The following is a 72089-nucleotide window of genomic DNA, read 5'->3' as shown; positions in this document are numbered from 1 at the left end:
AAAGGGAAGAAATTGGGCCAAAAACCAAACGCATGGTACAACATATTGCTTATGTTTATATTTTAGTAATTTTTACCCATGAAAGGGAACAAGATGGACCACCCAAATTTATCATGATACATGTTGAGGTCATGTACTATGATACCGAATGCTTAAATTGGAAAATTTCCAAAATTTAAGGGGATATGGAATGGACCCCTATACATGATCATATAACCATATAAGGTAATAGGACCTCATCCAAGGGGATAAATTGAGCCAAAACCAAACATGTGGTTGTACTAAAATTTGGCAATTTCGTACCCATCAAAGGAAACGTGGTGAACCACCCAAATTTATAGTAATATATATTAGGGTTCTATACTATAATACCAAACATGTAAAAGGGGCAATTTCCAAAATTAAAGGGGTGGGCCAAAGTACCCCTCCCGGGGTGCATCATTATACCCATGTCTTATGATAGGGAATGGACCAATATACATGACCATATAACCATATAAGGTAATAGGACCTCATCCAAGGGGATAAATTGTGCCAAAAAACCAACCACGTGGTTGTACTAAAATTTGGCGAATTTGTACCCCTTAAAGGGAACGAGGTGGACCACCCAAATTTATCATAATACATATTAGGGTCCTATACTATAATACCAAATGTTTAAATTGAGCAATTTCCAAAATTGAAGGGGTGGTCCAATGTACCCCTACCAAAATTTTAAAGGAGTGCACAAATGTACCTATGTCTTATGATAGGTAATGGACCCCTATACACGACCATATAACGATATAAGGTAATAGGACCTCATCCAATGGAATAAATTAGGTCAAAAACCAAACACGTGGTACAACGTATTGCTTACGTTTATATTTTTGGCAATTTTGTACCCCTAAAAGGGAACGAGGTTATAGTAATATATATATTAGGGTCCTATACTATAATACCAAATGTTTAAATTGGGCAATTTCCAAAATTTAAGGGGTGGGCCAAGGTACCCCTCCCAAATTTTTAAAGGGGTGCACAAATGTACCTATGTCTTATGATAGGGAATAGACCCCTATACATAACCAAATAACCATATAAGGTAATAGGACTTCATCCAAGGAAATAAATTGGGTCAAAAGACCAAACACGTGGTTGTACTAAAATTTGGCAATTTTGTACCCCTAAAAGGGAACGAGGTGGACCACCCAAATTTATCATAATACATATTAGGGTCCTATACTATAATACCAAATGTTTAAATTGGGCAATTTCCAAAATTTAAGGGGTGGGCCAAGGTACCCCTCCCAAATTTTCAATGGGTGCATTAATATACCCATGTCTTATGAAAAGTAATGGACCCCTGTATACGCTCATATAAACATATAAGGTAATAGAGCCTCATCCAAGGGGATAAATTAGGTCGAAAACCAAACACGTGCTACAACGTATTGCTTACGTTTATATTTTTGGCAATTTTGTACCCCTAAAAGGGAATGAGGTGGACCACCCAAATTTATCATAATACATATTAGGGTCCTATACTATAATACCCAATGTTGAAATTGGGCAATTTCCAAAATTTAAGGGGTGGGCTAAGGTACCCTTCCCAAATTTTTCAAGGGGTGCATTAATATACCCATGTCTTATGAAAGGTAATGAACCCCTGTATACGCCCATATAACTATATAAGGTAATAACACCTCATCCAAGGGGATAAATTAGGTCAAAAACCCCCGAAATTTGAATTTTTGGCAATTTTTTACCCATGAAAGGGAACGACATAGACACCCAATACTGATAGAGGTACATACTATGGTCCTAGGCTACCATACCCAATTTTTAGATTTGGCAATTTCCAAAATTTAAGGGGGGTGGTCCTATGTACCCCTGCCAAAATTTAGGTGGTGGGCCATGGTACCCCTGTCAAAATTTAGAGGGGGTGGTCCTATGTACCCCTAGGTCATTGACCCCGGCCAGGGACCATGGGTCCTGAGGCAGGGACCCAGGGGCCAAAAAGTGTCCTATAGTGACGCGATTACTACTCCTAGATGAAGTTCAAACCTCATATTGCCTTGACGGTGTGACTTGAGGGAAGGGGAGGGGGAGAGACATTTAAAAAAGATCGAAAATGACCGATATTAGTGTTGAATCTATAATTTTTGTGGTCGTTGAGATGGACAGTAACAATCCCGTTGCCGTTTAAATCCAAATCCAGCCCCACAACTTGGGGGAGGGGAAAATTTATAGAAATGATCGAAATGACCAATATCAGTGCCGAATTCATAGTTTTCACTGTTGCTCAGAGTAACAATGACATTTCCGAGGCCCTGCCCTGCAACATGAGAAGGGGAAGGGTATATAAAAATAATCTAAAATGATATCAAAGATCCCTTTAGTAATAATAAAAAGTGACTGACTAACGGAACACTAACACACATACACACTCAATATATATATATATATACAGAGAGAGAGAGAGAGAGAGAGAGAGAGAGAGCAATTTCGTGTCTCGGATAATTTCATGATAATTACATAGTTGACGATTATGAACTTATCCTGACAACGAGACGCAAACAAATGAATTTTCAGAAAGGAAAGGTGAGTGTAGTTCATGCACTTGAAGTTGTGAAACAATAACAGCGATCTGGTGAACTTTAAAAGAACTAATTCAACATGTTACGTTATTATCGCTGTAATGCGATAAGCGGAGAAAATTGTTTGCTTTGGAGTGAATATTATTGTGTTTGGAAGAATTTATGGGTGGTATTTGGTTCAAGTAAATGAAAACACCATGCTTTCAATCCATACACATTTTATCAATATATTATTGCAGGGTCTCAAACAAATCGTCGAGTGGTTGTGTTGTTAGTGTTTTCATTCAATAATCAGGATCGTAAATGAAATTTAAAGTTGCAGCATCAATAGAGTGAGAAATAATAGGGTTTACTTGTTTTGTCCCTACCCCTGACCTCAATTCGGGAACGTAGATCTACAGCAGAGAAAACAAGTCTCCTTTACAAGAATCCTGTACAGGAAAGCACTACTGGGAATCACATAAATCAGTAAAGCAGTAGACGAACACAATGTATCACGACGTTCCGGTACCTATAAGCATCAAGTAAGAAAGGTTGAAAAGCGTGGCAAATAGAAAGACACTTCAGGCACCTTACTCGACGATTCGTTTTACACTTTCCTGCTCTAAAAGCGTCATTGACGTACACCAAAACACTCAACGTTATCTATGTGGTTCTTACTCTGGTCTTTACGACAATAATGACCAAGATGAAAATTTGATAGAGTTTTTACAGTAAGATGAGTGGTTTCACTACCTATGCCAGGGACTGGCAAAATACAAATAGAACTTAATTTACATTGAAAGTAGGATGGAACATGACTGGGGTCATCTTTACAACGCCTGCTCCAGTTGATATCCTTATGTAAATATGAGAAATTGCAGTGAATTAATTTTCATAGAAGCGATCCAGACTTACCTTTGCCTAACCTAACCCTTTCCTACTCTACTCCACTCTCTCCTACCCTACTTTACTCTATCCTATCCTACTTTTCCCTAAGCTACCAAAACCAGTTCTAGTTTTCGATGAGCATGAAGACGAACTGGAGTGTGTCATATAAAGTAGACCCGATGGCTGAAACAGGCTATAATGAAATACCCTATATACATTCACTGATTAATGGTCATGTAATATAAATTTAGCCATGGGTATCATGAAGTTACCCGAGTTACAGAATTTGTAGAATTTTGTAGATTTTTCTCACCGTTTATATTTCATGGATAACTATATTTTTACTTTTTTTTTACTTCTGTGAACTCTAAAACACATTTCCTCCTTAACGTGAGTAAATTTGAGTTCAAAATCATGAAAAATGTAGTATATAATGGGATTTTATAATTACACATTGATTAAAATGCCTATACCAAATGGGATTTAAAAAGTTTCTTTAAACCTATTATCCCCGTGTGAAGAATGGGCTTTTATATTTCTTGCAGTCGAAAGATAATTTGCAAATACGTTTATGATAATCGGTAAATGCAATTTCCATTAAATCTTATTTTAAACAGGAGAGAGAAAAATAGTCTTTACAAATGCTTACTGTAGATAATTATGACGGAAGTTTGGACATAAAAAAATTTAGAAAATTGTGTAAATCAGTACTTTTAGCAGCAAACTAACTTATAGTTGCTGTATCGAACAATTTTAAACATTGTTTTCGTCAAGAACATGATCAACAAAACAGCAGTTTTATTAAATCTTACGTGTAAAGTAGTAGTATACGTTGCGAGAGAGAGCAGATTTCACATATTTACATAAGGATATCAACTGGAGCAGGCGTTGTAAAGATGACCCCAATCATGTTCCATCCTACTTTCAATGCAAATTAAGTTCTATTTGTATTTTGTCAGTCCCTGGCATAGGTAGTGAAACCACTCATCTTACTGTAAACACTCTATCAAATTTTCATCTTGGTCATTATTGTCGTAAAGACCAGAGTAAGAACCACATAGATAACGTTGAGTGTTTTGGTGTACGTCACTGATGCTTTTAGAGCAGGAAAGTGTAAAACGAATCGTCGAGTACGGTGCCTGAAGTGTCTTTCTATTTGCCATGCTTTTCAATCTTTCTTACTTGATGCTTATAGCTACCGGAACGTCGTAATACATTGTGTTCGTCTACTGCTTTACTGATTTATGTGATTCCCAGTAGTGCTTTCCTGTACAGAATTCCTGTAAAGGAGACTTGTTTTCTCTGCTGTAGATCTACGTTCCCGAATTGAGGTCAGGGGTAGCGATAAAACAAGTAAACCCTATTATTTCTCACTCTATTGATGCTGCAACTTTAAATTTCATTTACGATCCTGATTATTGAATGAAAACACTAACAACACAACCACTCGACGATTTGTTTGAGACCCTGCAATAATATATTGATAAAATGTGTATGGATTGAAAGGATGGTGTTTTCATTTACTTGAACCAAATACCACCCATAAATTCTTCCAAACACAATAATATTCACTCCAAAGCAAACAATTTTCTCCGCTTATCGCATTACAGCGATAATAACGTAACATGTTGAATTAGTTCTTTTAAAGTTCACCAGATCGCTGTTATTATTTCACAACTTCAAGTGCATGAACTACACTCATCTTTCCTTTCTGAAAATTCATTTGTTTGCGTCTCGTTGTCAGGATAAGTTCATAATCGTCAACTATGTAATTATCATGAAATTATCCGAGACACGAAATTGCTCTCTCTCTCTCTCTCTCTGTATATATATATATTGAGTGTGTATGTGTGTTAGTGTTCCGTTAGTCAGTCACTTTTTATTATTACTAAAGGGATCTTTGATATCATTTTAGATTATTTTTATATACCCTTCCCCTTCTTATGTTGCAGGGCACGGCCTCGGAAATGTCATTGTTACTCTGAGCAACAACGAAAACTATGAATTCGACACTGATATTGGTCATTTCGATCATTTCTATAAATTTTCCCCTCCCCCAAGTTGTGGGGCTGGATTTGGATTTAAACGGCAACGGGATTGTTACTGTCCATCTCAACGACCACAAAAATTATAGATTCAACACTAATATCGGTCATTTTCGATCTTTATTAAATGTCTCTCCCCCTCCCCTTCCCTCAAGTCACACCGTCAAGGCAATATGAGGTTTGAACTTCATCTAGGAGTAGTAATCGCGTCACTATAGGACACTTTTTGGCCCCTGGGTCCCTGCCTCAGGACCCATGGTCCCTGGCCGGGGTCAATGACCTAGGGGTACATAGGACCACCCCCTCTAAATTTTGACAGGGGTACCATGGCCCACCACCTAAATTTTGGCAGGGGTACATAGGACCACCCCCCTTAAATTTTGGAAATTGCCAAATCTAAAAATTGGGTATGGTAGCCTAGGACCATAGTATGTACCTCTATCAGTATTGGGTGTCTATGTCGTTCCCTTTCATGGGTAAAAAATTGCCAAAAATTCAAATTTCGGGGGTTTTTGACCTAATTTATCCCCTTGGATGAGGTGTTATTACCTTATATAGTTATATGGGCGTATACAGGGGTTCATTATCTTTCATAAGACATGGGTATATTAATGCACCCCTTGAAAAATTTGGGAAGGGTACCTTAGCCCACCCCTTAAATTTTGGAAATTGCCCAATTTCAACATTGGGTATTATAGTATAGGACCCTAATATGTATTATGATAAATTTGGGTGGTCCACCTCATTCCCTTTTAGGGGTACAAAATTGCCAAAAATATAAACGTAAGCAATACGTTGTAGCACGTGTTTGGTTTTCGACCTAATTTATCCCCTTGGATGAGGCTCTATTACCTTATATGTTTATATGAGCGTATACAGGGGTCCATTACTTTTCATAAGACATGGGTATATTAATGCACCCATTGAAAATTTGGGAGGGGTACCTTGGCCCACCCCTTAAATTTTGGAAATTGCCCAATTTAAACATTTGGTATTATAGTATAGGACCCTAATATGTATTATGATAAATTTGGGTGGTCCACCTCGTTCCCTTTTAGGGGTACAAAATTGCCAAATTTTAGTACAACCACGTGTTTGGTCTTTTGACCCAATTTATTTCCTTGGATGAAGTCCTATTACCTTATATGGTTATTTGGTTATGTATAGGGGTCTATTCCCTATCATAAGACATAGGTACATTTGTGCACCCCTTTAAAAATTTGGGAGGGGTACCTTGGCCCACCCCTTAAATTTTGGAAATTGCCCAATTTAAACATTTGGTATTATAGTATAGGACCCTAATATATATATTACTATAACCTCGTTCCCTTTTAGGGGTACAAAATTGCCAAAAATATAAACGTAAGCAATACGTTGTACCACGTGTTTGGTTTTTGACCTAATTTATTCCATTGGATGAGGTCCTATTACCTTATATCGTTATATGGTCGTGTATAGGGGTCCATTACCTATCATAAGACATAGGTACATTTGTGCACTCCTTTAAAATTTTGGTAGGGGTACATTGGACCACCCCTTCAATTTTGGAAATTGCTCAATTTAAACATTTGGTATTATAGTATAGGACCCTAATATGTATTATGATAAATTTGGGTGGTCCACCTCGTTCCCTTTAAGGGGTACAAATTCGCCAAATTTTAGTACAACCACGTGGTTGGTTTTTTGGCACAATTTATCCCCTTGGATGAGGTCCTATTACCTTATATGGTTATATGGTCATGTATATTGGTCCATTCCCTATCATAAGACATGGGTATAATGATGCACCCCGGGAGGGGTACTTTGGCCCACCCCTTTAATTTTGGAAATTGCCCCTTTTACATGTTTGGTATTATAGTATAGAACCCTAATATATATTACTATAAATTTGGGTGGTTCACCACGTTTCCTTTGATGGGTACGAAATTGCCAAATTTTAGTACAACCACGTGTTTGGTTTTGGCTCAATTTATCCCCTTGGATGAGGTCCTATTACCTTATATGGTTATATGATCATGTATAGGGGTCCATTCCATATCCCCTTAAATTTTGGAAATTTTCCAATTTAAGCATTCGGTATCATAGTACATGACCTCAACATGTATCATGATAAATTTGGGTGGTCCATCTTGTTCCCTTTCATGGGTAAAAATTACTAAAATATAAACATAAGCAATATGTTGTACCATGCGTTTGGTTTTTGGCTCAATTTCTTCCCTTTGATGGGGTTCTATTACCTTATATGGTTATATGGTCATGTATATGGGTTCATTTCCTATCATAAGACATGGGTACATTGACGCACCCTTTAAAATTTTGGGAGGGGGTATCTTGGCTCATCCACTCGGTTTTAGAAATTGTTTAATATAAGCATTTGGTATCATAGTACAGGACTTCAATATGTACCACTATAAATTTGGATGGTCCACATCGTTAACTTTCATGGGTAAAGAACTACCAAAAATCGAATTTCGGAGGTTATTGACCCCTTTGATAAGGATTTAGCACGTTATATGGTTTATTACCTTTATATGTTTATGTTCCCTTTTAAATTTGGGAATTATCAAATAACAAAATTCGGTAAACGTTTTCTAGGACCCATTGGTGTTCCTCTTATGGCCAAATATTCAAAATTTAAATGTTATTGACCGGCTTTATTATTGAATAAGTACAGGATTTATTACTTTTTTCATAAGACACAGGTGTATTTGTGTACCAATCTTAAATTTTGGGAGGGGGTACAGTTCTTATTGTCGTATCAATAATTGGTAATTGTTCTTAAAATTGGATAGTATCTCATTCATTGGGTAAATCATTGTCAAATATGAGTATGATCACGTGATCTGTTATTAACCTATGATGGGATTAGGAGTCCAGGACATTGGTACATTAAAACTTTGTAGTATAATTTGAGAATTGTCAAATGAAATTACGTCATTGGTTTTGATTATTCACTCCAAATATAAACGTAAGCAAGACGTTGTACCACGTGATTGTCCTTGATGAGGTAGTGTACAGGGATTCATTTCCTTTGTTGTGGTACTTCTTAAGTTTGAGTACACACACTTCTAGAAAACAGTTGGTTCTACTCAGGTAAACAATTGACGGACATTATTGACCTTATTGAACATATAATGATATGATTAACTCTAAGACTTAGGTATATCAAGAGAAGTATTCTTTAAATTTGGGAATGGTGATAAACAGAATTTTAACATAAGGCGCGAAATTTGAAACAATACATTGAACTTTAGTCACAGCTCATAGTCTAAGATCATTGGTGGTGATTGATTTGACCTTGAGCTTTAGAAATCTGATAGCTAACCTTATTGAATCTTATGACTCATAGACGAAAGGCAATACATGCTACAACAGTTTGAAATTTAATCATAAGGTGATGTAATCTGACACTAGCAAAGTTATTGTTAATGCAATTTGATTGGCTGATCACTATCTTTCGTGCAATCTGATTGGTTGATCACTATCTTTCGTGCAATCTGATTGGTTGATGAGTTTCAAATCTTTGCTGTATTCAGTTTTTTAAGTTTTGTTTTACATTTAAAAATCTTGGTTTCGTTCAACATTTTGCACTCACTGATAAATATGATCAAAACCGTTTATTTGTTAATCGAATAGTTAAAAACCGGATAAAGTTTGACGGTTAACCGTGAAACGTAAAAATTTTTAGTTTGAAATTTTTTTGCTTGAAACACTTTGTTTGAAAATTCTTGCTTTCAAATTTTTTGCTTGAATTTTTTGTTTCAGAATTTTGTTTGAAATTTTTTTGACAACTTTTGTTTCAAAATTTTTTGTTTAAAATTTTTTCGTTTCGAAATTTTGTTTAAAATTTTTGTTTGAAATTTTTCGTTTCCAAATTTTTTGTTTGAAATGTTTTGTTTCAAAATTTTGTTTGAAATTTTTTTTTCGTTTCAAAATTTTGTTTGAATTTCTTTCGTTTGAAATTTTTTTTCGTTTCAAAATTTTGTTTCAAAGATTTTTGTTTGAAATTTTGGTTTGACATTTTTGAAATTTGTGCACTCATTAGTAAAGAACCGGAACTGTTTAGAACTAAAACCTCTGGCTACATTGTGGTGTAATAGTACACGTCAGAACATGATAACGCAACGTCATCAGTTTTGCATCATATATAAGTATCGTTCGAGTTAGTATTCATGATAACGTCATCATGGGTACTTGTCTGCAGTTTCTAAACACACGTGATGTGATGAAATCATTTACCAAGATTACTGATTTACAACAGAATGTACCTTATAGAATCTTAGCTAGCCAAATGATCCCTACAAAGTTTGGATTAAGAATCGTAGTGAAGCTTGAAAATGATAAGTATATAATTTTACCAGCAAGATATTTACCCATGGAAGCATCAAAACAAGAAGAACTGTTACGTTTCTTAAATACTGGATCTGTATCTTTATGCTATAAAAGACTCTTGGGTCGAAGTCATCAATTTGAATTTAGTACACAGCCAGATTCGTCATCAATTGTGATGAAATCATGAATTCAAACATCAGCACATTCCTTTGACGTCAGACATAGTTGTATGAATGTGGTTGGTCAGCATGACGTCAGCAACTGTGATGAAACCATGTATTCAAGCGTCAGCACATTCCTTTTCAATGACGTCAGCCGTAGTTCTATAAATCAACCAATACAGTGTCAGCCCATGAAATCATTTGAGCAAGTGCGTTTCAGCAGGAAAGATGTGTACTTCTAACGATAAAGAGTTCATCTTCGCAAGCTATTATCCAATAAATATATTTCAAACAAAACATGTGATGATTGGTATCAGTGCTAGAATATTTGAACCATTGATTCGATTGGGCAAAGCAGAACAATTTGGTGTACAACTGACCTGTGAAGAATGGCAAATATTATGTTCACGAATCGACCAAATGAACGATTATTTTCATGATGAGCTAAATGTGACCATAGTCAAATCATTAGGCTCAAATCATGAAGTGGTGCTGCGTACAGTCCTCGAAGAGAAGATGGTGCTGTTACGTAAGAAGAGTACATTCCATGTCCCTCGCAACATGGTGTATCTAACGGAAACAGAATGGAACAAATTTATAAACGTATTCCAGTGTGTGAAACATGCAGTGGAAGTGTGCAACAAAACTAGTATATTCCTGAAAAAGTACTATTTTGAAAAATGTGTTATGCATATTGTACAACATGTATCTAGATATTGTGATGGTTGTCAACATCGTTCGTGGGTGCATACCTGTATTGATAAACAGTTTATTTGTGATCAAATGGACATTGAGTTTCCATCAATTGATATTGCAATAGACCTTAAAAGACTTCATTTGGAATTAAAATTATATGCTAAAGACAAACTAGTGCAAGAAGTTCAAAATACATTGTATCGACAATATCCAGAACCACTATCTGGTATGGATGTATGTGGAGTGTAATAAAATGATCCATTTCAATGAATTGTGTTTTTTTTTCATTTCAAGTACAACCCATGTTCTGACGTGTACTATTGCACCACAATGTTGCCAGAGGTTTTAGTTCTAAACAGTTCCGGTTCTTTACTAATGAGTGCACAAATTTTAAAAATGTCAAACCAAAATTTCAAACAAAAATCTTTGAAACAAAATTTTGAAACGAAAAAAAATTTCAAACAAAATTTTGAAACAAAAAATTTCAAACAAAAAATTTGGAAAAGAAAAATTTCAAACAAAAATTTTAAACAAAATTTGGAAACGAAAAAATTTTAAACAAAAAATTTTGAAACAAAAGTTGTCAAAAAAAATTTCAAACAAAATTCTGAAACAAAAAATTCAAGCAAAAAATTTGAAAGCAAGAATTTTCAAACAAAATGTTTCAAGCAAAAAAAAATTTCAAACTAAAAATTTTTACGTTTCACGGTTAACCGTCAAACTTTATCCGGTTTTTAACTATTCGATTAACAAATAAACGGTTTTGATCATATTTATCAGTGAGTGCAAAATGTTGAACGAAACCAAGATTTTTAAATGTAAAACAAAACTTAAAAACTGAATACAGCAAAGATTTGAAACACATCAACCAATCAGATTGCACGAAAGATAGTGATCAACCAATCAGATTGCACGAAAGATAGTGATCAGCCAATCAAATTGCATTAACAATAATTTGCTAGTGTCAGATTACATCACCTTATGATTAAATTTCAAACTGTTGTAGCATGTATTGCCTTTCGTCTATGAGTCATAAGATTCAATAAGGTTAGCTATCAGATTTCTAAAGCTCAAGGTCAAATCAATCACCACCAATGATCTTAGACTATGAGCTGTGACTAAAGTTCAATGTATTGTTTCAAATTTCGCGCCTTGTGTTAAAATTCTGTTTATCACCATTCCCAAATTTAAAGAATACTTCTCTTGATATACCTAAGTCTTAGAGTTAATCATATCATTATATGTTCAATAAGGTCAATAATGTCCGTCAATTGTTTACCTGAGTAGAACCAACTGTTTTCTAGAAGTGTGTGTACTCAAACTTAAGAAGTACCACAACAAAGGAAATGAATCCCTGTACACTACCTCATCAAGGACAATCACGTGGTACAACGTCTTGCTTACGTTTATATTTGGAGTGAATAATCAAAACCAATGACGTAATTTCATTTGACAATTCTCAAATTATACTACAAAGTTTTAATGTACCAATGTCCTGGACTCCTAATCCCATCATAGGTTAATAACAGATCACGTGATCATACTCATATTTGACAATGATTTACCCAATGAATGAGATACTATCCAATTTTAAGAACAATTACCAATTATTGATACGACAATAAGAACTGTACCCCCTCCCAAAATTTAAGATTGGTACACAAATACACCTGTGTCTTATGAAAAAAGTAATAAATCCTGTACTTATTCAATAATAAAGCCGGTCAATAACATTTAAATTTTGAATATTTGGCCATAAGAGGAACACCAATGGGTCCTAGAAAACGTTTACCGAATTTTGTTATTTGATAATTCCCAAATTTAAAAGGGAACATAAACATATAAAGGTAATAAACCATATAACGTGCTAAATCCTTATCAAAGGGGTCAATAACCTCCGAAATTCGATTTTTGGTAGTTCTTTACCCATGAAAGGGAACGATGTGGACCATCCAAATTTATAGTGGTACATATTGAAGTCCTGTACTATGATACCAAATGCTTATATTAAACAATTTCTAAAACCGAGTGGATGAGCCAAGATACCCCCTCCCAAAATTTTAAAGAGTGCGTCAATGTACCCATGTCTTATGATAGGAAATGAACCCATATACATGACCATATAACCATATAAGGTAATAGAACCCCATCAAAGGGAAGAAATTGGGCCAAAAACCAAACGCATGGTACAACATATTGCTTATGTTTATATTTTAGTAATTTTTACCCATGAAAGGGAACAAGATGGACCACCCAAATTTATCATGATACATGTTGAGGTCATGTACTATGATACCGAATGCTTAAATTGGAAAATTTCCAAAATTTAAGGGGATATGGAATGGACCCCTATACATGATCATATAACCATATAAGGTAATAGGACCTCATCCAAGGGGATAAATTGAGCCAAAACCAAACATGTGGTTGTACTAAAATTTGGCAATTTCGTACCCATCAAAGGAAACGTGGTGAACCACCCAAATTTATAGTAATATATATTAGGGTTCTATACTATAATACCAAACATGTAAAAGGGGCAATTTCCAAAATTAAAGGGGTGGGCCAAAGTACCCCTCCCGGGGTGCATCATTATACCCATGTCTTATGATAGGGAATGGACCAATATACATGACCATATAACCATATAAGGTAATAGGACCTCATCCAAGGGGATAAATTGTGCCAAAAAAACCAACCACGTGGTTGTACTAAAATTTGGCGAATTTGTACCCCTTAAAGGGAACGAGGTGGACCACCCAAATTTATCATAATACATATTAGGGTCCTATACTATAATACCAAATGTTTAAATTGAGCAATTTCCAAAATTGAAGGGGTGGTCCAATGTACCCCTACCAAAATTTTAAAGGAGTGCACAAATGTACCTATGTCTTATGATAGGTAATGGACCCCTATACACGACCATATAACGATATAAGGTAATAGGACCTCATCCAATGGAATAAATTAGGTCAAAAACCAAACACGTGGTACAACGTATTGCTTACGTTTATATTTTTGGCAATTTTGTACCCCTAAAAGGGAACGAGGTTATAGTAATATATATATTAGGGTCCTATACTATAATACCAAATGTTTAAATTGGGCAATTTCCAAAATTTAAGGGGTGGGCCAAGGTACCCCTCCCAAATTTTTAAAGGGGTGCACAAATGTACCTATGTCTTATGATAGGGAATAGACCCCTATACATAACCAAATAACCATATAAGGTAATAGGACTTCATCCAAGGAAATAAATTGGGTCAAAAGACCAAACACGTGGTTGTACTAAAATTTGGCAATTTTGTACCCCTAAAAGGGAACGAGGTGGACCACCCAAATTTATCATAATACATATTAGGGTCCTATACTATAATACCAAATGTTTAAATTGGGCAATTTCCAAAATTTAAGGGGTGGGCCAAGGTACCCCTCCCAAATTTTCAATGGGTGCATTAATATACCCATGTCTTATGAAAAGTAATGGACCCCTGTATACGCTCATATAAACATATAAGGTAATAGAGCCTCATCCAAGGGGATAAATTAGGTCGAAAACCAAACACGTGCTACAACGTATTGCTTACGTTTATATTTTTGGCAATTTTGTACCCCAAAAAGGGAATGAGGTGGACCACCCAAATTTATCATAATACATATTAGGGTCCTATACTATAATAAATACCCAATGTTGAAATTGGGCAATTTCCAAAATTTAAGGGGTGGGCTAAGGTACCCTTCCCAAATTTTTCAAGGGGTGCATTAATATACCCATGTCTTATGAAAGGTAATGAACCCCTGTATACGCCCATATAACTATATAAGGTAATAACACCTCATCCAAGGGGATAAATTAGGTCAAAAACCCCCGAAATTTGAATTTTTGGCAATTTTTTACCCATGAAAGGGAACGACATAGACACCCAATACTGATAGAGGTACATACTATGGTCCTAGGCTACCATACCCAATTTTTAGATTTGGCAATTTCCAAAATTTAAGGGGGGTGGTCCTATGTACCCCTGCCAAAATTTAGGGGGTGGGCCATGGTACCCCTGTCAAAATTTAGAGGGGGTGGTCCTATGTACCCCTAGGTCATTGACCCCGGCCAGGGACCATGGGTCCTGAGGCAGGGACCCAGGGGCCAAAAAGTGTCCTATAGTGACGCGATTACTACTCTAGGTTAAATATTTGTTCGTGATCGATCCGGTGGTTCAAGAGTAAAGTTTTAATTACTTTTATATACCTTCTCTTCCCCTCCCCCTCCCCCTCCCCTAAGTTATTCTGTCAAAGCGAAATGATAAGAAACATCTCAGGCCCCGAAACTCATATATTTTAAAAATTTGATCGAGATGGATAATTTGGTTCAAGAGTTATTAAGTTTTATTTATTTTTAACTTTTCCCTCCACTCGTTTAAGTTTGATCGTTAAAGTGAATAGATAAATTCCATTCCAGGCCCGAATCTCATCTATGTTGAAAATTTGATCGAGATCTGTCTGGTGGTTCAAGAGTGATAAAGTTTTATTTACTTTTATACGTCTCTCCTCTTCCCTTCCCCTTCCTTAAGCTCTACTGTCAAAGTGATATGATAAAAACCACTTAGTCACTTTTATTTTTAGATATATTAATTTTTGTATATCTTGCTCTCCTCCCCTTTGCCAACTTTGCTCCGTCAAAGTGAAATGATAAAAAATATCTCAGGCAAGAACCTAATCCATGTCGAAAATTTGATCAAGGTTGGTCTTTCTGTTCGAGAGTTATTAAGTTTTATTTATTTCTTCTATCTCCCCCTCCCCCTCCCTTAAGATCTATCATTAAAATGAGAAGCTAAAACACACCCTGGCCAGAACCACATCTACGCCGAAAATTTGATTGAGGTCGGGCGTACGGTTCAAGAGATTAAGAATCACAAACATAGTCACTTTCAATTTTATAATATAGACTAGCCTTTAGCTAGCTGGGGGAGGTGGGGAGACCCCCCAGACCCCTGTGTTTGCTCGGCCTACGCCCTTGCTGTTCCTATCTATCGACCTTTGCATCAACGTTGAATTCCGTGAACTTGCTCTTCATATTTCCTGAATTTTCCCATCCGGGGGTTTCGCCACCACAAATTGTCTTTGCTCGGCCTACGGCCTCGCACCTCTTAAACCCGTAATTCTATCGTTTCTTTTCTTATTTCAACTATCTAAAAGATAGTATTTTATATCTCAAGAAAATACCCATTTAAATAGCATGGGAATTGCTTCATCCCTCTCAGACATCCCTCTCAAAAATTAAAAATATTCACTTTTGGCAATTTTTCTGTCGTTTAGTCCTAGAAGGCTACAATCATGCCAAATTTCATCATTCTAATCTGAGAGAAAGTGCCTAAATATTTTGAGGTGTAGAAGACGTCCCATATAAATTACATGGAAAAGATATTTCAGTTCCCCATTAAACCACTTTACGGTTAGAAATTTTTATTTCTGATGATTCACTTAGGTAAAGCTAACGAAAACGTACAAGCATACCGATTTTCAAATTTTTATTCCAATTCTAAGTACCTAAAACATGAGATTATAGGTCAAAAAAGGCCTAAACCAACTCCAGCTACACTAGTGATATCTAGGCACATACGATTAGTTTATGGTAGTAATTTTAAATAGTTTTGCGACATAAGTAATGGAATACAATGTAAAAACCCATGGTGGTCTTCCTGTTTGGGATTTTGCTATGAAGCTAACAAACCACGTCCTGCATAATATTCAGTCGTTCAGAAAAGTTCAGATAAGCCTCAGAACAGGGCTGATAACTTGACACGATTCCAGCGGAGAAAAATGGACATGAGATTTGGAACGGGATTGTAATGAGTATTTATAAATGAAAGACAGTAGTAACGATAACAAGCGAGTTAAACAAATGAAATACGAATAATCGTAAAAGAACGTTGTTCTGTATGAATTTTTTTTTTTTTTTTTTTTTTTACTCTTTTCTATCCAATACTAACCTTTAACCCTTTTAGGACTTTTGGTAACTTTTGTTACCATGGCGTAGTAGTCTATGACCGCTTATTTAGGTTCTATAACAGATATTTAAGCCAGTATTTTTTTTTACTGATCAAGTCAAAGCTGGACCAAAGAACACTCCAGATGCGTTTTGGAACAAGATGGTCAACTTGGCGGCGCCAAGTGGGAGCGGACTTTTATTTTTTTTTTTTTCTTAAGACAAATTTCAAAAATTTTTCACCCCTTTATGTTTCAAGATATCAGATTCAAACTTTGCATATAGAATGTGGGAACATTTGGGTATTTCTCAAAGCTTTTGGAAAACCGGGCCCGGGAGCAAGGGGCGTATGTGTTCGGAGGGTGTGATTTTTAAGAAAATCAAGTTTTTCCCGATTTTTCCAGTTCAGGTGTATGATAAGGACGTGTGAGTGAAATCGTTGGATATGACTTGTTATACTGAAGAAAATGACACTTAAACCATGATTCTAGGTTAAATAGTAATGACGCAAAACATTTTCATATATATATATATATATATATATATATATATATATATATATATATCACCTTCAGATTATCAAAAACTTCTCACGAACTCAGTTTTGAAGATAAAAGATTGAAAGTTTGCACACGTATTACGTACATCGCAATATATTTTATTAAAAACACTCACGAGGTAACGGTCCAAAGTGTAAACAACCGATTTAACTGGGGTCCGGATGTGTTACGGCAGACCAAAGTAGGAGACACGTATTTTGGCGTTTGGGCCCATACGCAGAAATTTCCGAAATACGGGGCTCCAAAGTGGCCTTACATCTTATAACTAGGAAGCGAATGACGTTACTTGTACACAACCGATTTGGCTGGGGTCCGGATATGTGTTACGGGAGACCAAAGTGGGAGATACGTATTTTGGCTTTTGGGCTCATACGCAGAAATTTCCGAAATATGGGGCCCCAAAGTGGCTCTATATGCTATAACTAGGAAGCGAATGACGTTACTTGTGCACAACCGATTTGGCTGGTGTCCGGATATGTTTTACGGGTGACCAAAGTAGGAAGACGAGTATTTTGGCGTTTGGGCCCATACCATGAAATTTCCGAAATATGGGGCCCCAAAATGGCCCTACATGCTATACCTAGGAAGCGAATGACGTTACTTGTACACAACTTATTTGGCTGGAGTTCAGATATGTGTTACGGAAAACGAAAGTAAGAGACATGTGTTTTTGTGTTTGGGCGCATACGCAGAAATTTCCGAAATACGGGACCTCAAAGTGGCCCTACATGCTATAACTAGGAAGGGAATGACATTACTTGTACACAACTGATTTGGCTAGAGGCCGGATAGGTTACAGGAGACCAAAGTAGGGGACACGTATTTTGCGTTTGGGCCCATACGCAGAAATTTCCGAAATACGGGGCCCCAAAGTGGACCTACATGCTATAACTAGGAAGCAAATGACGTTACTTCTACACAACCGATTTGTCTGGGGTCCGGATATGTGTAACGGGACCACCAAAGTAGGAAACACGTATTTTGTCGTTGGGCCCATACGTAGATTTCCTAAATACGGGGCCCCAAAGTGGCCCTATATGCTATAACTAGGAAGCGAATGACGTTACTTGTACACAACCGATTTGGCTGGTGTCCGGATATGTTTTACGGGTGACCAAAGTAGGAAGACGAGTATTTTGGCGTTTGGGCCCATACGCAAAAATTTCAGAAATACGGGTCCCCAAAGTGGCCCTACATGCTATAACTAGGAAACGTATGACGTTACAGGTACAGAATGTTGGCTTGGGTTGGAATATGTTGCAATATATCCCAAAGTATGAGATTTGTGTTTGTTGTTAGGTCCCACAAAAAGGAATGTCGAATAGTCCTGGTTCGATATTGCTAGATTTTCAATAAGGCGATGAAGTTGGCGTATGTGGTAACCATGCAATTCTGAACAGATGTTCAGCTGACATGAGCCGTCGAGGAGGGATCTGCTGACCACGAGGGTGTCAACGGAGCGAAAGAATTTTTGCGTTTTTCGCTTGTATTTCTATGGCTAGGATGTGTGGAAACCGGGCGGAATACTTTTGTGCATGAGAGTGGACATTTGAATACGGCGCAAGGATGGACTGGCTATGTAAAAAGGGCGCGGTCACATACTCTGGAAGGGCGCCGTCCATCCGAGGCTTTCGCTTGTATGGAATACCCCCTCCTAATAAAAGGAAGACCCGGGGACTTCCCCTGGTAGTACACAAAAAACAAAAGATTAAGTAGCTATTGCAGTTAATCACGATAGAATTATATAAATTCAATATTTTTATTTAAAAAAATAGACCTTGAGTACTAAATATATTAGGCCTATATAAATCTGCACACTTTAACTGAGACTACAAAATTCACACCAATTGTTTAAATTCTTCGGTTGCATTTGCTAACAGCCTAATTATAACTGAAGATTGAGGCGTATGTTGTTTTTCATACTTCTGTCCTTTTAAAGTTATGTTCATCATAACATTAACTTATTTTTCATCTATTTTTAAAACGGTTGATAGAAAGTATACATGAGACATTTACTACTAATTAACAAAAGTAAATTTAGAATTATATACCTACCTAGAAAAAAAAAAGAAAAAGAAATTCAAAAACAAAATGGAAAATGAAAGTAAAGTCACTGTTTTATGCTTGAAGGAGCCTTCGCATGTCCTTGCTTTTCTCACACATTTTGTCAATAATAAGATTGTTGTATATTTTGGTCAGAATGTCTCTTTCTGAGTTCATAAAGAACAATCAGGGTGCGAATTACCGGGGGGATGAGGGGGATTTTCCCCCTCAATCACATTTTGTTTCCCCCAAAGAAGTCAGCTGAATTATCCCCACCGGGGATGCTCGCTTCCTTCCCAAACTATGCTCAGTGTAACTCCAAAGTTCTTCGGTATGATCGATGTAAACTATTCAGTTTTGGCCATTTCTACTTACCACCTAATTACCCACTATTTTCAACGTTGTTTAGTTGAGCTCCTATTATTATGATTACGGTTGTTACTTGCAACTGTACCTTCGTACCCTTCAGTTCGTCATCGTTCGTGAATTTGAATGTACTAATTGCGTATAACATAGCCACATATGGATTTATAAATGTTCTTAGCGGTTGGCCAAGAACAAGTAAACAAATAGATTCTTCCACCATACTTGTTCGGACATGTCATATTCATCCTCTACATTTGTATCGATTATCATCTTGTTTTAATTTTTGTTATAACATGTTATTTCATTTTCCAGTGTACTCTTTGTTAGCACATGGTCTTCATTTCCTAGTAGTTTGTGTGTATGCAACTCGAAAGTTGCATTTAATTTGTGATATTAGCTTAGTAATCACTGCCTTTTACAGTTTACGGAAATGAACTTTTGAAACTGTACTCAAAATCTCAGAAATAAGTATTCTCTCTTAAGTATATGTTAACGTACACGCTGGGGATACGCTCGTAGTAAGCAGACATGTTAGTGAAGGTGATTTTTAGGTGAATAAGCGCATAATTGAAGATTTGTTTCAGTATTTGTTAATACGACTGGTTCTCCTTATCATTGTCCGTGTCTGTATAAGCATTTCAACTGGAGCGTTTTTTAAAAAAGTTAACCCTTCATTTTCAATCTTTCTTTTCGCTGTACAGTTTGCTGTCCACGCTAATAATGTTGTCTGAAAAACTTTATTAGAATGACGTTTCTTATAGTGAATCAACTCATCTGCAACCTAACAGTAAAGTAATTGTAAGTGTTGACTTCCTGAGTCCCATCACGGAATCGATATTTGGAAGGGAAAAAGTCGTGAAGAGCGCAGCTTTAACGGGGAGTAGAAGCACAAGTTCGAAATTTGAATTGAGGGATTTTAAATATTTGGCCTTCGATTTGACCTTGATGTCAGAAATCGGGACCAGCCACAATCCATTTCTTGTTTGATAGGCTAATATCTAGATTGTCTCTTTTTTAAAAATATGTCCGGTTTAACTGATAATTTTAGTGGTTTTCATAAGACTGAAGTTTTTTTCTACCTGTATGTAATAACGCAAAGTGGAAGATTTCAATATGAGTGGAAAAATTAACGTATGCTTGTGATCATGGCTATCGCTCGGGCCGAATTATTAACTAAATAAACCTTAGAGAGTTACGGGGACAAGAGTGAGCACAACATTTAAACACGTTCAGAAAGGTTTGGTGGGGTGTGTGTGTATGTGAGACAATATATACGTGCATAGTTATTGTCGGTAGATTTATTAAATTAATAAATCTCTTTTTTGTTACAGATGTCACACACACACATACAGTATATATATATGGGGGTAAGGCATTATTGTCTCATTTTGAAATTTGCACCTTCATACTTTATGTTCAGTTGGCCTAATTTTACCCCCCCCCCCCCCCCCCAATATAGATTATCTAATTCGCACACTGAGAACAATAATTCCAGATGTTCATCTGTAAAGTCTTGAACGGAGTATTGTTTTTATGTATCTGATCTTTGAAAATGCTCGCTCACAGGACACTTGTGTTGCCGGTAATGTAAGGAGATACTTATAAACTTTGAATAATTCTGTGTAGAGTCTTGAGTACATATTGTATTGCAGAATCACATCGAAGGCGCACTTAAAGCAAGAATTGAACTTCACTCCATCACATTTTATAGACCTTAAATCCACAATATCGTCAGTCGGCCCCAAATATACCTCCTCATCTTCCATGAAATCTTCAGAAAACTTGTCTTCTTCAATCAAATCTTCAATCGTACGAACATCAACAGCTTCTTGATTCTTTTTTTGGTTCTCGTAAGGGGATTTTGAAAACTCTTCCCACATTGATGAAAACGAAAGAATCTCATCTTAAAGTTTTCCCTCTTCACAATCAGGAATTAATTTCAGTGATTCTTTTCATTGACAACGAAGCCAGACTTAAACTCTTGAACTTCTTAGGATCAAAACACTCTAAATATAAGTATAAGCTTTGATTTTCAGCAAATCGTTCCTGCATGCTGTTAGAAATTTGGTCTAGAACACAGTTGAAAACGGTTAATTCAAATATGTATTTACTGTCTTCAATTACTTCATCAGAAGCTGATTCCCCTGCCATTTTCTTTCTTTTTCTACATCTTACCTCAGTCAATTCTGTTTCTATAATAACTGGTTCTAGACTAGGAACATCTGTAATGAATCCTTCAATACTATTTGACATTTCTGTTGCAAAATGTTCTGCTGCTTTGTAGACTTTGTCAAACTGGTCCCTAGCTTCTTTCAACTTATTTTGGGTTAAGGATATCAGGAGCCATGCTTGGGCATAGTCTAAGTTTTTTGTTTGCAAAAGGTCTGATATAGGTGTGGTTTGCTCAAGAATCAATAGAAACATCATAGCCACAATGATAGTCTCAAAGGAGCACAACTTTTGAATGAGAGACATTGCATCATGTCTGACTTTGGAATTGAATTCTTGCGAGTTGATAATCACACTTAAAGCTGTTACGAGTTCCACACATACTGGTTTTGATTTTCTTGGTCTGATATCCTTTGAGTCGGGTGCCCAGTAATGAAAGTGTCCAAATATTTTTTACAGCAGCGTTGCTTTTACTTCTCCATCGAGTTATCCCAATAGCCTCAAGACGGACGCTTGGGTTTTGTTGCAAGTACTCAAGTCGTTTTTGGGATTCTTTCAAAAATATCTGAATTTCCTGGAGAAGCCCAAAGAAAGATATACAAACACCCAAACTCTGGACGATGTCAGTTATCACCAAGTTCAACACATGTGAATAGCACCATATGGGAATGTGTTTCGGATTGATCTCTTTCAGCTTTGCTATTCACCTTTATATAGTCCGCTCATATTTGACGCCCCATCAAAAGCGTCTGGCACACTTTTTTCGATAGGTATTTTTACTTCAGCCAAAGACTGTTCGAGGGTTTGAAAGAGGTTCTCTCCTGTTGTTGAAATCACATGTTTGAGGGCAATAACTCTTTCCTGAACAAATCCATTGTACACATACCGAAGCACTATGGAGCACTGGTCATATGAGGAGACATCTAGGGTCGTGTACATCATGACAGAAAAAACTCCAGCTTGGTTAACTTCTTTCGCAATTGCTGTTTTGATTTCAAGTGTATATTCGGTTTGGGTACAAAACCTCGCGGCGATAACCTCGCGGACCAAAACCTCGACGCCCAAAACCTCGCGGCCCAAAATCTCGCCGGGCCAAAACCTCGACGACCTAAACTTCGCGGGCCAAAACCTCGCCGGGCCAAAATCTTGCTTGTCTAAAACCTCGCGGGCCAAAACCTCGCCTTGCCAAAACCTCGCGTCCCAAAATCTCGCCTGGACAAAACCTCGCGGTCCTGATCTCGGGACACAGAATCTCCCCTGGTCCAAACTACGCGGGATTTAATCTCGCCTGGGAAGAAATGTCAGTATAAAATGTCGTCACGACGATTTCTTCGATATAGAATGTTTTATATATTGCTATACTAGCAGCGCTCACCCCGCTTCGCTGCGGTCACCCCGGAACGCAATAAACTTTGTTACTTAGATAATTTTTACTTTTTCGCTTTCAAGTGATATGATAAAAACCATAGAAGATTGCAGTAAATGTTAACATTATATCGCCTGTCATTTATGTTAACCCGCCCCGCTTCGCTCCGCCCCGCTTCGCTGCGGTCACCCCCGAACGCAATAAACTTTGTTACTTAGATAATTTTTACTTTTTCGCTTTCAAGTGATATGATAAAAACCATTATAACGCCTGTCATTTATGTTAACCCGCCGAGTGACACGGTCATGCGGGTTGCATATAAATACGTTTATTTTTATACCTATGATGAACTAACAAAGGATTTGTACGTAATGGACACCTGAATGGTCAATTATCTCAAGACACTGGTAATTGAAAATTAAAGTGATATGATAAAAACCATCTAGGGTCCAAATCCTAATAACCCCCCAAAAATAAAAGAAATTGGTTCAGCCGTATTAGCGTGATGAGCGGACAAAGGATTTGTACGTTCTCTTTTATATATATAGATGTATATATTTTGTAAAACACATAATTACATTAAAATAATGAGAAGAAAATTCTAACGCTTGCATTGAAAATCTATCCTGTATAAAAATGAAAATTACTATGTTTGTGACATCATTCTTGAGCCACCGACCAATTTCGGTGAAATTTTCAATATAGATGAGGTTCGGGGCCGGAATGTACTTTATAATTTTACTTTGACGGCACAAGAAGGGGAGGGGAGATATTTAAAAATAAATGAAACTTAATAACTCTTAAACCACAAGACCAATCTCGATCTTATTTCCCACACAGGTCAGGTTAGAGCCTAAGATGGTTTTTATCATTTCACTTTGACGGAAAGGGGGAGACATAGAAATACATAAAAATGAAAGTGGCTGTGTTTGTTACTTAATAACTCTTGAACCACTCGATTGGTCTCGATCAAATTTTCAACACATATGGGGTTTAAGCTTTGGATTGTTTTTATTTCACTTTGACGATGATCTTAGGAAATTCTAACAAAATCGAATAATATTTATGAAAGTATGAAATAATATCTGAGTTTTTACGTTAGTCGATTATGTATTGTAGGTTAAAGGAAACGTAGATGATCAAGATGAAAGAAGTGATGGAATGAAGAAAGTGAGAGGAAACGGGAATACCCCGAGAAAGACCACGCTCACGATATTTTTTATCTTCTTCTTCTTTTTATTATTATTATTATTATTATTATTATTATTATTATTATTATTATTATTATTATTATTATTATTATTATTATTATTTGTAATATGGAATTGCATATTAAGAAACTCTTTAGGTAAATTTTAAGGAAAGGTTTCATTCTGCAAAGTTTTGGCCAAGCGAGATTTTGGATCGAGAGGTTTTTGGACGGCGAGATTTTGACCAGACGAGATTTTGGCCCACGAGGTTATGGACGGTGAGATTTTGGGCGACGAGGTTTTGGCCTGGCGAGATTTTGGCCAAGCGGGGTTTTGGCCCGGCGAGATTTTGTCCCGCGAGATTTTGGGAGGCGAGGTTTTGGACACGCGAGATTTTGGGCGGCAAGGTTTTGGCCACGCGAGGTTTTGGACTGCGAGATTTTCGGCGCGAGATTTTGTCCGTATCCCGTATATTCTATATACATTATGTATTTGGGCATCATATAATTTTGTATATGTATACTTTTTCAATGTGCATATATACGTAAAAGAATACTGTATACCTACTATATTATAAATGCCACTGTTGTTTGTATGTATGTATGAGTATGTTCCACATCTCCTCCTAGACGGTTCAACCGATTTTGAGCAAACTTGGCATAAATATTCTTTGGTACTAGGTAATCAACACTGTCGGGGTTAGCAACCCCCAACTCTCCCCTTTGCAGAGGGGGAGGGGTTGGAAACTTGAATCCAATGTTATTTAAATGGGGTTTATAACAGTAGGAATGGTTTGAATGGTATAACGTAAGAACGAGAAAAATAATTTTAACGAAATTTTGGAAACATATAGCTTATAGTGTGACATAAAACAGCCTTTGTATATAACGCCACTAGCTCCTCTAACGGCGGGAGTGGGAGGGAGAGACATGTAAAAATGATCCAAAATGATCGAGATTAGAGTCAAATCAATATATTTCGAAGTCGCTGAGATCATTAATGGTACCACCAAAGCCTAAAAGAGAAAGGCAAGGCCGCAGGCCGAGCGAATACTGAGATTTGGGGCGGAGCGTGGAGTTGGTAAGGGTGATATGTAAAAATCGTCCAAAATGACCGATATTAGAGTCAAATCTATATATTTAGGGGTAAATCTAATATCATTAATAGCATTCCCACGCCGAAAACAGAAAGAGCGAGGCCGCAGACCGAGCAAATACCAGGGTCTGGGGTGGGACCCTAGCTGGCCAAAGGCTAGCGAATTTATAAAATAATTATGTAGCTTTTTTTTTATGTGTTCAGAGAGGAGGCTTCCCGAGGCTAAGACGGGTATAAGTCCCTCCCGAGGAGAGCGCAAAGGCACTGATGTGAGGAGGGCGCAGCGGCCATCGGGCCGCTACTTGATTATGGCCAGTCCACCCCAGTTTGACAGTATATACAAGATGTACTATCAAGAAAGATGGTTATTTGTAATAAATACGATTAAAATGCCCGTTCCTTGCATGGAAAACAATATTAGTTTATGGAAAATATTTGAAATGAAATAGAAAAATAAAATTTTTCAGTTTAACGTCCCACAATTATGACCTTTAGGAGAGGATGATTTTCACTTTCTCCATTATGTTACGCATTTCAATGAAAGTGTAACACTAAAAATCCATAAGATATTCAATTTTTGCCATACATTTTGGAACATCTATCCTCCTCACAAAAAAGAAAAAAATTCATGTTAACGTCCTACGATTATTCCTTGTAGGCTAAAGAAGACGAATGATTAAGGCATGCGAGTGATGTCGGAAGAATTGATGGAATGAGAATGTGTGAGGAATCGTGAGTACCCCCGGAAAACTCACGGACACAATGTTGTCCACCACAAACTTACTTAGCCGAGGATCGAAGGAAGGACTCCATGCAGCAGAGGTAAGCGCACTACTACTGAGCCACTATGCCCCCTACCCACCGCACAGAATGTACCCTTTAATCAATGGGGTTTCGATTATTTTTTTTTTAATTTCACCAAGTTACCACCTATACCTCTCTAGGGGTGCTAAGAATGTCTTACCTTCTAAATTAAACTTGGGCTTAAATGTCAACGAAACTGGCACCAATCAGCTTAGCGACACTGGAAAGTATGGATTCGACATTAATATCAGTGTTTTCTTTATTATTATTATTATTATTATTATTATTATTATTATTATTATTATTATTATTATTATTATTATTATTATTTCAATGCCGTTTTCTTTCCACCTCTTAAGGGGTGTCTTAGGGTTGCTTTACACCCATAGTATTTTTGCAGATTACAGATCATGTGTGTACCATGTTTGATTGAAATTCCTCCAGGTTATGCTGGAATATATACAAACAGAGTCATTTATCCATCAGTGTAATATGACACTACCATTCACTGATAAAAGTTTACAGTAAGTGGCCACGAGTGACCCAGGCACTAGCGCTCTAGCTTTTGTTGCGAGAAGTCCCGGGTTCGATTCTCGTTGGGAACGCACGGTTGACAAAATCTAACAGGCTTTTGAGGTCAGCCATTCTGAGTGAGATTTTTCCTCATTCACACTATGCAAATGCCGGAATGGTACTTACCATATAGGTCCTAGGATACTTCCTTCCTTCTCCATTTCTATCTTCCTTCTCTACTTCGCCGGATACTGTACTCGCCAAGGGACATCACCACTCATATGTGACATGCTTAAGGCCATAGTGGCCGGTAATGTCCAGAAATATGTACCAATAAATGATATATACAAGTTTGCAGTGAAAATTATTTTTACTTTAGTTCTAGTCGGACATTATCAGCCCTAAAAACACTGTGTTTATAGTAATAATGATTAAGGTCCCCATAAAGTAAATCTGCACCAAGGATATATAACGTCGGTTATAAAAATATTTTTAAAGATATTGAGAGTTGCTTTGCCTATATGGCAAGATATGTAATTATTTTGTATTGATGCACTTATTTCTAATCCACACTTCAAAGGCATCTAGTTGTAGATAAAGTATAACGTTTTGTGAATTGAAATAATCATTTTGATTCCAGAATACAATTAATTAATAGATTAAAAGTGGGCTGCTTTGAATAAACAATTATAAGTAGATTTTGTACTGTGTTCGTAGTGCTTAGTGGTATATTCTGCTTAACGTGGAATAAAAACTTATGGGTTTTATTTGTATAATTACAACCTTATTTCCATTTAATAGTGTTAATGGTAGTACGCTTCACGTGAGTTGGCGATAAAGCTTGTTAAATATTGTGCTGTCTTAGTGAATGAAGTGGAATGGCAATTGTTAATTATTAGGAATTAACGTTACCCACAGACGAAGTATTGGTATTATAATAAAATATAACTCTCGACTTATCCTTCAATTCCCAGCCTTAGAGGGACAGGAATTTCTATGTTTATGTCTAGGTAAATTAACAGTTAATACTTTTCAAATAGAAAAATAGTAATTAAATCTTTCAGTTTTACGTCCTACGCTTATGCCGCATAGACTAGAAAAGACGCATGATGAGGTGAAATGGGGGTGGAGAAAACGGAAGAACCTCGAGAAAACGCGAAACCTCGACAAACCACGGTGTTTGTCCACCACAAAACCTACTTGACACAAGGTAAAATCGAACCAGGGATCTTACGCACCAGGTATTTTATAAACACTCTTTCACTTAACCATCGCAGCTCGAGCTTTTCTCTCAGAAGTTACTTGATATGGGACAATGGTGACTCTGGGATGCCGTGCCCGACTCTGTTGGGACTATGGTTAGAATTTAGGACGTGATTCGTGGTGGAAAATATCTTCGGCACTATTCCATGTCATCCTATTTCCTAGCATCAGCTATTCCACAATATTTCCTTTCTTATTGGCCTCATTTAGCCAAGATCTTGTGTATTATGGAACGTAAAACTAAAGATTTTATTTCATTAATTTGATTTGCAGTTCGATGTTATATTTATATGTTGTTAGAAATTAAGGAGTTTGGGTAGAGAACTACACAAAAAATGAGGAACTACCCTCTCTAAAAGAATACCTTTGCATCATACTTACAGATTTCTCCGATTTTCTTGTAAGGAAAAAAAAATCTGCTTTTGTCATTTAAAAACACCTTGTCTAGTACCACAACTGTTAACAAAGCACCTCTCACCACTACGACTTTTAATAAACGTATAGTTGGAGATAGCTTGTTGATATCACCCATTACTCCACGGGTAAATACTGTCTCTTTTAGAAATTCCTTTTATAATTCGGGCATTCAGACCACAAGGCAATCATATCTAATTTCAAAGTTGTGAGAAAAAGAATCATGAAGTTCGTATACTGTAAAAAAAATGATTGTTGAAACAACACAAAATGACTACCACGTTAGCGTGTTACTTGTGTGTTAATTCAGCACCAAGCACATCGCCTCCCGAGCATATCAGAAATAACAAGTTACTACCTGAGAGAATTTGCATTGGTATTTATCGTTTAATATGAGCAAAGCTTTGCGCAATATATTTGACACTTATGCCAAATAACGAATAATGTTCTATGTTTTCTGTAATCGGTCACAATAATATTGATGTAAACCTGTCAATCGTCTGACAAGTTACATAGGCAACAGTTCTGCCATCTTCCGTTCATATGTACTAAGACACAAGAATAACAGCTAAAGTAAATAGATGGAGGCACAGCTATCTGTGTAACTGTTGTCAGATGATTCACAATTTTACAACAATATTATTTTGACCGATTACAGAAAACATAGAATGTTATTAGTTACTTACCGTAAATGCCAAATATATTTCGCAAAGCTTTGCTCATACCAAACAATGAATAACAATGCAAATACTTACAGCCAGTAAGGATATGTTTCTGACATGCTCTGAAGGCGATGTGCTTGGTGTCGAATTGACACACAAGTAACACGCTAAAGTGGTAGTCATTTTGTGTTGTTTGAACATGTCGTTTTTTGCTGTGTACGTTACGTTTAAGTATATGGACACGTTAACACTTTTTTAAAACATTATAGTAAGTTGTTTACAAAATCTGGACACTAATCTTTTAAGTTCTAAAAGGAGCTTTAGATAGAGATCTTAAAGATGATATATGTCCAAAATGGCCAAAATGTGGATTTGATTCCCTTGTAAACTAAATGCACCAATTAGAATTTTGCACTTGTTCTGTGTAATAAGAAGAATAAAGAGAGGAGAAATGTAATTAAATAACAACAAATTGACATTTTTTACAGAGACCAGAAAAGAGGCAAGCATTGTATTCTGTATAATTTTGTTCGAGTAGAATAGCTAACTTTTTTTTTTTCGACTTTAGAGCAATAATATTGTACAGTGTGATCAACAATACCGTATTTACCCGACAATAAGATGAGTTTTTGTTTTATTCAAAGTAGTTATTCGAACAGTACAGGGTCGTGTTAAATTGGCAGACTATGGTAATTGAGCTCCATGTTTCTATGTTGAGTAATAGTTATTGTTATTTTGATTTTACGTACGGTAAAAACAAAACCTTGTGAAAGTAAGAAAAATGCATATAGCGTAAACTAAATTATTTATTTGTATTTACTGTACCGTATTTTACCTCATTTGTTCTTCCATTACCATAATTTAGGCCATGGGCGGATCCAGGAAGGACTTCTGGGGTGGCGGTGTGTTGTAGTACTGCTACTTAAAGCTACTTTTAAGAGCTCCAAACCCGTAGATGGCTTTTATTTATATATAAAATAAGAAAGTTCCCTTTTCTGGGAGGGGGCGATTGCCCCAATCTCCCCCCACTGATTTAGGCAACAAATAACTGGCATAAGTTTGCAATAAGTAATGGTAACTTTTTGTCTATCTTAAGATGTCTTATATCAATAAAACAATGTGTAATTTTGATTGTGTTAAAAATAAGAAAATTTTGAAGAAACCTCTTAGAAATAAGGGGATCGTCTTATAGTCGGGTAAATATGGTAATTTTTATTGAGAATTGAATGTTTCTGTATATCACCGATGGAAATAGCAGTATTTTTTACTTAAGTCTGATCATCTCAGGATGCTTTCATGTTTTCTCAAACGAAATGTTTCTTCTATGTTTGGTCGTCTTAAAGTGTGTTTTTAGGTGCATTATGAGTTACATGTGCACCTTTGATTTTCGTTTTAAAGAAAATGAGCAATTATTGTAACCCAGTTACATTACGTAGGACCTATATTATTTATAATTCTTAAAGAGGACTAAGCTGAAATGTCTCTTGTCCTCAGATCAAAAATATTTATTTTAACGTTCTTTCACACATTGTATTATTATTCATTTCACCCTTCGTCCTTATAAATTCCTGTATGTAAATGTATTTACTAAAATATTTAAAATTTATTTATATTTTAAAAAATCTAAATTCAGTTATACACATAAAAGGATACACAACTCATCGTTGATCTTCATCTCAATCTGGGCATGCAATCCAGGATTCTACAATACGAAACTAAAGCAAAAAGTAAAAAAATAAGTAAATAAATAAAATAAAATAAAATAAAAAGGAAAGAAAAGAAAGAAAAATAAAGTTGCTTTCAAATAATCTATTCTGCTTGGGAAGTATGTTGATCTCAAGTTTTATCGCAATTAATTTTGCTAGTATAGGGAAAGCTACTGACGGTTTAAACGCCCCTGAATATCTTTATCACGCCTCTGGGGAATAAAGTGCAAACTAAACCGCAAGAGCGATTTTCTGTTTTATGCATGCCTATAATCAGAAATACATAAAATTCTATTAGTCTTTAGGAGGAAGAAAATACAATTGTGTGGGACTTTGAATAAAGAATTAAGAAAAAGACTCATAAAATGTTTCGTGTGGGGTATTGCACGTGGATGTGAAGAAGAATGGAAAGAATTAGCTGGGTCGAGCGGAAAACGAACGAGAAAGTGGGGAGGGTTAGAAATGGTGGGTGAGAAAAGAAACATTTTAGTTATTATTAAGATTGGGAAGAGAAACTGGTTGGGACATTTTCTAAGAATGAACTATATCATGAAGGACGTGCTATAGGGTATGGCGGCAGAAAAGAGAGGGAGAGGGCGAAGGAGACTACAACTAATGAATGATAACAAAGCAGGAAAATCGTACTTGAAGACGAAGAGGTTAGCGGAAGACCGAGGAGCATGGAAGCTTCTCAGCTGCGGCAAGTGACCTGCCAATAATGGTAGAATACTTATAATGTTTCTGATGATGATTAGAAAAACGTAATTGTAACCTCCCAAGAGAAAATGTTTTATTACGATAAATAACTGAATAATTTCTAAAGTCCTTACGGTCAGATTAATATTGCATATTTTACTTGCAACTATGTTGTTGAGAGTGTTTTGAGAAGTTAGAGAAGTTTTGTCAAAAAAAAAAGGAAATAAAAAAGAAAGAAAGAAAAATGAAGTTAATCGCGCGCGTTTGATGCACATTAACTCGAGTTCAATTCTCGATAGGAGAGTCTTGAAATTTAAACATTTTATGGTGGTTCGTATTCTACGTTAAAGAGTGTATGTCCACGTCTCATACAACCTTTACGCTGTAAAGGACGATAAACTCCTAGCCAACCAACCAAATTACTGTTTACGATTTTTGTCTAGAGGAAAGTGTTATTTTTAGTATTAAAGGAAATAACACCGTCGGGACAAAACACATAATTTTATTGGAATATGAATTGTAATTATATTGAAAATACTCTCTAACATCTGTCTCATGGTTTGTAGCCTAGTTTCCATGGAAGTGATATTATGTGTTGTGTTCTGTGCAAAGTGCTACTGCGTGGTGATACACGTATGTATTTAACTGCATCAGAATCAAGTTTCGGTGTGGTTCGGAGCTACTTACATAGTGTCCGTTCCGACTTAAATAGTTCCGTCTTTCGTAGGTTTGGTGTTGCTTAAACTATGCGAAGGGAAATAAACAATGTATACTAGTACTTGCATCGTGTCCAAGAAGGTACTCAACAGAATATACAGATGTAGCCTTCTTACATCGATTTTTATGTACACAACCTGAACATCACACCAACCCTACATAGTATATCAAGTTTGTTTGTTTGTTTCTTTGTTTTTTCAGGAAAATATTACCACTCACCTCGCTTTTAGGGGGAATGTGGCTGAATAATACAGCGCTCACCATGTCAGGGGTCTCTGGGTAGATCCCAGTCCATGTGACTTGTACGCAACGTCATGTCCGTGTCTTTTTTTTAAGTTCTTCTCGTTTCCTCCCACATTCTCATTCCAGCATTTTTTCGTTATCATCCTCCTTCATCAAACGTTTCCATATTTATGAAACTTAAAACTAAAAATTTCATTTCTACTTCTTTTTAACGCCTTATTCTTAGCTGCCGTATATAAGAAATGTCAACATTTTGACCTGAAACAATATTTCAAATGGCCCAAACAGATACATATATGGTTGGTGGAATTCTGTTTATTAGTTATAATACATATATTTTCAAATCAAAGTGAGTGGCTGAGTCTGTAGCCTATTGCAAACAATTCTCTGGCTTTATCAAGTAGGTGCAGTTGTATTAGAACAATTGTAGACTGAATATAAAATCCGTTCTAAGTGGCAAAACGAACACATTGAGTAAACAGCCCAGATGTTACTTCAGAACTGATGGGACATATAGGCACGCGCATTCTCCTGGGGATTATTTGAACTACTTCCATAGTAAATACTAGGCATCCAGTTTTTCATTGAGTAGTGTTAGTCACATAGGCCACACTTTTACATTAAACCTAACTTTTTCCATTTTTGGCACATAGCACGGATTTTATATCCAGTCTACAATTGTGAACATGCAGTTGAGATATAAACTTTCGAAACATCTTTGAGGCCCTGATCTACGAAGAAAAAGAAACATATTTATTGCTGTTTTAAGGACGTTCTCTAACCACTCATGTCAATTGCAAACTGTAGAGGTGAGATTCAGGGACAAAATCCTTTAGTAGAATGTACTTCAAACTAACACGGGATGTACTTGAACCTGAACCCACAAAGTGGGGGTGATGTATATATTTCCTGAAAGCTTGGGTCAAGGTAAGATCAAAACCGGTTACCAAAATTGGGGAGGTCTCGAGCATTTCGCTTGAGGGCAGCACGTTACTCATTTTTATTAACACCTTTAAGCGTGTCTTAAAGTGCGTTGCAGCCCCGAAAAATCTGAAACGGTGAGACAGGTATGAAAAGAGAAAAACATGTCTTTCATCATTTCAAAAGTATAACGTATCAAAGTAAAATAAATTGTCCCAGGGTCGCCCACAGGGTCCCAGACGGGGTCAAACTCAAAATGTTGAAATGGAAAGGGGTTCAAATTGAGTATCGTATGAAAGCTTATGTTAAGTGAAGGAAGAAGAAACAAGTCTCAATTCTTGATGAAAAGGTATATTGCCACTTCTATTAATCTGATACGGTGAGACAGGCATAAAAAAAACAAAAACAAAATCTAGAATGTATCAAAGGAAAAAAGAAATATCCCAGTTTCAACTCCAGCATTCCAGACGGGGTCCAACTCAAAAGTTTCAATTGCCAAGGGGGGTAAATAAGCACATCATGTGAAAGCTCGTGTTAAATGATACAGAATTGGACATTGGACAAGTCTCGACTGTCGATAAGCACTGCAAAATGGCACGAGTCATTTCCTTTGATACATTCTAGTTTTTGTTTTGTTTTGTTTTGTTTCGTTTTTGCACCTGTCTCACCGCTTCAGATTAATAGGAATGGCAATAGACTTTTTCATCAAGAATTTGAGACTTGTTTTCTCTTCTTTCACTGAACATAAGCTTTCATACGATACTCAATTTGAGCCCCTTTGCATTTCAACATTTTGAGTTGGACCCCGTCTGGGATCCTGCGAGAGACCCTGGAACATTTTTTTTTACTTTGAATTATTATACTTTTGAAATAATGACATATCCGTGTTTTTGTTTCTACACCTATTCCACCGTTTCAGATTCATACGAGTGGTCATAGACTTTGCAATAAAGATTTTGTTGATATTTTGACCCACCGCTTTTTTGCACAGGCTTATCGTAGAGAGTTGCGACTTGATTTATCTTCTTTTATTTAACACCAACTTTTATACGATATGCAAGTTGACCCCCTTTCCATTTAAAAATTTTGAGTTGGACCCCGTCTGGGACCCTGCGGGGGACCCTGGGACAATTTATTTTACTTTGATACGTTATACTTTTGAAATGATGAAAGACATGTTTTTGTTTTCATACTTGTCTCACCGTTTCAGATTTTTCGGGGTTGCAACGCACTTTAAGACACGCTTAAAGGTGTTAATAAAAATGACTAACGTGCTGCCCTCAAGCGAAATGCTTGAGACCTCCCCAATTTTGGTAACCGGTTTTGATCTTACCTTGACCCAAGCTTTCAGGAAATATATCCATCACCCTCACTTTTTCGGTTCAGGTTCAAGTACATTCCGTGTGTGTTATCAATGTGATCAACACAGGTAAACTTGTTTGCTGTTAGCATGAAGAAATAATCATAATTACTTATCCTTGTACTGTTTTAATATGAGAAAAGTAAAACTTACATTTTTGAATGAAATACATAAGAAAAAGCTGTATAATGAAGCTAAAGAAAATGTTCTAATAGTACAGAAAATCGTACATTTGCGGTTATTACTTTAAATGAAGAAATGTAAAATAATATATCAATATTTGAAGTGCAAAACACTTAAACCGTATGAATTTAACTACAATTTTCATACGCAATACATTTGAACAAAAATGAGTATTTCTTAAAACATATCTTTCGACCATATTTGCTCTCCTTCATATACAATCACACATGGTACACCTTTTGCAAATAATCATTTTCTGTTCGTTAGTGCACGAAAAAATTTCACTAGCAAGATTTGTGTTTACATATTTCAAAATACCAGTTCTGAATATCATTGTACATCTGAGATCTCAAATGTTAAGAACAACAACCATTAAAATATTGTAATACGCAAAGAAAATACAAAAAAAGACACAAAAATTGTTTTCAAATTGTTATTAATTACAAAAGAAATTAAATATTTTGGCACTACTATTTTCAACAATCTTATTTTGGTCTGACGTAAAGTATTCGATTTTGGATAGTACATATGTTGTTTAGAAACAATTACATTACCAGTGCTTTCAATTAATTATGTTATTTTTAAAAAAAGAAAAATGCTATGAAATATTTCGTCCGCCAACTTAAGAGTAAAATAACAGAAACTGTACAGATATGTTAAATTATACACATTGTTACTTGCGTACAAAATTAATAACACCTATCTGCTTTCTAGTAAAAGGCAATAGCGACTCTCATTCTTGATTACCACAAATCTGTTTGGTACTTTTGTTTCAAACAATATAAATATTCATCCTCATCCTCAGTCTCATCCTCGTCGTCTACCTCATATTCTATTTCCTTTTCATCTTCATCTGTATCTTCATCTGTATCCTCTTCATCTTTTTATCCTCTTTATCCGTATCTTCATCTTCAACCACTCTCTCCCGTTGGTATATGACAACCGACCGTTGGTAATTGCCAAAACCTTCTTCCATAGATATGATATCCTCAGTTGTTCCATAGTGTAGGTAATCATCCATCTCGATCAAAAGGACAATGGGTGTTGAGAATAACATAGCCAAATCACATACAAGACATGGTCCCATTGCTTTTTCTACGTTCTTCAAAGCAATTTGCTTCCTTTCCGAGTCGAATGCTCCCGAATAGAGATCTGTCCTAGAATTCTTATTCTCTGTATCTGAAAGATCTGTGCTCTCGGTACAGTTATCCGTATCTGTATCTGTAGTATCGCTACCTGTGTCACCTGTGTCTGAATAATCTGTGTCATCAGCCGTGTCATATACATCACAATCGTCATCATGGGTATTACCATCTGCTTCAACATCCGTGAGATTATTCCATTTATCAGTGAATGGGAGCAACGTTGATAATTCCGACACAAAATACCCGCGAAATGAGGATTCCATTTGCTCGCAGATAACAGCCAGTACAACAAACTCATCATATGACAATACATTGGCCAATTTGTATACAGCATTACGATCGTTGCACTTGGTAAGATACCCTAAATAAATTGCCCGAGCCATAATCACACATGAGAATAAAATGTTGAATATGAGGTAAACGATGCTTAGTACAACAACGGTAAAAGAAAGACACGATTCAATTACACCAATTTTCATGTAGATGTCGCTCGAGGATAGGAAGCAGTAAGTTACCTTCGTCATATTCTCAGTAGTTGTGCAAGAAACGGTATAGCCTGGAACAAAGTCCGGAACATCATTTTCACCGCTCGAAAATCCATTGATGTTAAACTGGTTGCTACTGAAATAATATTTAAAGAGATTTATACCCATAGCGTAAGCTACAAAACAAGTTGAATAAGCGCATAATACCTCAAACCAATAGCACAACAAAAATATCATTCTGTTCGATTTGAAACTCTGAATTCTCTTTGCAACTAAATTTGCAATATCAGTTATCAGTTTATCGGTAACAGGGGCTTCTCTTATGTCAGCAATAAGTTGAGAAAATTTTCTATTATCCCACTGCATCCACATTGAATATGAGTTAAAGAAAACAAGGACCTGAATCATAAAGACGAACGGTATCAGTTTGAAGTAGCGTTGTTTTCTAGAGTTAATTTCTGCATCATCAAATACATCTGCTGTACTCGATGAGTTCGGGCGACCAAGAAATGCTTCGTTCCAGCAAGTATCGAAATCATCAAGGAGTGGGACGTCATCAATTCCCTGACAAATAACATCATTTACGAAGAAGGTGTAACCTAAAGAGAGCGCCAAAATAGCGTCTAGAATGTAAACAATGCATCTTAAGCGGAAAAAGAAGCCGTGGGTGTTGGACTTTTCTTCAAACAAATCAATTTTCTTCCTGCGAGCGAGCAATTTCGAGCGAAGTTCCATCTTCAATTGTGGTTAACCTGAAAAGAAATAATTGACAAAATTAAAATTATATTCAACATAAATATGAAGAACATATTTTACTTTCTGTTATGAAGAATACATTTTTCTCTTATTATTTCTTTTGTTCATTCTTTATAATTTCAGTGAAAATTAGCCTTAAGGTCGGTATACGATAAGATAATTTGTGGAATAAATAAATAAATAAACAAATAAGTACATAGTTACTTTAAAACACATGCTGGATATTCCAAAATATCTGAATGTGACTTCCAAAGTTTGTACAGGGTGGTCTGGAAGTGGGCGTATCCTCCCTTTAGTTTCAACAGTATAGTGTTAGTTATGGTAGAATGTCTATGTACACAGCTACCTTGAAGTCTTAAGAGTTTTAAGACTCATAAACCAGAGTATGATCACCATCCATAATTCCTGCGTTGAGTGATATCGAGTGTTTCTTACTTGTTGCTTTATAAAACCCTAGAGAGCATTGTCTGGTGTCGTGAGATCGGGACTTCTTGGAGGCCAGGCAAAGGGAGCTGGTGAAGATTCACAACCTCTTCCGATCCAGCGGCCAGGAAACGTCTGATTCAGGTAATTACGTACGTAAATGGCGAAGTGCCGTATCGTAAATGAACATGAATAGCAATGTTGCCAGACAATGGCAAGCAATGCTACCAGACAATGGCAAGCAATGTTACCAAACAAATGTGGGTAAAACCTAAAACCATCAGAAAACACCAAGTAGGAGTACGCCCACTTCCGGGCCACACTTTAGTGTTTCTGACTACTTTTGTTTTTGCTTTTATCCTATCTAGAAACTTTCATATTTCATTTCTTTTTCTTTTTTTAAAGCTCAGATTATTAAGTACATAAGTGTGCACAGTTACTTTTAATTTTATGTACAACCAGCTGAAATATCCATTCTCTGGGCGGAAGAATAGATTTATGGTAAATATTTGGGTCCCTTTCTTCCTTAGGATACGTATTTCAATGAAAATGTAATGACAAAAGTCCATAAAATACTACTCTATGTCTGTAATACACGTTGAAGCACAATATTCCCCAGAAAACGCCCTTTAATCAAAGTGGCATGATAAGCACTCAGTTTGGGGTAATAACTAAGTTGTAAAAGTCGTTTCAAACGTATCAGCCGTTTTTCTGACCCTGGAAACTATGAATTCGACACCAATCTTGTTTTTTTTTTTTTAAATGTAATTTTCTCCATCTTCCACTCCTTACTCCAATAGGGCTGAACTTGGAGTTAGACATCTCAACAATCCTATAAACTATAAATTTGACATTAATATTGGACGTTTTCAATTATTTTATATATCACTCCCCACACTCTTCACTCTCTAGGGTTACTGTGGATGTCTCAAACCCTTGACTAAACTTAAGCTTAAATGCCATCAGAAAGGAAGAAATTCAAGTAATTGCAAACAATTTTGCAGGAAAATGCAGGAAGCATATGGTAACGGCAGAATTAGCATCAGTTGGACGAAATGGAGAGAAGAGTCAGGAGTGTTGTGTGACCATAGGGTACCAATACGCCTGAAGGAACAGATTACAAAACAATAGTGAGACCTGCCTTATTACACAGAGCGGAATGTTGGACGAAGAAGAAGAGAGAGGAACACAAGTTGCATGTTACGGAGATGAAGATGCTGCGGTGGATGTGTGGAGTGACGCGAAAAGACAATATTAAGAATGAAATTATCCGGAGTACAGTAAAGGTGAGTAGTAGAAAGAAGAAATACGAAAACTGCAAGAAAGTAGACTGAGATGATTTGGCATGTAAGAAGACCTTAAGAAAAAGTAGCTCAGCGAGTAGATTATTTATTTATTTATTTATTTATTTATTTATTTATAATAGTCCTCTACAGAGCCAAACTCCATTTACAGAGGAACATATGTATACACACATAATTACATATGAAATACATATACATCTATATACTGAAAGAAATAAAAAATACATGTAAACAAGGAAAAATACAAGTTAAATAATAAAAACAAATTAAAATATTAATAGTATAAATTTAAAAGAAAATGTAAAAAATGAAAAAATGAAAAATATGAAAAATAAAAAAACAGTCTCCAGCATAGGTTCAACTCATAGAAATAAGTCATAGAGATAACACTTCTTAATTATTTAATTAATCCATACATAATGTCTTTTCAAAATATTATTTTTGAGTATACGCAAATATACAGCGGTAGGATAAGAGAAGTCAAGATCCAAATCTGATGAAACCAGCTGATTGAAATTCTTACAAGCTCTAACTATGAATGAGTCCTGGTGAATTGTAATACGAGATCTCGTTATGTTAAATATTAAATTCTTACGTAATGGTCGTTTTGGTATATTGAAATTAATATATTGGAGCAAATTACAATTATCTGTTACTGAGTTTACTGTCTTGTACAAATATGTTTGCTGAATAAGGAAACGTCTACTGTAAAGAGAATGCATATCAAATTTAAGTAAAAGAGAAGAATAAGAGATGCTATAGAAATGAGTGGAAAACGAGCCGGGCCAAAGAAGAAGTGGGCAGATTGTGTTCAGAACGATATGGTGGGATGTGGTGTCCCAGCGGATATGACACAAGATGGAAACAGGTGGGGGACAGCGATCCGAAAAGTCGACCCCAGCTAATTGGATAAAAGGCTTAGAAGAAGAAGAAGAAGAAGAAGACATCGAAAATGTCACAAGTCAGCTTAGCGACTACGAAAACTACGAATTCGACCCCAATGTCCGTCAATATGTCACCCCTAAGGGATACTAGGGATGTTATCCCCGCAGTATTTTTTTAGACTGTTAAGTCATATATATACAAGTTTGGTTGAAATTACTCCAGGCGTTCCAGAATTATGCTGGAACATACACACAATTATCCATTCATCTGTATACAGGTTGTTTCAAAACAACACCGACAACGTCACAGAGGTGATTCCTGACATCACAATAAGACAAAATGTATAGACCAACCTGGGTGCACAAATGCTTCCTTTCGGAATTATAGGCTGTCGGAAACATAAAAAAAATGAACTTTAAAGGCCCATTACTCCAAAATTATGGGACCTACTGTAGTTGGATCAAGATCTCAATTAGGAACTAATACGTGCCCTATCCAAAAATCCATGTTTTAGAATCCTAATGTACTCACGCAACAACTTTTGTAGAGGGAGTTTCGCTACGGGCATATAATTTGAAGTACTCACCAACTACCTCCATAAAAATTAGTGCGGAAGTACCACAGGATTTTGAAACATGGATTTCTGGATAGGGCACATATTAGTTCCTAAGTAGAGTCTTGATCCAACTACGGTAGGTCCCATAGTTTTGGAGTTATGGACTTTTAAAGTTATTTTTTTTTTCATGTTTTCGGCAGCCTGTAACTCCGAAAGGAAGCATTTGTGCACCCAGGTTGGTCTATACATTTAGTCTTATTGTGGTGTCAGGAATGACCTCCCAAACGTTGTCGGTATTGTTTTGAAACACCCTCTATATGACACTGCCACTATTTGAGAAAGGTTTACAGTGTAATTTACTTTGTCGTTCTTAAGACAGTTTATGTCGAGCATTATCAGCAAATGAAAACACTGTATTTATAGCCAAAATGATTAAAATCTTCAGAATAACGTTGTTCATAAAATATTTTTGAAGATATGAAGAATATATCTTGTCCAAAAGCCAGAATACATGTGATTACTTTGTATTGGTACACCTATTCTTAATCCCTACCAAGTTCTAGATAGTTGTATAACATTTCATGAGTTGAAATAAAGACTTCTGATTCTAGAATATTGATTAATAGCTTAAAAGACTTTGTTGAATAAATAAATGTCTGAGTTTACATACTGTGTACATGTTGGCGGTCCGCTGTGACTCAGTGGTAGAGCGTTCACCTCTGGTGTATGGGGTTCCTGGTTCAACCCCTGCTCACGCCATGTAAACTTTGTGGTGGAGCGGAGTTTTCTCGGGGTTCTCCCGTTTCCTCCCACTTTCTTCATTCCACCATTTCATTCATTTCTCATCATCACAGTCTCCTTTAATCTTAGTCGGCACAAACGTGGGACGTAAAACTGAAAGATTTCATTTCATTTCATGTGTACATCTTGCTTAGTTACAAAATCATATTCCACTTGACATTCAATAAACAAAATGTGGATTTTACATATGTACTTACAACATTATTTTTATTTAACAGTTAGTGATAGTACGATCGATGTGGATTGGGGATGAGGCTTGTTGAATATTGAACTTCCTAACGAACGTAGCGGAGCGGCGATTGTTGAGTTTTAGGAATTATCATTACCCATAGACAAAGCATCGCCATTATAATATGACTTAGAAGCCGATCAATTTAGTGTGAGTTGAACATACATTAGATTTCTCTTTCACTTTTACGTTTGCTTACTGGCGAATCCAGAGAGATTGTGGTGGGGGTGACCCCCTCCGCCCTATAGGCTACATTTTTATATGTCTCTAAAAATACTGCACTACTTTATTTTGATTTGAGGTAAAATTCTGTATTTGAACCGTACATTAATGACTCAAAAGGTGATTCGTTCCTCCCCCCCCCCCCCCATCGATTTTTCTGGGCCCTCTAATGCGTTTGTTTCACACAAACCTTTTCACACACTTTAACAATTTAGGTTTGGGTCCTAATTCTCCACATATTTTTAGTGGAATCTCATGAAACAGAGTATCTTCATTTACATGCTTTCAAATTACTTTGCTTAATTTAGCATATATAATCTATATTATAAAATTGAAAGTGACTATGTTTGTGACTCTTAATCTCTTGAACCACCCGACCGATCTCGATCAAACTTTCAATATAGATAAGGTTCGGGCTTTGAATGTTTCCTTCACTTCACTTTTACAGTGCAACGAAGGGGAGGGGAAGGGGAGAGATATATGTCAAAAAAGTAAAACTAAAAGTGACTGTCTTTGCGATTTCATCACGCTTAAACCACCCGACCGATCTTAAAGAAATTTCAACATAGATGACATTCTGACCTGAGGTGCTTTTTATCATATCATTTTAACGATAGAACTTAGGGCAGGGGAAGGGGAGGGGAGAAAGCTATAAAAATAAATAAAACTTAATAACTCTTGAACCACCAGACCGATCTTGATCAAACTTTCAACATAGATAAGGTTCGGGCCTAGAATGTTTTCGTTATTCCACTTTTACGGTGCAACATAGGAAGGGGGAGATATATATGTAAAAAGAATAAAGATAAAAGTGACTGTCTTTTGACTTCATCACACTTTAACCACAGGATCGATCTTAATAAAATTTTCAATATGGATGAAGTTCGGACCTGGGGTGGTTTTTATCATATTACTTTGACTGTAGAACTTATGGGAGGGGAAGGGGAGGGGAAAGATATATAAAAATAAATAAAACTTAATAACTCTTGAACCACCCAACCAATCTGTATCAAATTTTCAACATAGATGACGTTCAAGCTTGGGATAATCTTTGTCATTTAACTCTGACGGAACAACATAGGGAAGGAGGAGGCGGAGGCGGAAATATATGTAAAAAATAAAAATGAAAGTGACTGTCTGTGTGACTTTGCTCTTGAACCACCTGACCAATCTCGATCAAATTTCCAAAATAGATGAGGTTCCGGCCTGGGATGGTATTCATCTATTCACTTTGACGATAGAACTTAGTGAAGGAGGTAGGAGGGGAGATGTATAAAAATAAATAAAATTTAATAGCTCTTGAACCACCGGTCCGATCTCCATCAAATTTTCAACTTAGATGAAGTTCGAACATAAGATGATTTTTGTCATATTACTTTGACGATGTAACTTAAAGGAGGGGAAAGACATTTACATATGATCGAAAATGACCTATGTTAATGTCGAATCTATAGTTTATGAGGTCGCTAAGATAAACAGTGACAGTTCTGATGCCATTTAAATCTAAATTAAGCCCCGCAAAAATTGTGGGAGGGGGATATATATATATCGATGAGATGAGATGAACAAGTACACTTCCGATGCCGTGACCCGCAACATGGGAAGGAGAGGGGATATATAAAAGTAATCGAAAATGACCAATAACAAAGAGCGCTTTAGTAATAGTAAAAAGTGACTGACCAACGAAACATATTACTGTTTTTTTTTTTTTTTTAATTTAACCCAGCGAAGCGGATAATAATTGCTAGTCATATATAATAATAAATATTATTTGATGGGCATTTTGTATACAAAATATTCTATGCATTATGTTGATGACTGTAGGTATATTTCGTAAGATTATCAACCGGGATTACCTTATTTCATTAGAAAAATTCAAGTAGTAGTTGCAAGTCGGAAATAGCTAAGAAATGCAATATGGTTAGCAAACACAGATCTTTTCTCTTCGCTATGTACTACTGTATTATGTCTATGCAGAATATTTGTAAGGTAAAGGAGCTAAAATAAACTAACCTAAATAGTGACGTGCACATTAAGAACGAGCTAATGTTGAAAAAATCGGAAAATACACTTCCTAGCCCTTCAGCAATATCAGTCTCAATGAGTAGGGTAATTCTTAAATCACAAAGGATACACATTTCATAAAAATTGTATTTTTTATATTAAATTTCCTTGAAATTCAGGGTTGGTCAAAGTACGGGGGCACAAAAAAAAAGTTTTCCTGGGATCGACATTGCACATAGATGGTTTCGGGTGGGACAACATCAAAAGCCCAAGTGACAACTACGGCTGTCATGTTGGAGTTCGCCATTATGAATATCATTTTATTATTATTATTTTCGAGTGACGAAAGAAAAAATGTAATGAAATGAAATGAAATCTTTAAGTTTTACGTCCTACGATTTTACCAGCTAAGCTAAAGGAGACGATGATGATGAGAAACGAATGAAATGGTGGGATGAAGAGAGTGTGAGGAAACGGGAGAACCCGAGAAAAACCCACACACGGTGTTTGTCCATCATAAAACTTACTTTGCGCGAGCTGGGATCGAACCAAGGATCCCATGAACCAGAGGCGAACGCTTTACCACTAAGTCAGCGCGACCCTCACGAAAGAAAATAGTATGTTGATCGTGAGAAAAATAAAATTCGACATTTCAGCGAATTTACAAGTTTCATGGCTCATAGGTGCCAAAAATCTGATTTTTCGACACATGTCCGTCCGTTTGTTCGTAAATCCTGATATATACTCACCTAGGGGCCATTACTGTTCAACGTATCGAGACCAAATTTAAACTAAAAGTTTTTATGTGATTTTCTAGGAAGAGGTTTCAAATTCCCCCCTTGCCCCTAAAAGTAAGGATAGTTTACTGAATTGTGAAAATAAAAAATATATATATGATTTTCTCAAAAACAGCCACAACTATTTTGCGTATATTTTATAAATATTTTTGATACCAATTCTATAATATGGTATGTCTTTTTTTTTTTTTTGGAAAAAGCCAACAACAAGTGAGTTTTTTTGGACTATTTTATCAAAAACAACTGAGGCAATTTTGTTCATATTTCGTAAATAAATTTTTCATTAATAACCTGGCAATCTATGAAAATGTTGTATTGTAATACGTGAATAGCAAACTTTTCCAATTGTCTACTTATATAACGCAGCAAATTAGCCATCATACTAAGTGAAAAAATCTCCAACTGTAAGGTGGTGAGAAAATGAAATTAATGAAACCAAAGTTCGGAGGTTCTAATCTATCGTAGAAAGTTTGTTTTTTATGAGTGAAATTATATAATAAGAAAAATGACAGTTCATATAAAAGTTTTGGAAAGGCAACATTGAAATAGTAATACAGTCTTGTCACACACACACCAAGAAACAACTTGCTTCATGCGAAAAGTATGATTTGATGGAAACAACGGCTAGTATTCTTTTCCAGAAATTGAAATATACGCAAGAGGACATGAAGAATTTTTGACCCTTGAATGCACTTTCGATTCACTGAAATATTCCGTTTCTTCATTGATGCGCAATTGCAGTAATTGTAAAAGCCTTTGATTGGAAGTGTAAAGTGATTTTGCACAATCCAAAGCAGTTTCTAATTAATAAATGAAGTTGTTTCGTATCAATAGAATCAACTTATATGTAATGATGCCTTTTTCAAACATACTGTAATCACTTGAAGATAACCAAATGATTTTTACTGCCTTTTAAAGTTGCCTGACTTTGTCACTAATTCTCTATGCTTTGTCAGCTACATTTGAGTGTTCATCAGTCGTGGCCACGATTTTCCGAATTTTTCAAAATATTGTGAAAGCAAAAATCAATCCTATAATTTATCTACTTAATTATTTGTATTTAGTACTTAGAGAATACCAGTTATTGGAATAATTTGTGTTGCCGATATTTTCATACGAAAGTTTGCCAAACCCTTTAATCTACACTAATAAAAGATGAAATATTTCAGTTTAACGTCCAACGATTATGTCCGTTATGCTAATGGAGACGAATGATTAAAGCAAGTGAATGATGATGGTAAAATTGATGGAATGAGAATGTGGGAGAAAACGAGAGTACTTCGAGAAAATTCACGGACACGATGTTGTCAACCGAACTACACTAATAATGTGACAGTGTCGGATTATATCCTGAATAAGTATATCGATTCAAATTTTGTTTAAGAATCTCAAAAAAAAAAAAAATATATATATATATATATATATATATATATATATATATATATATATATATATATATATTTCAAGCACTTGAAATGCACTAAAATATAATTATTCTTGCATTGAACTTATTCTTAAATTATATGCATGGTAATAATGATGTATGACTATATGTTTAACACAACCTGCTTGAAGAACTCTTCTAAAAACTTAGGTGCGAGTACTTGATCGTGTACGTCCGTCATTTTCAACTCTCCATGCTGCAATATCTTAGTTTGCTTGTTCGATTGTCAGTAAACCCATGTAATAGAATGAAAGAAAGTAGGAACGCTTTAAAAATTTTAATTGGGAATCTAATCGGAAAAAGACGATTAAGAAGACGTAGGCACAAATGAGAGGACAATGTTAAGATGGATCTCGCAGAAAAACGAATACAAAGTAGAAATTGAATCCATTTGGCTAGGGACAGAAGTCGTTGGAGAGCTTTCGTGAATTCGATATTGAATCTCCGGGTTGCATAGACTATAGACTGAGTTTGTTATTGTCAATAAACCAAACAAACTGATGCAAAAATCAGACTTACGAACTTTCTGTGGACAAAGTCGGTGTTGGCAGTCAAACAAGAAATTAAAGGTGAAGTGAAAATAGACTTTCAGGTACGCCATTCATATATATCCAAGACTATGATACAGTCAAAACTTCTCTACAAATTTCTCCTGCTCGTTTCGTCCTCTCCCGTCTTGATTTGGAAATCTTATATAGGCCAGTTGGAAACGGCGGGTACTCACGAGTGTTCTAAATAAATTAATTTCTTCGAAAAATATACGTATAATGAATCTTATTTTAGGTTCATTGCACATTTTTATGACTATTACAAGCCAGCCATTTTTCTTTTTTTTTCTTTCCAGAACCGTAATTTCAGTAAAAAAAAAAAAAAAAAAAAAAAAAAAAACGAACCCTACTGCACAGGACCGGGCCGAGCAGAACTTGGTCTAGAGAAAACATTACAAAAGAAAGGCATTAGCCTAACGCAACCTATCCTAGTTCTTATACAATCCAACAAAGCTGTTATTTGGGTTGCATATGCTCCAGGCATCTTGACGTACTCGCTCCGTTATAGTTGATTGCGTTAGGAATGTATGATATTAGTTGAGTTGAGTTGATTTTAGTTTAGCGTCCCTTTCAGCAGCGAGGCTATATGAGACGTGGACCTACTGATTAACGTGGAATCCGAACCACATGAGCTCCCGCCGGGAATCGAACCCGGGTCTCCCACGCCAAAGGCGCGTACGCTAACCGCTTAGCCACGGAGGAGCTCCAAGTGTATGATATTAGATTACACAGTTAGGTGGGAAAATGTCAATACATGTATCCGAATCGTAATTGAGAAGGAGGGTGTAGTCCAGTGGTTAGCGTTGTTCCTTCGCAAACATGAGGTTCTTAGTTCACGGCCATTCTGATGTGGATTTTCCAGGGCTTCCCTCTACATTACCGGAAGAAGATCGGAACGGTGCCTATGACTGGAGGTCCTGATCGATTTTCTTCTCCTTAATTTGCCATTGCTATTATTGCTTATTTATGATTCCAATGTAAATTTTATGCAAGCTGTATCTAGGTTTGTATGTGTGGATCAACTTTATATTCATTTGTTTGCAATTTATTTTCTGAACTATCGGAAATATGCTGAACTCCCATAAGAAATTATCAACATATTATTATTATTATTATTATTATTATTATTATTATTATTATTATTATTATTATTATTATTATTATTATTATTATTCGTAGTAGTAGCATTAGCTGGCAATTTACAGCTTCGAGTTGTTCTTTGAAGATTAATATCACCTTAAAATGTTTAATGAGATTTTTGTACACACTGCAGAGATTACTTCGAGAATAGCATTTGGAAGATCTGTGAATCCAGATTCTGCACAAAGAATAATATTTTTTTCTATTTATCTCCCCTTAAATATGTACAAACTAAGAAACCATTATCTGAAATAAAAAAGAAATAAGAATGCAATATGTCAACACTTCCTACAAAAACCATTTTCCAACCTCAAAGTTTTGTGTTGTTTGGCATCAAATCATACATACATTACTCGAAGAAAGAAAGTTGGCAATTTAAGTGCAGTATGTTTTAAACCAATATATCCCTGATGGCACAAATTTATACTGGATAGAACAGTACTTATGACACTTGATTGTTCTTTACAACGGACAAAATAATGAATAGATATGTGTACTCCCCTGCAATATCCAATCTGCATCTACATATCATATGTATATAAAAGATTTCTTTGCTGAACTCTAAATATTTCCGACACGCTAAAGAAGTGTGTTTAAGCTTAACGTCTTTTTTCATAATCGAATTGTAATTAATACTCTGCACCTGGGATTTGAACCCAGATCTACTTGCATCAAGAACGTGTGCGCTTTCCACTAGAGAAGTAGTATTTTCCCTCGCGCACTTCTAACGATATTTTGCTATTCAAGCCTGTACCCACAGATTTATCTCATCCTTAAGTCAGAAAATAAACCATAGAATTTACGCTTACACGGCTTTGCACGGGAAGAATAATGTTTATGTACAACATTTGACAATAAAGATCTGAGTAGAATAAATGAAGAAGAACAATGCCTTCGGCGTTGTCCCTTTCACAAACTAAGAAACTGAAATTGAAATCTTTAAGTTTTAAGTCCGATGATTATGTTTTGTCGGCTAAAGGACACAGTGGTGATGATAAATGAGTGAAATGGTGAAATGAAGAAAGTGAGGGGAAACGGCAGAACCTCGAGAAAACCCACGCACACGGTATTTGTCCACCACAAAGTTCACTTGGCGGGAGCTGCGATGGAACCAAAGACCCCATGCACCAGAGGTGAACGCTCTACCACTAAGCCACAGCGGCCTCCAGTCCCAAGGTAAGTAGGTCTCTCAAACGGTTAAAAATTTGATAGTTATTAAATATATAGCAGTGTATATAAGCATGGATATATTGTTTAATACTGTGAACACGTCTTATGTAATTGAATATAGTTAGGGAATTGAGTATAATAGACAACAACAAGCAACACCTTTGGCGTTGTTCCTGTTAAAAGTAAGGAATTGAGTAAAATAAATAAACACGAACAACGCTTTTGATGTTTCCCTCTCAATTCCCGGCACAGTTTGCATGCATGTTTTTAACTAAAATTATTAGGACTGTCATCAATCAAATTAACGACTGCAAAAACTGGGGATTCGATAGTAATATCTGTCATCTTTGATTGTTTTTACACATTACTCCCTTTCACCTCATAGGGATGTCTTACCTCCACAGTATTTTTTTTTAGATTGTAAGTCACATGTGTATGTCAAATTGTTTTTAGGAACGAAGTTACACAACGAGTTCATCTTCCTAATATGAGAAATTCGTGAAATACTCTATTTTCTTTTTTTAACATAAATTTTAAACCACCTCTTCTTATATCAAGCCCGTCTTCCCCACTTAGGCTACACTATTTGGTGTATTCGATAAAATTACTTTGAGCTATACCAAGTTAACGGTGTAGATTTGTATAGCGGACACACACACAAATCAACACATTCATTTTTATACAGAATAAGATTAAGCAAATAATCACTTTTAGTATATAGTAGAGAATCATTCTATACATTTAATAGAGCTATGTTGCAGAATAGAACTTTTCTATATTCCCTAAGTAGTCATCGCGTATTGTTGGAGGTACGCGTACTCCAGGTTGAATGAAACTGCACTAGCCATCGGGAATGGTTGTACTAAAAACGTATTCACAGTGTTAAACAATCTATCCATGCTTATACACTTTCCTACATATTTAATAACTATCAAATCTTTTAACCGTTTGAGAGACCTACTTACTTTGTGACTGGGGACCGCGGTGGCTCAGTGGTAGAGCGTCCACCTCTGTGCATGGAGCCCTTCGTTCGATCCCATCTCACGCCAAGTGAACTTTATGGTGGAAAAACACGCTGTGCATTGTTTTTTTCGGGGTTCTCCTGTTTCCTCCCACTTTCTTTATTCCACCATTTTATTCATTACTCATAATCACCGTCTTGTTTAGCCTAGCCGGCATAACCATGGGACTTAAAACTGAAATATTTCATTTCATTTTATTTTGTGACTCTCTAAATTTTATTTCCCGGCGTCAATTGTGGGGCAATTAACTCCAGTACTTGTAAAAATTGTTTAGTAGCATGAAGAGTAATACAATCACCCATGTATAGTCACTTTAAAGTAAATAAAGATTAATCTACATTTATTTTCACACTGTAGCCATTATCAATTATATTTTAATATTTCTGCAGATTTCGTTGTGGATAACAGTACAATGGAACAAAGAACAAATACCAACAATGGATAAAATTCTACCTACGGATAAAGATATAGAACTAATTACTATATCAAAAAAGTTATATTAGTGTTTTTGAACACAATAGAATAGTGTCTTCGTACAAATATGCATGTCAATATAGTTTATTGAAACGAGCATCGGCAAGTTTCTATCATTTCTCCGAACCGACATTTATTCCTGTCTTATGTGTTTCATTATAACGTCGCAAAAAAATGTCAACTTGGATGGTTTCGTCACGCTGACCTTCACGGTAGTGGCATAACTACAATGGAGCGAGTCGAGCAGTTGCTCCAGGGCGCACAGTAGAAGGGCACACTCCGCATATAAAAAATAGCGACAGCTAACGCCGTGAAGCTAGGCCACCCAATATACATCTTAATTTCCCATAATCATACCTGGTAAAGAAACCCCTCATTCTCCTCCTTTCCTCTCTTCCATACTAAAATCAGCGAACAATATTAGCACATTCTAATTTCAAACTACATATGTATCGATATCGATAAAATGAAAGAATAAAACCGAGACGAAACAAGATTCATAACTTGATGCAGGGAGAAACTTAAACACACAATGAAAAATTAAAACCAATGGATGTCTATTACACAGAGGTTCAGAAATGAGGCAGAGAGAGAAAGACAGAAGGGGAGAGAAGAAGAAAAAGGAAAGGGAGAACAGATAAAAATGTGGAACTGAAACGTAGTAAAAAAAACTAATCTTATAAAGTTCCGTTTCCAGTAATCCAACAGTAATATAGAAGTAACATTTGTTTCTATATATTTTTTCAAAACTATTCGAATATATAGAAAATGCTTGAAACATTCATTAAGTCACTTTCAAAAAGAATAGCATACTTAATTTCCAGTAGAACTGCAGATCTCCGAGACACATCAAGGATAATGTCAAAAATTTAACACACATACTTTGTTTCCGCGTGGTTCGGTTGTAAATTCGGTAGTGTTGATTGGACGTACTGATCAAAAATACATTCTAATAAACCCAGTAGGTAGTGTAGCTCATATCTTCCATTCCAGACTACTAATGCAAACTGAACAACAAAAAAAGAAAAGAAAACAAAAAGAAAGAAAGAAAGAGAGAGAGAGAGAAATAAGAAATCGAATAGGTGCTATATTACTGCTAAATTTTTATCAGAGAAACTTATATTAAAAGTCCAAACTGTAACATAATGAAAAGTTACAAATGTTCAAAAGGAAAATTGGCTGTTCCTTATAGATGTAGCAGATCTTGCATGTTTTAAATTTTAATTGTGAGAAAAAAAACTCATTGAATTATAGGATGGAAACAAATTTTGTGTCCAACTAGTTTAAACAAAATCTTATTTTCAAATAACCAAAGACGGGGGAGGGGCATTTTCTAGTATTCTCCGAAGGTTTATCTGTTCCGAACATTCAGTGTCGATTTCATCTATTACGTATATAACGTAATTCACACAGATACAATGAACACGCTAGAGCTCAAAGGGGTCATCGCGTCAGTCGGATAATTGTTAGCTTATGAGCTACCATTGGGTCGAGAATTCGAACCTGTAGTGACCCGATGATTCGATAGAGACTCGGTAACCAAGAGGATAAAAAAGATATTTCACTCATTCCCTTGAGTTTAAACAGTATTTCTTTCTGAGACGGCCAGGACTGGGGATGTTATCCCCACCGCATGAAAAACATGACGCTGAAGTTCCCAGTTAATTAGATTTTCGAGTCCGGGTCGATAGGGCAATTGCTCCGTTTTAACTCTGGAACACGAAAACGCACATAAAGTGTGTGTGAGGAAGAGAAGGGGAGAAGAGAAAGATGCAAAGACAGGATAGGGAAACGTCAAGAAACACACACACACAGAGGGAGAGAGAGAGATAGAGAGGAATATAAATTTGAAACATACTTATCATTTCAGTGTATCATGAAGAACGTAAACACTGTTAACTCCAATTCTCGCTAGTGATGCCTTGTAAGTTCTCCAACAGAAGATGAATCTCTCTTTGCAGCCATTATTTTATGCGAAAAATTTTACTTCCTGACGGGGAATGGAACCGAGGTTTTCTATTTGGAAGTCCATCACGGTATCACTACTCTAATGATTGTTATATCCAAACCTTTTTTAACAAATTGTATAGTGTTTATATCTGAGAACTACAACACGAAAAGTGCATATCAATGAGGTGTTTCGAATGTTCTGGTAATTCCCTTGCTCTTTCCCAACTAACATTCGTAAATCGTCTTTATCATGATAGAGGTATTTGCTTCCACATTCTTAAGTATTGATCTTCTAGAATGAGAAGTCGATTGGTAAAAAGTCGATGAGAAGTCAAACAATCCTTGGTAAAAAAGGCAACTTTGGCGTGAACAGGATTTAAACGTATGTTAGATAGCTGTATTGTTCGTAAGGCCATTATGTTACCCCTACACTATTGTGCCACCTTAAAGTTCAAACCAAATAATACTTACTTCAGCCCTGATCTTTGAAACGAACTGGCTTCTTCCTGTAAGGTTATTTGCAGCAAAGTGCACAACGAAATTCATTTATTCGACCACCTAGAGACAAATTAGTGCCCACTAATAAAGGAAATAACATACAATCCAGAAAAAATACAGAAATAAAATAATAATAAGAATAATAAACAACTATACTCTGGAGGTGAACATTTATATTATTATTATTATTATTATTATTATTATTTTATTATTGTTATTATTATTATTATTATTTTTCCAGGATTGAATGTTATTTCCTATATTAGTGGGCCTAATTTGTCTCTAGGTCGTCGAATAAATGAATTTCGTTGTGCACTTTGCTGCAAATAACCTTACAGAAAGAAGCCGATTCGTTTCAAAGATCAGGGATGAAATAAGTAAGATTGGCTTGTATCTTCAGGTGTCACGGTAGTGCAGGGGTAACGTAATGGAGTTATAAATAGTACAGCTATCTAACGTAGGTTTAAATCCTGTTCACGCCAAAGTTTTTTTCCAAGTGGTTGTGAAGATTCTACTTCTCATTCTAGACGGCCAATACTTAAGAATGTGGAAGAAAATACCTCTATCATGATAGAGACGATTTACGAATGTTAGTTGGGAAAGTGCAAGGGAATTACCAGGACATTCGAAACACCTCATTGATATGCACTTTTCGTGTTGTAGTTCTCAGATATAAACACTATACAATTTGTTAAAAAAGGTTTGGATATAACAATCATTGGAGTAGTGATAGCGTGATGGACTTCCAAATAGAAAACCTCGGTTACATTCCCCGTCAGGATGTAACATTTTTCGCATAAAATAATGGCTGCAAAGAGAGATTCATCTTCTGTTGGAGAATTTACAAGGCATCACTAGCGAGAATTGGAGTTAACAGTGTTTACGTTCTTCATGATACACTGAAATGATAAGTATGTTTCAAATTTATATTCCTCTCTATCTCTCTCTCTCCCTCTGTGTGTGTGTGTTTCTTGACGTTTCCCTATCCTGTCTTTGCATCTTTCTCTTCTCCCCTTCTCTTCCTCACACACACTTTATGTGCGTTTTCGTGTTCCAGAGTTAAAACGGAGCAAATGCCCGATCGACCTGGACTCGAAAATCTAATTAACTGGGAATTTCAGCGTCATGTTTTTCATGCATGCGGTGGGGATAACATCCTCTGTTTAAACTCAAGGGAATGAGTGAAATATCTTTTTTATCCTCTTGGTTACCGAGTCTCTATCGAATCATCGGGTCACTATAGGTTCGAATTCTCGACCCAATGGTGATTCATAAGCTAACAAACATCATCCGACTGACGCGATAACCTCTTTGAGCTCTAGCGTGTTCATTGTATCTGTGCGAATTACAACGTTATATACGTAATAGATGAAATCAACACTGAATGTTCGGAACAGATAAATCTTCGGAGATGACTAGAAACCCCCCCCCTCTTTGGTTATTTGAAAATAAGATTTTATTTAAACTAGTTCGACACAAAATTTGTTTCCATCCTATAATTCAATGTTTTTTTTAACAATTAAAATTTAAAACATGCAAGATCTGCTACATCTATAAGGAACAGCCAATTTTCCTCTTGAACATTTGTAACTTTTCATTATGTTACAGTTTGGACTTTTAATATAGGTTTCTCTGATAAAAATTTAGCAGTAATATAGCACTCATTCAATTTCTTCTTTCTTTCTTTCTTTCTTTCTTTCTTTTTGTTTTGTTTTCTTTCTTTTGTTGTTCAGTTTGCATTAGTAGTCTGGAATGGAAGATATGAGCTACACTACCTACTGGGTTTATTAGAATGTATTTTTGATCAGTACGTCCAATCAACACTACCGAATTTACAACCGAACCACGCGGAAACAAAATATGTGTGTTAAATTTTTGACATTACCCTAAATGTGTCTCGGAGATCTACAGTTCTACTGGAAATTAAGTATGCTATTCTTTTTGAAAGTGACTTAATGAATGTTTCAAGCATCTTCTATATGTTCGAATAGTTTCGAAAAAATATATAGAAACAAACGTTACTTCTATAATACTGTTGGATTTCTGGAAACGGAATTTTATAATATTAGTTTTTTTTTTTTTTACTACGTTTCAATTCCACATTTTTATCTATTCTTTCTTTTCTTTTTCTTCTTCTCTCCCCTCCTCTCTTTCTCTCTCTGCCTAATTTCTGAACCTCTGTCCAATAGACATTCATTGGTTTTAATTTTTCATTGTGTGTGTTTAAGTTTCTCCCTGCATCAAGTTATGAATCTTGTTTCGTCTCGGTTTTATTCTTTCATTTTATCGATATCGATACATATGTAGTTTGAAATTAGAATGTGCTAATATTGTTCGCTGATTTTAGTATGGGAGAGAGGAAAGAAAGAGAGTGAGGGGTCTCTTTACCAGACACGATTATGATAAGGTGTATATTGAGTGGCCTAGCTTCACGGCGTTAGCTGTCGCAATTTTTTTAATGCGGAGTGTACAAGGGCGAAAAAAGAATACGGGAAACTGTTTCTTATGCAAAGAACGTTTGAAAACTTTACAAAAGGCACGCTATGACTATTAACAGTTAATTGAGAACAGCCGGTGCGGGGGCAGATCCAGGATTCTTTTGGGTGGGGAGCGAAGCGCAAGTATGAAAAATAAACTTGGGACATTTTTCGATATTTTGTTCGCTAACTAGAAATGTGTACTATAGTACTTCATAATACGTATTTATCTCCGCTCTTCTCGAGGCGGCATTGAGGAAAGCCTTGTTGTTCAACACTAGAGAATCCAAGATTACCATGAACTGGAAACGCATACATTGTCTGCAATAAGTGGAGAACGCACTCAGAACCTTCCTTTTGAGAGAAATTTAAAACCTTTTTCCCCACAGCCTTTTACAAGCGCTTGATTAGGAACTAATTTATCTATATATTTTGCTAATCATTTCTCGCGCGCCCCTCCCTCTTTCTGGATCCCTACTGGGCGATACCCGGACAATCGTCACTGCAATGTTTGTTAGGTAGCTGCCTAGTGAAAGTTTTGCATATTAAGTCATTGCAAACAGCGCGCCGCTCCCCCTCTCGGTTTCTACCCCCACCCGGAAATAAAACTAAAGTTGGACCTGTTTGAAACCTAGTTGATACTTATAAAACTATCCTGTACTCCCTATATTAAGAATTATAAACAATAATATCATTCTACCTTTAAAGTATAAAAGTAGCAGTAAGAAGGAAACTTCCGCACTTTCCGTCTCAACTACCCTGATTGAAATAATAAATAAACCTGTGTACTAAAGTAATCATTCATAATTAAATATAATTTACAATTTTTACATACCATATAAAAGAATTTTTCGCACGCTCTCCTCCTTAACTCAGTGCGAGAAAAATATTTTCCAGGGTAAAATCACCATATATATATATAATGCAGCAGCTGAAATGCGTGGTGCAGGGGCTAGGTATGAGTAAATCGATGATCGATCGATGTGGGGCGCAGTAAAACTAGTTACGCCACTGCTTCACGGAATTTAATTATAGCCAATAGGAGCAATAGTTAAGTCTCATGTTTCTTGAACCAAAAATATTTTATACGAAAGTTACTGTCAAACATGTTCTTAATGTTAGGGCAAATTCGCCTCCTTGCCCTTTATTCTAAATTACGACTAATGGACGTGGTTAGAAAGATCAAAAGAAGACATCATGAAAATATGTTGTTCTGCGAAAGTTATCGTTAAATATGTTGTACAAAACTTGGACGCGAATTCCAGCCTTGACTTAACTAATTGAAACTCCAATCAGTAGAGCGGGCGCGGTGGATCAGTGGTAGAGGGCTTACCTCTGATCCTTGGGGTCCTTGGTTCGATCCCCAGCCAATGGTGGACAACATCATACTCGTGGGTTTTCTCGGGGTACTCCCGTTTTCTCCAACTTTCCCATTCCATCAGCATAATAATGGAACGTTAAACTCAAAGATTTCATTTCATCAATAAGGACATTTAAAAAATAATTGAATAAAATAAAATTTCTAGTTTTCCGTCCTACAGTTATGTTCTCTAGGCTGAAGGAGACAGTTGATTAATGAAACTGGATGACTATGAAAGAATTAATGGAACAAGAATGAAAGAGGAGATGAGAAAATTTCCAGAAAACCCAGACCACGAGGTTCTCCATCAGAAACTTACATTGCCTGGGATCGAACCAAGAATCCCTAATACCAGAGATGAGCATTCTGTCATTGTCTTGCTCCCGGGATATATTTTTAAGATCGGTCCAGCGATCTAGGATGAGTTCACGGATCTTTACATTAATATATATATATATATATATATATATATATATATATATATATATATATATATATATATATATATATATAGGGTGTTAATGAACTATACCGACAAACTCTAAGAGGTGATTTCTCACATCAAAATAAGAGAAAAAGTTCATATGGACCTGTGGGAAAAGTGCATAGTTTCAGAGCTAGGGCTATCGAAAATCGCGAAAAAGCCAAATTTCTAGAGACCCTATTTCGAATTCGAGAAACTGTGGATGGTGATCTTTATCAGCGTGAAGGAAGTCAGTCCAAAAATGCACATTTCATTAATGTTCAATGGGTGTACAGAGTATTCCCTGCAGGGTGCAATTCCCAGACATGCCATCAACCGAATTTTGAAATATGTTCTGACTTTATGATTGGTCCAAGGTAGGCAAAAGATAAACTTTGATAGCAGTGAACACGGAATCCTTTGGCGCGATTTCGGAAGTGTTAAGGATCGTCAGCAGCCCGGTCTTTCGTACTCGGGAGAACGCATACTGCGATGTTTTCTTTCATGCTTATAAGTGAAGAAAACGTTGTTGAGTTGATTTGGGGTTTAACGTCCCGTTCAGCAGCGAGGCTACATGAGACGTGGACCTACTGATTAACGTGGAATCCGAACCACATGAGCTCCCACCGGGAATCGAACCCGGGTCTCCCACGCCAAAGGCGCGAACGCTAACCGCTTAGCCACGGAGGAGCTCAAGTGAAGAAAACGTGAAATATACCGTGACGAAATACATCGCATCACACGTTATTCTGAATACAAAAGATCATGGAGCTGCAGGTTCCTAACACTTCCGGCTTCCCTCCGAAGCATTAGGTATTCATTGTTGTCAAGGCTTATCTCTTGCCTACTTTGGTCTCTCCTTGAAATCAGAGTATATCAGAAAAATCTATTGAGAGCATATTTGAGAATTACACCCTGTAGGAATACCCGGTACACCTATTGAAAATTGATTAAATATGCATTTTTGGATTGTGTATGCGTGGCTTCTTTTACGCTGATAAGTACCACCATTAACAATTTCTGGAATTCGAAATAGAGCGTATTGAAATTTGGCTTTTCCGCGATTTTGGACAGCCATATCTCTGAAACTACGCACTTTTCGCCGTAGGTCCATATGAACTTTTTCTCTTACTTTGATGTGGAGAATCACCTCTTACAGTTTGTCAGTATAGTTCGTTAACACTCTGTAAAGTTTTAAACTTTGAACTCTGTAAACTGTGAACTTTTAAAGTTCAGTTGTTTCACATTTTCAGCACCCTATAGCTCCGAAACTATCCACTTTTGAGGACAGGCCCATATTAACTTTTTTCTTATTTGATGTGACGAATCTGTTCCAAAAATATTGCAACTCATTTTTGTAACACCCTGTATATAGAAGATGCCCCTTTAGAACGAGGACTTTAAAAAAAAAGGCTGGGTCATGTCTCCTATTATTTTAAATGAAGACTTTTGAAGAAGTTTTATCTTCCTAAATTGAGAGGTCGTCAAATATTCATTTTTTCGCATACATTTTGACACAATTTTGCTTCCTCTTCGGATATGCCTTTCAATCAAAATAACACGATACAATCCATGGCCCTCTCGTATAAACTTTTGGTCACAAAAAGTAGTGCTACCTTCCAGAAACTAAATCCAAAAAATTGAACCTAGATTCTTACGTCCTTCAAATCTCCTTTCAAGGGAAATTTTTTTTTACCTCCATTCTGTTACAGAGCAATGTGCTTATTATCAAACGGAAATATACCATCAAGACATTCCTCCAAATAAATATTCAGGCGGCATCTAGAAAATAATCATAAAATATAAAAAAAGAAGATAAAATTAAAAACTGGTATACTATATGATACGAGATTAAAGCCTGTAGAAAGTGCACCATCAAGAGAACAGTAGCAGAAACAAATGAAAAAAGCTAACAGTCATGTGCTCTTGGTCTAGTAGATAAAATTTCTGTGGTAATGTTTAATGTTAACAGGGGTACGAATCCTGGCTAGGCAAGCCTTTTTTTTGTTTCTTTCTTTTCTTTTTTTTTTTTTTGTAAATAAAGAATCTGCATTTTACTGACGAAGAGCATTCATGTTGGATTGAAAGACATTTATAAATACATACCATAGCTATGCACGGTAGAACATATATGTTAAACAAAATAACAACTCCTTCTTCTCTTATCCCAGTTCGCACCAAGTGGACTTTGTGGTGGACAAACACCATATTCATGGTTTTTCTCTGGGTTCTTCCGTTTCCTCCCACTTTCTTCATTCCACCATTTCATTCATTTCTCATCATCACTGTCTCCTTTAGCCTAGCCGGTATAACCGTTGGACGTAAAACTCAAAGATTTCATTTCATTTCATTTTTTCTTGTCTTTAACGTGTACTCCGGCGTGGGAGATCCTAATTCGATTCCGGGCGGGAGCTTACGTGGTTCGGATTGCACGTTACACAATATGTCTTGGTCTTACATAGCCTCTGTGTTGAATGGCAAGCTAAACCCCAGTACAGCACAGTCTAATGTTTACTCTTGTACAGAAAGAAGTACGGAAAGATGTTCATCCTAGAAAGTAATTCTTTAGTAATTCGAGTAAGCATAGGAGTCAGTTCTGGAGAGCTGGCGAGTTATTTCCTCCCTGAATTTAAGTTGTACATACATTTTAATCAATAGTATAATGATATGCTAATAAAAAACGTGAATCTATGTATATTGGAGTATCTTGTCCTTCCAAAAAGACCTGAAATGACTACTGCGGGCAAGGGGAATCATTGTGTAAGAAAAAAAAAGGTCGCTAAATTTTATCAACATTAACAAAAGTGTCGTTTCTGCGTACAGAAAGATGTAATAAATATAAAACCGGAAATTTGAATATTGTAGAAATTGTTCTCCTTTCCCTCTTCAAATGTGGATAAAAAAAACAATGCTGAATCACTTATATTTAGTGAATAGGTTATGTACTCACAGCACACCTCTAACATAAGGAAATCTCAATATTGAGCACTTTCGGAATAAAGTAAGATAAATTTGAGTTGAGTTGATTTTGAGTTTAACGCCCCTTTCGGCAGCGAGGCTATATGGGACAGGACCTATGCTTAACGTTTAATCCGAAACACGAGCTCCCGCCGGGAAGCGAACCCGGGTCTCCCACGCCAAACGCGCGCACGCTAACCGCTTAGCCACAAAGAAGCTCAAAGAGAAATATAACTATTTTATAAATTGCCCCGTTTCTTCTTTAGAGAGCGGTTTCCGAAAAGTATTCCCTTTCTTTTAATTTAGAGTTTATATACCGAATTTTACACCTCCAACTTCAGCATTTTCTGGATACAGAAAAGGAAATTTGTACATTATAGAATTACTTTCCATCCTTTTACAACAATTCAATGTAAAATTTGCTCCACTGATTCAAATAGTGAGGAAGGAGTTGTTGATTTATCCGAAAACAACAGAATGTTTTCAAATATTTTTGCTTTTGTCCTGCTGACTTCAACGGGTTTTTCATAAATTACTCCTTAGTTTTGGCTCCAGAGAAGGTAACTGGAGAAAGATACTTTTCGGGAACACTCGAATTGGCAGTGAAAAATTTAGCAAAACGCATGAAGCAGAAGGTTAACAATTGTAGTAAGTTTGTAGTTACGATATTTTCCCTACTTGCATCACTTATTTGATCATTCTAGATTAAAAATGTAAATAATGTATCACACGTGCGACTTAAAATTTTCATAATTTTCTGTATTTCAGCCATTTTGTTTGTCTACAAAGAAATTATCACATGCATGCTGCAGTATTATCATTCAATTTCCACCCCTGACTGTGGCAGAAATGCAGGAAAAAAGAGTCTGATCTAAAGGGAATTCGTAAGGATCTAGGGAAATATTTTTCGACAGTTTCTGGAAGGCAGTCAAACTTTTTCTGACCAGAACTGTACCAAAAAGACATCAAAATCTGTCTAGCGGTCTAGAAGTAGTTCGGGTATAAACTCAGTTTCATTCATTTTATATATACATATGCATAGAACATAGAAGATGCTCCATTTCCCCGCTTAAAAGAGTAATTTTCATATAATACGGGTTATCTAATGATACTGCAATCGAGTGTGGTTAATGAAACAATAGAAATAAACACTAAGCAAGCGCAATAATTATGACGCCAATTCAACTGTGGAGGCGTGTTCTACTTTAAATCTGAAAAATATCTCACATGAATCCCGGTTCATCGAGTGTTGTGGTGAAACATCAACAAGGTAAACCTTTACTCACTAAGCAACAATTGTTTACCAGCGAAATTCAAATATATATTTTTTTAATCTTTCGAGTCTTTTTCTTTCTTTTCTGCTGCTGCTGCTGCTGTGTCTGGACATCACGAGACAGTATTGTCAAAATGCACGTGTATAATTTAGTCCTTCCCGTGGGGAGTGGGAGTGATACATCACTAGCCAATCGTATTTGTGACAAGCGGAAGGATATAATCAGTGTGCAATGGATGTGCAAGAAATTCTCTACAGAGCATAATTTACAGCTATGCTCAAGAGAGAATTCTCAAATAAGCTCTGATTTCAAGGTCAGTTCAAAGTAGGAAAGCGCAAGCCTTAACAACATTGGACACAGAATACTTTGGCGCGAAGTCGGAAGTGTTAGGGACTTCCAGCTCCACGTTTTTTCGTGTTGGGAATAGGACGTGCTGCGATATACTTTGCCACGGTATATTTAACATTTTTTCACTATAAACATGAAACCAAATATCGCAGCATGCATTATTCCGAATACAAGTGACTGGTGGTCTCTAGCAGTTCCAACTTCAAGCAAAAGCATTCCGTGTTCACAGCTGTCAAGTCTTACGTTTAGAATACTTTGAACCCATCATGAAATCAGAGCAATCGGAGAACTTTGTTGGTAGCATGTCTGGGAATTATACCTTGTATAAAATCCCTTGTACACTCGTTGCACATTGTTGAAGTATGCCGATCCCGCGTGGCGTAATCGCTAACGCTCTCTCCTTTGGTGTAAGCGGGTCCGATTTCGATTCCCGATGAATATACTCGGTCAAAAAGTTGTAAAAGCTTTTTCAGGTTAGCCATCGTGAGTGAGAGTTTCCTGTCTTTTCCTCATTCCCAACAGGCAAATTCCGGGATGGTACCTAACATACAGGTCCCCGGCCGTTTCGATTCTTTCCTAATCCTTTCTTTCTTCCCTTTTCTCGGATAGTGTGATTACCGAGGGGCATCATCCCTCATACGTGACAGACTACGCCATACACGCCAAGAGCCTAGAAATCTAATCCTAATCCTAATTGATGAAGTATGCATTGTTAATTGCGTATGCATGACTTTTTTTTTACACTGATATAGTCTGTCACTCTACAGTTTCTCGAATTCGAGATAGCGCCTGTTGAAATGTAGCATTTCGATGATTTTGGACAGCTATAGCTCTGAAACTATGGAATTTCCCCCACAGGTTCATAAAACATTTTCTCTTATTTTGGTGTGAGGAATCACGTCTTACAGTTTGTCGGTATAGTTCATTAACAACATATAAGTAGATCGAAGGAGAAAATTTATGATTTGGAATTTTGGTTTGATGCGTAAGACAAAAAATTCACACCCATTCATCCACCTGACCAAGCAAAGCATCAGGTCACATCAATAACTATATTTTTAAGAAGAAATACATATGTCGAACTATTTTTCTCGGAAAATAAAAGCTGATAAAAAGTTTTCAAAATCAGTTGGAAAATAATGAGCACTTGCAATGTGGATCATAGATTCAACAGGTAGAACACGCGGGAAAATACGAACTTCAGAGCGCAAGGTTTACAGACAGCAGCGTGGAAATAAAGCCAAAAGTGTAGAATTAGTTACTTTGCTTTAAATAATTTCATAGGTGAACATAAAATAATCACATAATGAGAACACGAGTACAAGACACTTTTGCCATACAAACACCACTTTCAACTCACTGATTTGGAATAAGTTTTAAGCGTACACAGGTGATTGTTGTCTAAAAGAAGCAGTCTCATTATACTGTACATTCTACAAAGTTAAAAAGTACACGAGAAATAGTGTGCATAATGCGCAATATGAACGAACGCTAAAATATTCATAAAATCTTGTTATATGACAAAGATGCATCCGTGAATACTACTTTTTAATTTTAAGATATTGTGCAAGTTGTTACTAGAAATTAATTAAATCACGAATAAAACTAACAATCTTACTTAACAGTTTATTGGTTTTAAATATTTAATGTAATTTAAGAACTTACCACTTGTGCCGTTACCAAGATGACACTTGTTTGATGATGCTGAACCACTACACACGAAACAGCAGCAGGGCTTCTTCTTCTTCTTCTTCTTCTTCTTTTAATGAAAGAAACACTCGTAACTATTCAGTATGTCTCTGAAGTATTAACCACGACGATCGAACGACAAAAGGGACGCATCTTCATACGCCTTCCATTATATAAGCGTCGACTGACGCCTTTGCGCATGCTCAGTGACTGATTTTTCAAAAGTTCATATTAATTGTTAATTTCGACTAAAAATCTGTTTTTGTTTTAAAAATAACTTTTCGTAATAATCAATAATAAAACACGTTAATAACAAGTTAATAAAACACTAATTAAAATTATATTTTATTAAAACAATAATTACATTAAAGCAAACTACAATACTAATTTTGGCGGGAACAAACTACAATACTTATTTTGGCGGGAACAGAGACGTACACATTTTGAGCTTCTTGCTATCATTGTTACCAACTGACGGAGATAATAACTACAAATACCTGGTCTACAGTTGAACATTTTTTTCTCTTAAATTACTCAATGTTCTGTTCTTACGTAGTTTTTTTTTTTCTTTTTAAGAAATAGCCTGCAACATAGAAACTGTACTTGTAAAAATGATATTCTAAACTACAGGAATACACAAATCTAAAATACAGACTCTCATATTCGGATATTCGAATAATAGAAGAAAAATAATTCGAAAAACGAATATTTGAATAATATTAACAGCACTAATGAGTATCCGTCATTGGAACCAATTTGTTTACTCTCTCCCTCCAGTTCTAGATATGATCAATTGACTGCCCTATTCCAAATGTATTGGCGTGTTCAAAATTTATTATGCATTAAGAGTAAAATATGATTTTCCAGATAACACATGTTACCCATCCCTGTGTTCTCTTTTGATAGCTTCCAAGATCGATGTGCTTGACTCATAGTTTGTTCTAATCTCACTAACGCAAAGTTCATTGGGGCCGCGGTGGCTCAGTGGTAGAGCGTTCATCTCTGGTACTTGGGGTCCCGGGTTCTATCCCAGCCCCCGCCAAGTGAACTTTGTGGTGGACAAACACTGTGTGCGTGGGTTTTCTCGGGGTTCTCCCGTTTCCTCCCACTTTCTTCATTCCACCATTTCATTCATTACTCATCATCACCGTCTCCTTTAGCCTAATCGGAATAACCGTGGGACGTAAAACTCAAAGATTTCATTTCATTTCATTTGCAAAGTTCATTATTGTTTTGAGTGTTTATCCTGACTTGGAATCAACATCCTCGTATGAGTTGTCAAACAATTTGGTAGCGATTTTAAGTGTGCAGAGCCCGCGTTTTCTGAGAAGGCAAACAACAGAGGTTACGAAAGAATGTTCTATAGCCTGACTAAAGCAAGCAGTTCTTGGTTGTGTATGTAAAGAATTTTCTCGGGTGAAATAATACGGTCTTAGTTTTGGAAGAAATCGTGTAGTAGTGGATCTCCTTTGACATTCCGTTCTACAACAACATAGCAACATATTATTCTTATTATTATTCACTTCAATCCAAATTAAAACCTCAATGGTAGAGCGTTCACCTTTCTTGTTTGAGGTCCCGGGTTCGATCCCAGCCCCCGCCAAGTGAACATTGTGGTAGACAAACACCGTGTGCGTGGGTTTCTCCCGTTTCCTGCTCCGTCAAATTATTTTTTAATTTTCATTTTAACACGCTGGTCTTCCGTACAAGTAATCCTAGTGGGGGTGCATATAATTCGGGATTTTACATTATATTCTAAATATGCCCATGTTGTATACGACCTTGATGCTGAAAAAGATACTTTAATCAACCAATCGATCTAATCTAGTATCAACTATCTTCAAATTGTTCTTTTTTTAAAAAAAATGCAGAAAAATAAAAAACTTTTATTATATAGGAACACAAATTATTCTTTTTAAAGAACCTAAAAGAATTGCGGACGCAACCTAAGTCACAATTAACTCGTTTCTTACGAAATGTTTCAGTATTATACCAAACTATCAGTGTTTTCCAAATACAAGGAAATATGGAGAAAAGATATGATTATTTATTTTACACTGATGCTAATTTGTTAACTGGTGGCCCCATTTCCCGTTTTGTATGAGTAGGACGGCTGAAATCTCTATCGCTGTTACTAGATGAAACTATAACTTCGTTTTCATATCGTAGCATGAGAACCAGAGAAACGTAACTCCAAAAATGCAGTTTTTGTTTTCTTCATGTTTGGACATACTTTTGAAAGCCCCACTTGGTGTAAATGGAATGTAACGCCATTTGTTCTCCTTGTCGATCATCTGTTGTAATGTAGCTCAATTACCATCTTATTAAAAGCATATCTTTCTAAGAAAATAATATTTTTGTCCTCTCGCCTGTAAACCTATGAAAATGGAGTTACGTTCCTCTCGTTCTCATGCGACGATATTACCTTTTCTAGATTTCGTTCTTGTAAGCAGTTCTCATTTATATTTTTCTACCCTACGTAAGTACCTTAAGCCTCAATATATATATATATATATATATATATATATATATATATATATATATATATATATATATATATATATATATATATATATATATAATTATTAGTTCGATGAATATATTCGGTAGTTTACACACATACACACACACACACACACACACACACACACACACACAAAATGTATATCACTTTCCATTAATACACACAATTCTTATTTTCTTACTTCTAATATAATTTGAATATATATTGGATCCATTAAGTGATTTGCAACTAAAAATATATTATCTTTTGTAAGATGCAGATATTATATAATTAGCGATCCGAAGAGAGTAAAGACAACGACCCGCGCTTAACTTACAGCTAATTGGGCTCCTAAGAGTATATTCAGAATAAATCGAATTGTTTTGAATTATGTATCCTAGCTATTCATAGTTTAAACTTACATGTATGTATTTAGTTACAGGACTAGCTTAACCAAAAGGAACAGAAAAGAGGGTGTTGTGGTTTCAAGTGCTTTGTGGCTTATTCTTGTTATAGCCTTGTTATATATTCTTGTTATATATCATACATGTAAATTTATTATCTTAAGTAACCGACAATAAATATTTTTGACCACATAAAAAATTGTAGTTGAGTATGTGCCATACATGGTATACTATACTTAGTTTGTCTGTTGACTTTATATATATATATATATATATATATATATATATATATATATATATATATATATATATATATATATATATATATATATATATAATGATTTTGTAGTTCTTCAGTCGAATTTCTAATAAGTTAGTATTGCTCAGCAGAAGCGTACGATATTAATCCCAACTCGTTAATTGTCACTTTAGCGCATTGAAAGACGAACACAATTCATGAGTTATTCACATTAATATAAACTACCCGCTTCGCTGGGTTGAAATGAAAATTTAAATGAACAACTCCGTATCTCATGTCTTTAGTACCCGTGAAATATGCTGTTTTCGTTCTTAATGGTATCGAATTAAACAGTATTGGAAAGATCATTGATCGTGATCCCGAAAACCATGGATTCGACACTAATATTGGTCATTTTCGATCATTTATATGTATAGATTTATATTTCCCCCTACCCCATGTTGCGGCCATTGTATCGGAACTGTCACCCAAAAATGTGGATTCAGCACTAATATCGGTCATTTTCGATCATTTTTAAATATTTCTTCCTACCCCTCCCCCAAGTTGTGGGGTTGAATTTGAATTTAAACGGAATCGAAAGTATCACTGTTCATCTATATAATATATGTCATTTTCGACAATATAAATTCAACACCGATAGTGGCCACTTTCGATTATATATATATATATATATATATATATATATATATATATATATATATATATATATATATATATCCCCCTCCCCCAAGTGGCGGGGCTGATTTTGGATTCAAACCGGATCGAAAATTTTACTGTTCATCTGAATGGTCAAATGGTTCCGAAAAATATGGATTAGACACTAATATTGGTCATTTTCGATTATTATTAGTATTATATATAACTCCCCTTCCTCCTCCTCCGTGCTAAGGAACACGGCATCAGAATTGTCACTGTTAACCTCAGCTACTCCTAAAACTATGGATTCGACACTAATAATATTAGTCATTTTTGTTCATTTTTAAATGTTTATCCCCCTCCCCTACGTTGTACTCTCCCCCTCCTCAACTATCAGGGCTGAACTTGGATTGAAGCAGCATCAGAAGTGTCACTGTTCCTCTCCTCGACCTCGAAAACTATGGATTCAACACTAATATCAGTCATTTTTGATCATTTTTAAATTTCTCTCCTCCTCCCCCTCCCCTACGTTGCATCGTCAAAGTGAACAACAAAAAGTAATTCCTGGCCCTAAACTCATGTATGTTGAAAATTTGATTGCGATCGGTCTTGTGATTCAAGAGTGATGAAGTCACAAAGGCAGTCATATTATTTTTTTTTACATACATTTCCCCCTCCCCTAGGTTGGCTCCTCAAATTGAAACGATAGAAAACACCCAAGGTCCGACCCTCATATACGTTGAAAATTTGATGGAGATTGGTTGGGTGGTTCCAAAGTTATTAGGTTTTATTAGTTTTTATTTATATGTCCCCCTTCCCTCCCCCAACCCTAGGATCTACCGTTAAAGTGAAATTACAGGATATTTCCAGATCCGAACCTCATGTATCTTGAAAATTTAATTGAGATCGGTCGGATAGTTCAAGAGTTATTAAGTTAAAAAAATGGTCAGTTTCAGACTTATATAAGTTGATTTTATATATCTCCCATCCTTCTCCTCCCCTACATTGCAACGACAAATTTAAATCATAAAAACGATCACAGGCCTGAACCTCATCTATGTTGAAAATTTGATCAAGAAGTTATTAAGCTGTATGTTATATATATGCACATATGTACAGTATATGGCAGATCCAGGATATGATCGAGGGAGGGGCTAACCCATAAATTTGCAGCTTTATCCAGTGTAAAACAGGATTGAAGTCCATTTTATCCATTGTATACCTGAGCGTGAAGGGGGGGGGGGCTATAGCCCCCATGGATCCGCGCCTCTGGTAATTCGATGCCTTCCTTGGAAGGTGATATTCGACAAGTACTTCGGAATATTTGCACCTATATGAACAGGGGGCGCAAATCAGTAGTTTCTGAGTAATTTGCACATGTGTGATTTCTTTAAAATTTAACGTCTAACGAGAGGTGTGCGAGAAAGCCCATAAATCTAATTCCTAATCTTAATCCTAATAAGTATGATAAGCCTTGTAGAACGGCTACGTCCGTCCGTCCATCTGTAGATAAGTATCAGAGCAAAAACAGTAAGAGATACTGAGATTTTTTAAAGATTACTTCCCAAGATTAAGTTTCGTCTTCTTTCTTAAACCTGTAATCAATTGGCAGAAGGAAAATTATTTCCTATTTTAACGTTGATCAAAATAGAACAAAAGGGGCGCCGGTGACTCAGTGGTGGAGCGTTTACCTCTGGTGCTTGAGGTCCTTGGTTCAATTCCCGGCGAAGTAAGTTTGTGATGGACACCAACAGGTAAATGGGTTTTTTCGGCCTCGGGGTACGCCCGCTTCCACCCACTTTCTCATTCCACCAATTCTCCTATCAGCATTCACTTGCTTTAATCATTATCTCCCTTAGCCTAAAGGGCATAATCGTGGGACGTTAAAACTCAAAGATTTTCCATATAACAAAAACGGCAATAGATATCGAGAAACGGTATTTTACAGTCGAGTAAGTGTCTTAGGAATAGATTACACCTCCACTGTAATCTCTCAACTAGAAAATTACTATTACAATTTAAGTAATAATTTTCATCGACCAGAAACGGTGAGAGACAGTGAGAAATAGCTCTTTGATATAATTGTAGAGAACCAAAGGAACATAACTCCAAGAATGGAATTTTTTGTTTACTTGGATTTTGAACATAATTCTGAAAGACCCACTTAGAGTTATTTGAGTGTTATTGAAGTTGACTTTGTCATTGACTTGCCTGCTACGCAATAATGCGTTTACCATCTTGTTTGAAAATATTTATTTGAAAAAAATAAAATAAAAACCGTTTTCCCTCTATCCTGTAAACCTACAAAAATCGAGTTACGTTCTTCTGATTCACACACGACGATATGGCTTCAGCGTCTCGAGATTAAGTTTAACCCCAACAATTACCTTCTATTTGAACCGAAAGTGGTGGAAAGCTAGGTAGGGTTTCTGAATTTCAACACTGATTGTAATAACGAGAAATGGTACTATATTGCGAGAAGCAGTTTCTTGACATGGATATATTATCACAAGAATTTGTTCCACCTTCGACTTTGTTCTTCTATTTCAATCGAAAGTTGTAGAAATCTACTACCCCTTCACTTTTCAATACTAAATAATCTTCATTAAAAACATGAAATAAAACTTTTCAGTTAACGTCCCACGTTTATGCCCTTTAGGTTAAGGGGGGCGGAAATTAAGACAAATGAATTATTATATAAGAATTGGTGGAATGACCAAGTGGGGGGAAACATAACCCCGAAAAAAACACGGACACGATTTTGTCCACTACAAACTTACTTGGCCGGGATTGAACAAAAAAAAAAACACCCACCAGAGGTAAGCGCTCTACTACTGAGCCGCCATGCCTCCCTAATCTTCATAGATCATAAACAGTAAGATATAACGAGAAACGGATTTTTCATATAGCTTCAGTATTCCAAGATAAAACTCCTCTGATTTATCCCTCTATCCCTCTATAATATTACAACCAGAAATTCTAAATCTACTAATGCGGGAGCTCATGTGGTTCGGATTCCACGTTAATCAGTAGGTCCACGTCTCATATAGCCTCACTGCTGAAAGGGACGCTAAACTAAAATCAACTCAACTCTAGATCTACTAAGTACCGGTTTCAGTAGCGAATTCACGTCATTTGGAAGTCAGGTATAGTATCAACTATGTGAAACGAAACTCACTTGTTTATGCAAGGATATCATTTTTGAAACATTTCTTGGTTTAAACTTCTGGTCTTGAAACCAAATTTCTTGATTTAAACTTCTGGCCTTGAAACCAAATTTAACAGACCACCTACGTGAGACATTTATTACTTATTGGTCATTGGTTAAACCGTTCCTTAGAAGAAATACATATAGTAGTGTTGTGTTATTCATAAGTGAGCTGATTTATTTTTATTATTTTCTTTTTTAGTTGAATTAACTCAAACTTATTCCTATGCCGGTTTTTTTTTTCTTTTCCTCAAGATTTTGTCGAAGTATGGGACACGCACGCATGGTTCATGTATTACAGCAGAAAGAAAGAAAGAAAAAAGATCAAAACGAGTTAAAAATCTTGTTGAGTTGAGTTGATTTTAGTTTAGCGTCCCTTTCAACAGCGAGGCTATATGAGACGTGGACTTACTGATTAACGTGGAATCCGAACCACATGAGCTCCCGCGAGTTAAAAATCTAGTTGGAGAACAAAATGGCTGCGCATCAAGAAGGATTGTACTCAGCAATTGGCAAACTTTCCTGTTAACGTAATAATGCAATGAGTTCAGAGAGTATATACAATATTCCAAGTTTATCATATTCCAATACTATAATTTTAGCTTTCATCGCCGTATTTTTTTTTCTTCTTAGAGACATATTCTTTCATAAGTGATACATTAATCAAGTGTACATCAACAAGAAGAAATGCATGTGATATCACTTCACTGATACAGTTTTAGTGTATTGATAATATAAATAACAAATTGAGTGACATAGTAGAGAGAGAGGAAACCGAGAAATCAACTAAACAAGATTTTTTTTTTAAATTGGGGGCTTTTAGAGTAGACTTGAGTGCTACCACTAAACCATAAAATGCCCCATCAAAGTGTTGAATTCTCAGCAACAAGTATGTCTCAATTACAAATTTCAAAAGAAGTAGATTAAGATTTTGCTAATTAGATTGTACTAGTTTATACATCCGGATAAAGGGTGTGAAATTACCATTAATGCAAAGCCAAGTTGTACAATTGGCAATCCTGTTAACAGGAAGCCAATATGAATCAGAGTTGGTACGCTTACAATTCTTTTGCTCTCTGCAGAGCATGGCAAGAGAGCCATTAGGCATATTTGCGAAATGATATCACCTGCAGTGTTGCTCCAGAGTGAAGAGACGCAAAGTGGCATGCAGATAATATCGTTTTGTATCAGCAAACTTCCCGTTCGAAGCCATAAAATTTCCCCTTACATGAAAAATTCCTACCAGTACAAATCGACATTTTTTCCTGGCGATTGAAACAGGAGCGACATCTAAGTACGTGTTAAAAGGCGAATATATCAGATAACCGTTTCTTTTTTGTTTCTTTTTTTTTCCTGTTTCAGAAAACAGGAACCCCATTATACATGTATGGAGCAAGAGGTAGCAGAGCTCATAGTCATTTCACAACAAAAGTACGTGGTACAAGTTGCTTCTTGTTTCATTTCTCGTTTTCGACTATGTATCCATCTTAGTAGGCATAGCCAACAACTTCATGAAAGAGAAACATTCTACATCAAAATGTCAACCTTGAGGTGAATGAGTGTGTGCTTGCAATAGTGAATGAAAGAAGGAAAGAAAGTACAAATAAAATACGTGGTAGAGAAAGATTTAAGCGTCAGAATTGCCCGTTTTCAGCCAATTATAAAACAAAAGTTTTCGTGTTCCCGCCAGTATTCCCACAATTGTCCGTTTTACGAGAAG

The 72089-nt window shown here is 36.1% G+C and overlaps 1 protein-coding gene across 1 annotated transcript; it reads right to left on the bottom strand.

Moving 5' to 3' along the window:
• Positions 1-34862: 34862 nt before the first annotated feature.
• On the bottom strand, positions 34863-63490 carry LOC145688076 (uncharacterized). The gene is made up of 2 exons (XM_081761799.1): positions 63336-63490; positions 34863-37319 (listed from the first exon to the last, which is right to left on the bottom strand). Exon 2 carries the CDS (start codon positions 37300-37302, stop codon positions 35770-35772), a length of 1533 nt encoding a protein of 510 aa, XP_081617925.1. The 5' UTR covers positions 37303-37319; positions 63336-63490; the 3' UTR covers positions 34863-35769.
• Positions 63491-72089: the final 8599 nt, after the last annotated feature.

This window comes from Thermobia domestica, chromosome 6 (genome assembly GCF_964235325.1).
Source record: "Thermobia domestica chromosome 6, izTheDome1.hap1.1, whole genome shotgun sequence".
Classification (NCBI taxonomy): domain Eukaryota; kingdom Metazoa; phylum Arthropoda; class Insecta; order Zygentoma; family Lepismatidae; genus Thermobia; species Thermobia domestica.
Note: the sequence above shows the minus strand (reverse complement) of the source record. Positions and strands in the feature narration are given on the sequence as shown.

Coding starts and splice junctions, on each gene's coding strand:
- LOC145688076 (XM_081761799.1), bottom strand. CDS start 37,302: ATGGAACTTCGCTCGAAATTGCTCGCTCGCAGGAAGAAAATTGATTTG.